Consider the following 72089-nt stretch of genomic DNA (forward strand, 5'->3'; position numbering starts at 1 on the left):
TTGACCATCTAGTTTTGCAGAAAAGAAGAAATAGCAAAAAAGAAAAAATAGCAGAAAATAAAAAAAACTATAGCTGAAAAGAAAAAAACTATATAAAAAAACTACTCAGAAATAAATAGAAGAAAATAAATATAGCAGAAAAGAAAAAAAAATTATATTTGCTATTTTTCAATCGTTCACAAAATGACCGTGAAATTGAAAATCACTACAAAATGAACTCTGAAAATGTTGAATTTTGGCAAACTAGATGAATAAAACTACTCACAAATAAATAGAAGAAAATAAATATAACAGAAAAGAAAAAACTATACAAAAAACTACGCAGAAATGAATAGAAGAAAATAAAGCAGAAAAGAAAAAAAGTATAAAAAAATTGGGGCGTTGCCCTGTGGGCCTGCTTGGCCACAGGCGTGCAATTACAGGCCTTAAAGGCCCAGCAGACTCACAGGGCAGCGCGCACAGTTTAGGCCCACAAGCCTGCTATATAGAGGAGTTCGAAGAGGTAGCCGCGGCTGGGTTTATAAACCAGTGCGGCTGCCCTTCGCCCGGCGAGGTGGGACTAAACTTTGGGGTGGCAGCGCGAGGCATTTAGTATCGGTTGGTGGCTCGAACCGGTACTAAAGACCACCCTTTAGTACTGGTTGGAACCACCAACCGGTACTAAAGGCCTGCTCTTCCCGCCTCTTGGCATGGCCAAAGTTGGCCTTTAGTACCGGTTGGTGGCTCCAACTGGTACTAAAGGTCTCTCCTATATATACAACACTTACGAAAATTCAGTTAGATCTCCCCACTTCTTTCGTCTCCAACCTCTCGCGCGCCGCTCGAACCCATCCTCGCCGCCTGTCGCCCGTCGTCCGTCGTCGTTGTCGCTGTCCCCGCCACCGCCCGTCGTTGTCGCCGTCTCGCGCCGCCGCCCCGCCCCGAACGTCGCGCGCCGCCGTCCTTCGTCGTCCCGCCGCGGTCCCGTACGTCTCTCGCTCTCGCGTATACCCGCCGCGCCGCCGTCCGTCGTTGTCGCACCCGGCCCGTACGGCGGCGCCCCCGCCCGTACGTACGCCGCCGCCCCGCCCCGTACGCCGGCGCCCCCGCTCGTACGTACGGAGCGGCGGCGTACGGGGCCGCACACATACACACATGCACACACATATATACGTACACACTATACACACACACATACACACACATTTTTTTTACTTATTTTCTGTTTTTTAGAAAAGTTAATTAGATGATCGAATGTTTGATTAATGTCGAATGTTAGATGAATTAGCTAGATAGAAAATTGTCGAACTAGAGATTTGAACTAGTTGAATAATTAATATAACTAGTTATTTTTAGTAAGAAAATTATCGAACTAGTTTATTTAGGTATATGAGATTTGAACTAGTTCAATAATTAATATAACTAGTTTATTTTTAGTAAGAAAATTGTTGAACTAGTTTCTTTAGGTATATGAGATTTGAACTAGTTCAATAATTAATATAACTAGTTTATTTAGGTATATGAGATTTGAACTAGTTCAATAATTAATATAACTAGTTTATTTTTAGTATGAAAATTTAGGTATCTGAGATTTGATGATCTAATTAAAATATTATTTGCTAATGAGTTTTTTCTATTTATTTAATTTTTTATATATTTTGAGTTTATATAAATGTTAGATTAATGTCGAATGTTAGATCAATTAGATAGAAAAGTTAAATATATAGTAATGTCAATTGTTAGAGATGAATATAGTTAGATATATTAATGTCAAATGTTAGATGAATATATATTTGGCTAGATATTAATTAATGTTAGATAGTAATATGTGTTTAATGTTTCACCGATATGAACATAGGAAATGTCATCTGACGATGAAAAAGATTTCATTATGTGCGAACACTGTGAAGACCAGCGCGGCCTGTGCGACAGAAATTTCCTTGTTGATGGTAGGCGCTTCAGCATCAAGCTGGATGAGACATTCGAAGTTGATACAGTAAGTCACTTTATCAATTATTATTTGAATGCAAAACTTATGCTTCATTTGCTTCAACTTATAATTTTAAATTTTCACTATTCTACTAGCGCATCCCCTGCCATGCAAGAATTTTTGTCTTGGATAAGATAGGTTTTAGTGCTATAGATGATATGGAGGTAAAGAGAATTTACTTGAAGACGGAGCATGGGTATACTTTCAACGTCAAATTATATAATGGAGACACATACACCCATTTTGAATGCAAAACTTGGCAAGCACTATGCAAGACTTATGCATTTGAGCCTGGTATGGTTGTCACCTTTGATATTCATCCGGAAGATGATATTGAAGGTAATATAGACATCTGGGTCGATGTGCAAACGCCTCCAGTTCTACCATTATGTGAGTTTTTCTCAACCATGCATGCATATGTTTATGTCTTTGATACAGTTTATTCAAAAATAGTTGACAACTAATTTGTATTGTCAGCTTATTTCGGTTCAAGCAAACATGTCCGGCGCTTGGTAGACAGGACCTACTACTGCCCCGGGGCTCAACTAAACTGCGAGGAGATAAAGTCATTATGTTTCATGGCTTGAGGATCTTAATACTGTCAAGAAAATTTTGTTTCCTAAACTTAGAAATCTTAGTACTCAAAACGTGCGACCAATGGTGATCGTATTGAACTACGGTCACATCTATAATCGAAAGATGGTAAGATTTTAACTATTTGTCCTTAATTAGTGCATCTTTTTCATACATTATTTTTGAAGCTAAACTTTCATTGTTTAGTATATTAATTACTATACGATGTTCTTCAACAGGGACTTCCGATGACAGTTGTGCCTCAGTGGATCGAGACTAAAGATGACATGTCAATGGTTAGCTTACGGTCAAGATATCCTACATTGCACATGAGTGCATTCAGGATTTCTGAAAGCGAAGAATGCTTAATAGTGAAAGATTGGAGCAAAATTGTTAACGATCGCAGAGAAGTACTAGGGGGCAGCAAGGAGAAGCGCAACCCAAGATTAGGAGACAGATTCATCTGCATGCTCCAGTATGATGAATCAGGAGAGCTATACATGTTCTATGCTATTCTACCTGAGAGGGAGCAGCACTAGTTCATGCTCTTAATTAGTGTCTCATGTCCGTGTCCTGAACTTCGATGTTGGTGATGATTATGTTGAACTCGATGATATCTTTGCTTCTGTTACAAAGTGAATGTTTCCTCTTTAAGCTAGCCAGTGTTGGTGATGATTAGATAGCTAGCGGTAATGACTATGATGATTAAATAGTGGTAATTAGACGACTACGATGATTTTTAGCTAGCTAGAGTTCATTTATTTATTAATATGCGATGATGATGATGATGACGACGACGACTACAACTCATTATAACGTAAAACAATCCTAAATTAAATTGATAACACAAATTTAATTGAAAAATACAAAATAAAACAAAAACCCACAAACATTTAGTACCGGTTGGTGTTACCAACCGGTACTAAAGGGCTCCCGGCCCCCGGAGCTGGCTCGTGCCACGTGGTTTCCCTTTAGCACCGGTTCATGCTGAACCGGTACTAAAGGGGGGGGGGGCCTTTAGTGCCCACACTTTAGTGCCGGTTATGGAACCGGCACTAAAGGGCCTTACGAACCGGTGCTATTGCCCGGTTCTGCACTAGTGTACATATGTCCCCTCCTCCTCGTGTGTCTCCCACGTGCAGATGGGTTGCTTTCAGCCGGCTCAAGCTGGCAACCAGCAGGCCTGCAGCCCCCCGGCTGGGCTGCCAGCTCAACATGGTGTTGGGAGAAGCGACGCCGCTGCCGAACGCAGTCCAATCGCCAGGTGAAGCGAGAAGCCACGCCCAGAAGCTGAATATGGGAAGTTTGGAGAATCTGGAGGAGATCAGAACACGCTCGTACATTGGAGAAAAACTATCCGGGAGGTAGGTTGAGAAACATGAAACATGCAGGTGCGGTGCAAGATCCCCCCCCTCCCCCCCCCCCCCCCCCCCCCCATTTCATTCTAAAATAAACACAGGGCCAGTGTTGGTAAACTTCATTTGCAACCCGCTCAAGGAGTTTGTCTACAGAATAGAACCGACAAAAACTTAACCATTATCTGGTGTATTTTCAGTGTTAAAGGCACCGGTACTAGAAGTTCAACACGAACTGGGACTAATAATGCCCGTCCCCCTAGACGTTGGAACAGGAACTAATGGTCACATTAGTACCGGTCCGTTTCTAAACCAGGACTAATGGGCTCACGTAAAGTCGTTTTTCTACTAGCTAGTGACCATTGCAAGACACTCCATTCAATTTGCCATTTCCCTTTGTTTTATTTGGTCAATAAAAAGATGATTAAAGCTTTACTGACTTTTAGCATTGTCTCTATGCAACCACATTTTGTTTTCCTCGAAAGGGACGATAACCAACGGATTCTTCATCTATTGATGCACATAACCATAGACACAACCACATACGAAAGTTCATTAATTTGTGGCATGGCATCAATAAGATGCAACCACACGAGAGTTTTATTTGGTAGTACAACAAGTTACTTGGGAGAAAGTCTAGGCATAGATGATAGATTCATCAGCATCGATCTAGTGATCTTCGATCCTGAAGTACTCCAGCACGTCCTCCCTGCTAGCAGCTGCGGTGTCGTACGCCGCCATGAACTCCCTGAACACGAACTCCCTGAACTTGGCCGGATTCTCCTCGCTCACCATCTCCGGCGCCGGGCCGATAAGGCAGTCCATCTTGGGCATGATGAGCGTCGCCACGGACATCCTGGCCACGGCGGAGTTGGTGAGGGCGCGGTGCTCCACGCTCGCCAGCACGCCGTTGGTGACGATCTCCATCTGGTGCCCGAAGTTGATGATGAAGGCGCCGGGCACCGGGCGGACGAGGATCCACCGCCCGCGGTACCTGGCCTGGAGCCCGGCGACGTCGCCCTGTGAGAGCACAGTGAGGAGGTGGCGGTCGCAGTGCGGGAGCAGGCCCAGCGTGACGCTCGGGTCCGGGCACGGCGGGTAGTAGTTGACGTTCATCTGCGTGTCCCCGCCGCTGAGGTCGCCCGCGAAGAAGCCGCCGTCGAGGCCCAGCCCCTCGGCGATGAGCAGGAGCAGCGTCTGCGCCAGCTCGTGGACCTGTGCGGAGAACTCGGCGAGGGAGCTCCGGAAGCTCTCCGGCTTGGCCGGCCAGTGGCCGACGAGCTCGTCGGAGACCGGGTGGCACCGCAGCTTGAGGTAGTCACGCCAGTAGCGCGTCTGGTTGCGGTCGTAGGAGGTGCTGGAGGCGACGCGGAAGGGCTTGCTCTGGTCGTCGGAGCAGTAGGGCAGCTTCTCCTCCGCCGGCATCGCGAAGAACTCCGCCGACGCCTCACGGAACCCCCGCACCACGTCCTCCGCCACGACATGGTTCACCACCTGCAAGCAATCACGTACGCATGACCGAAAACATGTCAAGATCGATCAGAAGCACAGAACAGCTCGTTAAATTAAACAACTCGTTAGTGGGTGCATGAGTGCATGCCTACCTGGAAGAAGCCGAACTCCTTGCCGGCCTTGACGATCTCCTCGGCGACGAGGCGGCGGCGGCCGGGATCGGAGAGGGCGGCGCGCTGGAGGTCGACGACCGGGAGCGCGACGTCGGAGCCGGGCGCGTCGTCGAGCAGGGCGGCGCGCTTCTCCGGCGGGAAGACGTACTTGTCCGGCACGGAGGCGTGCGCCGGGCGGTTGGACAGCAGCTCCATACCTGACCCTGGCCGATGGATCAATGCGGCTGGCTTATCTCTTCTCAGCCCGGACGACACGGCCGTATGGATCTATATAGATATGATAGCTAAGCTATTCAATCTAGTGGAGTGGGGAGCTTAGCTAGGTGCGAACGTGGCCGTGGATGGTTCTGGCGCCAAGAAGAAAATGGCCGTGGACGGAGCTTATCGATGTTAACGAGGCAGCTTTGCGTACGTAGCAAATTGGACTGGTTCATTCTTGTGCGCTTGCGTAGAAGACAATGGGAGCATGCACGCAGACAAGCGGTGCGTCCGAGAGGTTCCTTGTGGAATCGGGGATCTAAGTGTCGGCCGGCAGTTGGATCGTACCCAAGATCCAAGCGTGCAGTCACTCACTAGGTTACATCACATGCGTGTACATCGTTTGGACTTGGGCTATAATGGATCCCATCATTGCCAACCGTTATCCCCCTGCCTGTCCGAATAGATCCAACATGAATAAATGCAGTACGACTTTTGCGTCCGCTAGGCGCGAGAGAAATCTCTATCTCTATCTCATGTGTACGACTAAAAGCACGGATTGTTTTTTACCACCGTACTTTCGTCCCTTTTTCATCCATCAACCCATATTTTTTTTAAAAATGTTTTGCTATCCGAGGTGGGACTAATAATTACTTCCTCCGTCCTAAAATTCTTGTCTTAGATTTATCTGTATTTAGACAGATTTAAGACAAGATTTTTGGGACGAAGGAAGTACATACAAAAGTTCCTTTGTTTCGTTTAGTGTATGTATAAATTTCTGGGCTTGGCGCTACGCAGAAGCCCAGTTAGCTTCCCATGTGTCATGTCAGGTGCTAGAATTTTGAAAAAAAATAACCAATCTGGCTACCTAGCTGTTGTGAAAGTGTAAACTAACATGTGGTTGGATGGTTAGAGGGACAGTGTTATTCCCAGCCCATCAGGGTTTAAGTCCCGGTGAACGCATCATTCCTAGATTTATTTCAGAATTTTCGGTGATGCGTTTTCAATGGGAGGAGATGTTCCTGTCGACGACAAGGCACCTACGGTGACTTTGTAAATTTCAAAATGACATGCCGGCTCAGTCTCTCGGAAATGCTCATAGGGGTAGGGTGTGCGTGTGTGCGTTCATAGGATGAGTGTATGCGTGTATGTATAAGCGCTTGCGTCTGTATTGATGTTCAAAAAAAAGCTGTTGTAAAAGTTTTTGTTGTATTATATAGATCTATATTGAACCGCCAGTTGGCTTTGCGCGTGCCACATTCTAATAAATTAAAAAGATAATGATATGAATTTTTGTAGCGGAATTAATGCAAAGCGTGGGTTGGAGTTTTCGCTCGACTGCGTGTGACATCCGTCGTTCAGCTGTGCCTTCGCATGGGCTCTTTTTTCATACGAGATGTTTTCGCGCCAAGTTTCTCGTATTCCCCACATGTTTATCCAACAAGTTTGTTAACATCATAAATAGTCCCACCTTGCTTCTTTACACCTAATTTCATCAATTTATATGTGTTCGTGAGTATGAGAATTAACAAGCAGCCTACAAAACAACTAACGAAGAGTGAGTTGTGGGTAGGGAAGAAATAAATATCCGGTGGGAAGAATAAATATAAGGAATTGTAGATTGTGAGATGAAAATTCCTGGTGGCATAAATAGAGGAGATTGTTGGATGCGGATTGAAAAATCCTGGTTGTCATAAATAAAGAGGGGATTGTAGACTTTCAAACGAAAAATCTTCAAAAAAATCTTGGTGGCATAAAGAAATGGGACTGTTGCGATTTGAAGAGATAACTCCAGAAGGCCTCAAGATTAAATTGATGATGCTATCGAAAGTAAAATGACTTTCTGAGCTAGACAGTGGCTTTTTGAGCATTAATATAGAACCTATCTCAAACCTTTCCCATGTCTGTTATAATGATCTTTTCATTTTCCTTTGTATATTAAGCTAGAAGATATTATTCTGCATTATTTTCAACCGTTACTTTTTACCAGACTGTACATTGTTCCAGTCAATACATCAAAATAGCAGGTCCACAGATCTAAAAGCTCATTGGTTTGGTGTTGGACCGATGGTGACGTACTTATGTTGCTTCCATTGTAGGTGTGATTTTTCTGTTACAAAGTGAGGTGAGTTGAGCTGATTGTTGCTACTTCTATTCGTGGTTTTTTTTTAGCAAAACTTCTATTCATGGTTATCAGCGTGTTCCTACACCACCCTTGGCAAGGCTGCATCCTATTTGCTGCTCGGCCATGCCCACTCTCCGTGCTTCCTACTCGTGCCAGTACTGAAGACCCTATAAATACATATCATTATATCATCCAAAAGCCAATGGCAGAAGGTGGAATCTTGCTTCTTATGCGAACATCTCCAAGTTCTTCTACGAGTATATCATAATCATTTGTAGATTGTTGAATTATTTTGATATCCTTTTTGGGGGGAATTATGGGATCCTAACCTTACATTATCTAAACGTTACTCGAAAGGCAGAAGCCGATCTTTATCGAATCATTACTCATAGGTGAGTGTGCCACAAGGTTCTCTTTGCAACCTTGATCTAACATTTTAGGCAGGATTACCACCTGAAGCAGTTTACATCATTACAACTTACCAGGAGAAGTAAAGAGTGTTAAAAAAAATTAAAAGTTGTGTACAAATATCTTGGAAAGGTAGAATCACATTGTGATTGTTAAGGGAACTGTTTAATGCTTTATCTTTATTCTTAATTACTCCCAAGAGATGATCTCTTGAAAAGCTTATATTCTTCTAATTATACAGACAAGCCAATCACTCGTTGTTTTTGTATGTCACCATGTAGAACAAAAGTGTCATGTGATGTGACCGCCATACAACCTGGAATATGTCCGGGTGGCCATTAAGTAACTTACGTGATAATTAATTCTTTGGCTTGAAAGTGTTGTAAATGTAGCCCCAATTCTATTGATTTGTTCAAGCAGCTACAACCCAAGGAACTTCTAGAGAATTAATATTGTTCAACTTTCAGGAAATGGTGTCAAGCAACATGTTGCTTGATGAAGGACCAAGGTAGTTGAAGAGGAACATGAAGCGGTATGAAAATTCCTCTGGTGGTCGAGCATCTTGTCAGTCTGTTTATATTGACCAGATTAGAAAAATCGCAGCGTAAAAACTTAAATCTTTTTCACAAGCCTTTGAGCAACATGTGCTATCTATGGCCTGATGCCATGATATACATGGTTTTGTGCTAAAACCATTTTTAGATGTGAAGTTCAAACAAGGTCGAAGTGGTTTTATGAAAAAAATTGAAGGCCGTCAAAATAAAGAGTTATCAGTAGTGCACCACAACAGTTACATTTTTAAATACACACGAACTGTCAAACTTATTGTGTACCCGTTACAACGCATGGACCCTTTTGCTATGTCTTGATAATGTTCCTAATGACTCATTCGTCGTTATTTAAAACTTTGATTAGTTTGATGGTCCTTCTTTATAATGTTTGTGCAATTTGTACGGATAATTCCATATGCATATGCAATTTATCACGAAAATCTCTAACTAAGGGGAAAGACTACGTCCTACTATCTACGTCCTACTATCTACGTCAAGTGTTTGTTTGGGACAAGCCCAAATAGTGTTTCAATTTTTTATTAAAAATAAGAAAATTACCCAAAATTAACCTAATTATCGATGTTTATTTTAATTGAATATAAAAAACGATGCACAATAGCGCACGAAGCAGATTGTGTCTCTTTTTCGCCTGGTGCAACGCACGGGCATTTATACTAGTTATTAAATAAATTAACTTGAATTAAGGTATAGAGCTGGTGTTCTCTAAAGAAACAATTAATCCTAGTCCAAGCAATATCGTGGAGTGAGTATGGTTTACACGATCGACACGGAGGAGACAGAGCAGGCGTTGTGCATTTGCCCGGCTTTCCACCGCTGTAGAGAAGTATGATTCTTTGAAGAATGAAACAAAATGTGGATCATTGGATATTTAAAGAAGGGCATATCAAGGGCTGAGATTCACAGACCCGTCACAAACAGCACCCCTTTTTCAGTTTGTGTAAAGTATTATTGACAGGTAAAAAAATGTATTATTGACCAGAAAAGTCGATCGCAGATCATTCGGCGGAGAGGAAGGCGACCACCCGATCCATGAGAACCGACGACTGGTCGCGCTCCGGCTGGAGGAGGAAGAACCCATGCTCCTCCCCGGGGGACTCCAGCCACTCCGCCGTGCCGGGCCACCCGCTCCCCTTGACGGCCTGATAATACGCGGCGGCCCTCGCCCGCCCAAAGTCCCTCTCGGCGGAGCAGACGAGCAGCCTCCGGCCCGCCAGCGCGCGCAAGCTCGGCGCCCCGGGAGCCATCGGGTTCAGCCTCGGGTCGTCCACCCCTAGGCCGTCGCCGTCCGGGCATATCAGCGCCCAGAGCTTCTCCATGTGATATCTCGTGTCCGCCGCCTCGCCGTCCACCGGCTCCTTCCCGCCAAACATGGGGTGCAGCAGGAGCGCCCGCTCCACCACCGCCCCCGCGGGCAAACCGTCATGATCAGTGCTTCGTGTGCCGGCCATGATCGCCATGTTGTGGACGATGTTGGCGCCGCCGCTGTCGCCGGCCAGGAAGATGCGGCCGGCGTCGCCGTGCTCCGACAGCCACGGGTCGCCTACCCTCGACGCGGCCCAGCTGAGCGCCAGCCAGGAGTCGTCGTAGGCGGCCGGGATCGGGTGCTCCGGCGCGAGGCGGTAGTCGACGGACACGGCCAGGACGCCGGCCCGGGAGACGATGGAGTTGAGGTAGCCGTGGTACATCTGGGAGGCGGCCGAGCCGAGGACCAGGCCGCCGCCGTGGAAGTAGACGAGGATGGGCAGCCTCTCCCTCCCGCGGTCGGGGCCGTCGGGGAGCGCTGGCAGGTAGAGGCGGACGAAGACGCCGGTGGCGGCGTCGAGCACGACGTCCTTGGAGGTGACGCCCGTGGCGGCGTCGAAGCCGGGCTGGGTGGTGTCCGTGCCGAAGAAGCGCTCCACGCGGCCGTCCTCGTGGACGCGGAACGCCGGCGAGTCGAACAGCATCTTGCTGGCAGCTGGATCCATTGCTCACATGCAAGGTCGGTCGTCAGACCGTGGCCAAGAGATCGATGAGGGAGGACAGACCAGAGTAACACGGGCCTCTAATTAATACTGCTCCGCCATTGATTAGCTCAAAGACTTGAAGTAGTAGATAGTCTTCCCACGCTATCTTCCTCGCTATCTCATGCCCAAGCTTCGATTCACCTGCTGACACGCCATGGTTCAGCAGTCAAGTCAAAGTAGACGCCGGCCGGCCGTTGTCCCTGCCCGATCCAGAGATCGACAAGAGTAAAAGCGACCGACGACTATTGCACGCGTATTCCACTAGCTTTTCGTTTCGTTTGTGCCTTGGGTTTCCATCTGAGACTTGTCTATTATTGCTTTATCTTGGTTTTTTTTAGCATCAGTACAGACACAAGCGCTCATATACACGCGCATACACTCACCCCTATGAACGCACACACACACCCTACTCCTATGAGCACCTCCGAGAGACTGAGCCGACATATCATCTTGAGATTTACGAAGTCACCGTAGGCGCCTCGTCTCCTCCCACTGAAAGCGTATCGCCGGAAATCCTGAAATAAATCCAGCAATAATGCGAGCACCAGGATTTGAACCCTGTTGGGTTGGGGATACCACTGTCCACCTAACCAACTCAACCACAGGTTGATTCACTTTATCTTGGTTTTTTGTTTGTATATACTCCTACCAAAACTTAGATATCATGTCCTTTCTTGGTCGGCAGTGTCGTCGTCCACGCCCACCGGTCCCGCTCCCGCCACATGAAATTCATCGTTAGGATCACGACTGAAAATGAATAGATTGAAAGTTTCTCAGGAAAAAAAAGGAGCTCACGGCTTTTTGTGGAGCAGGAGCTGAGCTAGCGAGTGGTTGCTTGTGTACGCGGTATGTCCACCAACTTAGCGGAATTGCAGTCAACATAGGCGAAAAGTCTTCAAGCCCCCTCGGCCGCGGTCAAATTTGGTGCTTTAACCATTTTGAAGAAGTTGAGCGAGATTTGACCCTGCTTTGATGAAATTTCGGGATCTGGCCCTTTTCCTACATCCATCGAGGGGGAGGGAGGAGATGAGATGGATACATATGGTGATTGGAAATGACTGAATCGATGAATGTGATGTTGCTTGTTTGATTTAACTATATTATTTGCAAATTCACAACATATTTATAAGAAATAACCAGGGCCGTCGATGAGGGTGGCCAAGGTGGGCGACCGCACAGGGCCCTCGAAAAAAATGAGGCCCCCAAAATCATTAATCTAGCGCTAATTACGTTGCATGTCATGCATGATCTCTCATCGGCCGACGATTTATTTCCTTCTCTATGCACCCCTACATGCATGGGATTTCTTTACTTGATTACCTCCCCTACATGCGCGTGATTCCTTTCCATCTCATGCAATAAGTTTTTTCCCCACAAAACTCCCTACTGCATACACCATTTAGTTCCGGATATTTTGGTACGGTAATTGCATGAGTGAGGATTCCGGATCAAAGAGAATCAGCATGGAGATCGCTCCATTCGCGGGGCCATTTTTTTTACCGTAGACTTTTATTTGGTGGAAACAACCTATCGAAGGGAATCAAAGAGCTAGAAATAAGAAATGATTAATATTTCAGAATTCCCTTAAATTAATACACACCCAATAATATGAAACAAAGGTCAATACTTTGAAGATCCTATTTTATGTTTGATGATCATATAATGCAAATGTGTAACCTGGAGTACTCCGCACGACACATTTGACACCAAGCAATCGGTTGCTCAGCAGAGTGATAAAATTTTGGATGATATATGTGAGGACAAGCACGCATTACATGAATTGATAGCCGAACCGTAGCATAATTTATTTTTCGCACCGGGGCCCCAAATTTCTGGAGACGGCCCTGGAAATAACTATGCCTCGTGTAAATCCTACACCGTTGGATATTACATGAAGATTCGTGAGGATTTTTTTCTTTTACTCCCTCTAGTCCTTTTTAGTCTGCATATAAGTTTCGTCCGAAGTCAAGGTATCTCTACTATCAACATTGACAATGCCAAATCAATATTGTTAGATTCATTATGAAATGTTGTTTCATAGTATACATATTTTGTATTATAGATGTTGATATTTTTTTAATATAAATTTGGTCCAACTTTGTAAAGTTTGACTTGAAAATAATCTAATACGCAGAGTAAAAAGGACCGGGGGGAGTTTTTGTTTTGTTTATTTAAACTAGTAATAATGTACGTCCAATGCATGTTTATATTAGGTAGGATATTAGTTGCACATTATATTAGGTAAAATATATCTGTTGCACGTTGGTATTTGATAATATATCAATTACTTTTTCATGGGAATGATAGAATATTAATTACATGGCAGATTTCAAGGGATAGCGTTGAGTCAAAACGTGTTTATAACCAATGGCAGTGGTGGATAATTAGAGCGTTAAACATGTTTGGTGCTCAACATTGGAGCAATTTGAACCGCTAGATAACATGATTTGACGGCTGAGATGGTTTGAATCTGCCCATTTGGGTCTTTTTATATTGGTATAGATGGTGTTGGAGTTAGATGAGACTTTGTTATTTCTCATCAAGATTAGACATAGCAAATCCGTTTTAAATATTTGTAAACTCAAACTTGTTTACAGGTTTCTAGCCTTTGGAGGCACACCGGATGTGTGAATAAAACATGATGGTAATTATGTAAAAAAAAGACATAACACTAATGGTTAAACTTTATTACTTCATTATCTACTGCATTGTTAAGGAAAAATAAATAAGTGACTTCCGAAATGCAATGTTGGATCGTCTCTTTACATGCTTGTATACTTCTAGTCACAAACGACGCATGCACAAAACAGAGAGGAAGAATAACCAGTACAATATGCCTCCTTGACAGCTTTCCCTTTGTAAGCATTCCTGCAGGTATATGTGTTATAAAAGAATTCGAAAATACAAACAAAAATAATAAGACACACGCAAGAAAGACTTTGCATGTACCTGCGTGATTATGGGCCAGCCTGTTTAGGGCGTCCTTGAGGCGAGACGGTCTTGTATCTCACTGCGGGCGAGACACATCAGCGCCCTGACTCCGCTCAGAAATAAAATCAGCGATCTGACCAAACTTGTTTATTGCAAAGGCAAATTATTTGTTAAATTTGTCATTGATTTCCATTGCTTTGGTTTGATACTTTCTCTGTAAACTAATATAAGATCGTTTAGATCACTACTAGTAAATATTTGTTGTCGCTGATTCGTGTACTTTACACTGTCCACATGTACTTGTGGGACCTCACAAAAATCCAAGTGAACTATGCGGTGGAGCTTCTTGTACGAGCTAACCTTGCTGTATGCTGTTCATCATCTTTGGTTTTCCTTGCTTTGAGTTTGGGTCATGGATATAGCCGAGTCATGTTACCGTGTGCACGCATAGAGAAGTGATTATGTGTGTCATGCAAGCTGAAAGTGAGTTTCGTTAGCAATAAGCGTGTGCAGATTAGGGTGTACCACAATACATCAATGTTACATAGGTAAAAAGACATACACATGAGGATTAGATGTCCTCAACTTACAATACTATACAGAAAATGAAATGCAATACAAACGAAGCTAAAGACAAAATAGTACTTCAACGAACAATTAAACAAAGAAACACACGCGGGAACACGAGACTTTTTAGAACTGTGCTTGGATCCAATCGACTGTGTTCTTCTCCACCTGGAATGCCTTGGTGATAACATCATCTGAGATGGCAGGCTCCGATCCAAACACCGTGTTGGCTACCGTGATCACTCCAGGTTTCTGGCTGCTCAGTGCCGCAATGGCCACCGCATGAGTGTTCCCATTATTGAACTGGTAATGGACGAGGCCCTTGGGGAACACAAACACGTCTCCCTTGGCGAGAACCTTGTTGAAGTGTCTGTTCTCAGGGTTCGAGGTGACGAAGCCAACGTGGAGGCAGCCCTCTAGCACGGTCAAGATCTCGGTGGAGCGCGGGTGGGTGTGAGGAGGATTGAGGCCGTTCGGCGCATAGTCGATGCGGACGAGGGAGACGCCCATGGTGTTGAGCCCATCGATCTGCGCGACGTTGACGGCGGTCACCACGGAACCCTGCTTGTTGGCCGTGTTGCCGGCCATATGAAGGCCAGAAAAGAAGAAGTCCTCCGCGACGACATCCTTCACATCTTTGCAAGGGAGTCCGTTGACACGCACTGCGGTGATTGGATGCATCGATCCATGTAAGATGTCAGAGACGAGTGATTGCTTAACTGCAATTCCATGAGGGTGTATTAGCCAGTATGCATTTACATCACCTTGAGACATCTTGTCCGCAACGCAGAAGTCCTGGAGAAGGCTGGGGTCGGAGGCGGCGACGCCATGCTGCGAGCATGCAAAGGCCAAGAGAGCTCCTGCAAGGAGCAGCACACGAATGGCCACCATGTCTCTTTTCTGTTTTCGCCTCACTAAAACGAGTGAGCAAGCAGTGTTGATACTGGTAGGAACGTGCTCGCTGTCAAGCTTTGGGAATTGTTTGCTGCGCTGCTTCGACTGTGCGATATCTAAGCAATAATGTTGGCTAGTATTTATAGGGAATAATCCTGCCATAGTGCCATGTATATTTGTATATGTATGTATATACATGGGTTGGGTAGGAACAAGTCTTGTGATGTGGGCAGCCTGCGCAGAGCGTGTGCTTAGATCTGGACAGCCTGCTACGCATATGTATGTATGTATGTATGTATGTATGTATGTTGGACGGCAGGATCAAATTATCTATGCTTGAACAAGTCGCCTGTGCATATCCACAACGACCAAGAATCCAAGGAGGCAAATACAGAACGATAAGCTCCTTGACCATGGACCCCCTCAGGATGGCCTTGCGTCGGGCGCTGATTCGGTTTATATGAAGCAGAAGAACACATCTTCATGACAGATTGTAAAGTTTGTGATTATCTTTTTCAAGACACCTGCATCTATTGGTGTCCGTTCATGTATTTCTGCTGTAATTCTAGAGCAATACATGATGACGAGATAGAGGTACATTAACTAACAGTATCTTCATGCATTTCGGTCAGGAATGGTCCGTCAGGGTACGGAGAAGCATCAAGATGAACAACACCAGATTACAATTAACCCAGCCTTATGTACTACTACAACAGTATACAACTGTACAAGTGAAGACACGGGTTGATATAAACTATAAATTGCAGACTAGCTCTACTTATCAGTTTTCGAGGGATCCATCAGTACAAGAAGCAAGTTCGTCAACAGAAAACAGAAGCCAGCAAGACAGGTTATGTTAGGCTCCGGGCCAATAATTCCAACCGAACAGAACATAGGCAAGATCCAGAGAGCAAGTGTGACCAAGCCTTCACCCTTCAGTAAACACACCAAATTGTCATCCATCATGAACTTACAGTAAACACACCATAGCGAAGCCATGGCGTCGATCAGGAAAGTATTACAGAAGGGCGCAAGTTACCATATCAAAGCCATAGCGTCGACCAGGAAAGTAATGGCTACCAACAGGATGGATGAGATATACTTGCTTACAAAGTACACTCACTGATGCCATTGATTTTTCGTACACGGCATACAGTTTGACAGAACCCTTTGTCAGATATCTCTATTTTCTGATGCGGAGATATGATGCTCTTTTCATGATATATTTCGTGTGTCCTACACAGACTTTTCTCTATCTTTTTTCATCTTTTCTACTTCTTGGTAGGGTATGACAGCATTTCAGCCTGCAAAGACGAAAGTAGAACTTGGATCAGAACTTGAAATGAGAAGAGACGAAACATAAAACTGGAAACACGTCTTTCATAACTGAATTGGCACAAGGGGCAATTGCCTAGCAGGTTTCAAAACAAGTGTTTGGTGCTGCAGCAAAGAGTTTTCAGAACAAACTTGCCTGGTTATTTGCATGATCGATTTCGAAGAACTACGTCTTCTGCACGACTGCCTCAGGATCCCAGCTCCTGGAACACAAGTCAGCACTGCCGCAGCCACTCAGTACCAGGCTCAGGCTTCCAGTTGCGCACCCTGAGGACACCGATGACACCATTGTAGTGGAACGGCTGTCTGAGTGTCCACTCCAGGTGCTTGAGAGTGTAGCCAGAAAAGAGCCTAGCCACCCGTGAGAGCCGCCAACAGCCTCTACGTCCTCCTTGTCAGAGTTGTTGACTCTCCAGCTCCCCGTGGTACGTCGTGAGGACACCGGCACTACAACTGCAGTGGCATGACTGCTGGAGCATCCCCTCCAGCTGCCAGAGAGTCTGTCCAGTGAAGAGCGCAGCCACCCACGAGAGAGACCCACAGCCTCTGCCACCTCCTCTCCAGGCGGTGCTGGCGCAACCACTGTCTGTGCCTCGACATCATAGCGATCTGAGCTGTGCGTCTTTTCAGGGTCAGGGAAGGGGATGGTGATGGAAGCATCGCAGAACGGACAACAGTAAGGTGTGTGTCCACGAATCCATGGGATAATGCACCGCTCGTGGAATTTATGCAAGCACGCCGGAAGGGACAGGATCATATCGCTAGGCGCAAAGTTTTGGGCACAGATGCAGCAGAACATCCCCTGCTGCAACAGCACGGGTGGTTGCGAGAGCAACCCCAAGATCACCAGCTCCACCTCTGGTAGAGAGGGCGCAGATGGCACAGGGACCTTCAACCCAAACACCAAACCTTCTGCATGCTTTCTAGACGAAGCACTGGCCCCCGGGCAAGCATGAACAGCTGCCGCCGCTGCACACTTCCTGTCAGACTCTCCTGATGATGAGGCCCTCCAGGAGATGCTGCTGCGGCGAGAGAATGGCGACCAGGACGGGCGAGGGGGGCGGGAGCTACGACAAAAGACCTTAATGCACAAGATCACGAGGGTTGACGCGATGATGACGATAGCGATGATGGCAATGCTGGCACCTATGGATGATGACGGTGCAGCTGAGGGTGATGCGCTCGGCACAGAGGGATATCCCATAAGAAGAGGTGGTGGCGGTCCTGGAAGCATATCTGGAGAAACACAATAACTGAAATCAGATTCCTCTACTAGGTCAACCAAACAAATTGATGACAAAAAGATGAGCATGTTAACAAGGAAACTAGAAGACAACTTTACAAAATCAACTGAGACTGTAGCTGCTGAAAAGAAAGTAAATGATCTAATTACTTCTTCCTCTAAAAGGCAGAAACCTGGTAAAGTTTCCCTCCCCCTTCTATAACTGTTCTGTGTTATGGTACAACTTCAGTTGTATTAAGTTATCATATAGTTGATGAGAAGTTGGACAGAGAGGCAAAGATAAATATATTTATTATCAGACATCCAACCTGTATATTGCCATTTGTTAGTTTTCTTGTAGTCCAAACTATTTTTATTTTATGCACGAGTACCTTTTTACACAGCATCTCACTTTTGGCAAATGTGTTTTCCATGATTATTCCTTCAGTTGACTGTAAGTATTTGGTCCGGGACAATGTAATATTATGAACTTTCAGGAAGTTGGCTACCTGGTATCTACTTCTAGAGATGTCTTACTTCTGTACTAAGCTCTAATTTTTATCTCTGCAGCCAGATGCCGTCTGAAGAAGAACCAAGTTCTCAGCAGATGTCTTACTTCTGTACTAACATTGCTCTAATTTTTAACTCCGCACCCGAATGCAGTTTGAAGAAGAACCAAGTTCTCATCCGTGTAGGAAAACTGGGGCCTCTATCTGATTCTACCGACACTGGAAGTGAAGTTGCTGGTGTGTCAAATAGCAGTATGCCTGAATCCTGATCACAAGGTACGGTTCATTGCATATGCATGCATATAGTAAATAATAAGTGCTGAATGTTTCTTTTGTAAGACATCTTGACACTCTTATGCAATTCCTATGCAATGAACATGTGGAAATACAAAGTGTGAAGACGATGAATTTAGTAAACTCGCAATGCAGCTCAATTGACTGTAAGTCTTTGGTCCGGGACAATGTAGTATTATGAACTCTTAGGAAGCTGGCTATCTGATATCTACTTCTAGAGATGTCTTATTTCTGTACTAACATTGCTCTAATTTTTAACTCTGCAGCCGGATGTCGTTTGAAGAAGAACCAAGTTCTCAGCAGTGTAGGAAAATTGGCATCTCTATCTGACTCTACTGATACTGAAAGTGAAGTTGCTGGTGTGCCAAGTAGCAGTATGCCGGAATCCTGATCACAAGGTACGACTAATTGCGCATGCATCCATATAGTGAATAACAAGTGCTGAATGTTCCTTTTGTAAGATGGTTTGACACGCTTATGCAGTTCATAACTTCGTATGCAAGCAACATGTGGAAATACAAAACGTGAAGACCATGAATTCAGTGGATTGGGTGGTCAGCCTTTTCTCCCCAAGTGTCTGCTAAACATCTCGCAGTGCAGCCCTCCAATCAATCTGAACTCTAACTAAAATTTCTCAATGCATGCATGTTCCTTTTGTAAGAAGGCTTGACACTTGCAGTTCCTATGCAATCAACATGTGGAAATACAAAGCGTGAAGACGATGAATTCAGTGAATTGGGTGGTAACTGGTAAGCCTTTCTCCCCAAGTGCTTGCTATACATCTCGCAGTGCAGCCCTCCAATCAATCTGAACTCGATAATTCAGATAGCAACCTGTGAATCCCCCACTTCCCCGCATAGCTCCAAATTCCTCAGCGCGAAATGCGCAAAAGCACGGACGCAGACAGTGTACACTTTGGTTGCAGCCACAAATTGAGCTCGAAAATTCGATCTCCCGCCCCATTCTAGATTGTATCGAATCATCAATGCAGAGCACCGGTAAGGGGAATCGGATCGGCAAATCCTACCCAATGAATCGGGCGACAAATCCTAAGCCTGCAAGGGGAGGGGAAGGCATGTAATAGGTAGTACCTCCTGATGCATCGGTGATGGAGGCGACGACGAGACGAGGCCAGCGGGCGACCCGGCGGTGGCGGCGCTGCGGCTTGAGGTCCGGACGCCTTCGCGGGTACCTGGAGCTGTCGGAGGAGGAGGAGGTATGAGCTAGGGTTAGGCTCCGCGGCGGCGAGGGTTCCCGCGTGCGTGCGCGCGGGGCGGAGGAATCGGGGCGCGCGGGTGAGCGAGCCTTACCTCAGGGGGCGCGACGGCGACGGGAAGAGAGGCTGACGGAGCGGGTCGCCGGTGCCGGAGGGATCGCGCGCGCGGCGCGGACGAGGAGGCGGCGGCGGTGGGGATGGGAGAGGAGAAGGCGAGGTGAGGTGGGATGGGAAGGAAGGTTTTGGTGGGGGATTGGCGCCTGACCTGAGCGGGAGGAGACGGCGATCAGAAAGAAGCAGTTGTATGGCCCACATGTCAGCTTAACAGGCTATTGGTCTTTTTCTTCCTCGTCGGTTTTTTTTTCAAAAACTTTCAATTTATTCATCAAACATCATACATCATGGCAGTACAAAAAAACACCAAAAGTAAAAAAAAAATACATCCATATCCGTAGACCACCTAACGACGACTACGAGCACTGAAGCGAGCCGAGGGCACGCCGCCGTCACCGCCCTCCCCTCATCGGAGCGGAGCAAACCTTGTTGTACTGGATAGTCGAAAAGTGATCATGCTAAGGCCCCAAGGGACCAGCGCATCAGAATAACACCCGTCGCCAATGAAAAATAAAAGCGTAAATCGAAAGGGTCCAACCTATAAACACGCGAACGCAGACTGAGATTTTAACAAATCCACCGAAAAGAAACACCAACTGTATCCCACGAGATCCGCTAGAGCCACACCTCCATACAAGGGCTGCCGCGTGGCAGCAGGGCCTGCCGCCTGACGGCGTGGCGGCAGGTGCCACGCGTCGGCTAGCGCGGCTGGCGCCTGGGGTGAGGGGGTCTCTTTTGTCATTTCCATCCACATGTAGTCTTTTTGGCAATTGCGTTGGGCACTTGGTCCTTTTGGACAAAAATTCATATTTTTTTTTGCATAAAATAGAATGCATGTCTCCAATGATTAGTTCTAAGAAATGCCAGCATAGTTCGAGGTAAACTAGCCAGAAAACTATGATTATTTTAATTAAGGTTAGAGTCATGGATTACATGATTGATTTTCAAAACACAACATCAGATGCAGCTGAGCACACCGCTTATGCGATATATTCGATTGGTGGAATTCTTGAACTTCGTATTCATATTAACCCATGTATTTGTTTGCTAACGGTAATTGTTTCATCTGATGGTACTACCATTGTGTTACAAAGAACAAGTACTTTGCTAATGGCAAGAGGCGTAATGTTGCAAGCACGTATATCAGTAGTGTATACTACCAAGGTGGCATTGGGCTTGCATAGGTGAGGAAGCATTGGGTGCACATTTATGTCACTGTTTTCTTGATCAATATATTTCATTAGCAGGTGAGGGAGCCTCGTGAAACTTTATTTTATTTAATGTCTTTTTTAAAACTGAAACTGGCAAACAACTCGCTTTGTGTATGATCAAACCTTGAAACTGATTAGGTTCCGTATAGATATAGCTGATTCTACTTTTGTTCAATTATTATGGATACAAGCATCAACATATGTATTTTTTTATTTAATGTTTTGTTTCTCCCCCCTTTTCGACTCATTCTCAAAGGTGTGTTGCCATCGAACGCAGAGACTAGATGTTCTGCTCTTTGTGTCTGAACAATCTGTAGTTGGCAGCAAGTTTTTTCTTAACAGTGTTCAGCAAACTTGCCCACATGTTGTATATAAAAAATATATATATACAGTTCCATTAAACTTGCTTCTATTTTTTTTGTCAAAATACATCGGCCCATGGTTACCGAATAAACTATTGTTGACTATTGTCGGGCGAGGTGAAGATGTTGTCACATCGAGGTCCATACAAATGGGATTAGAGAACAAGAGAAGAGTTTGTCTTGGTGTTGATTCTTGCATGAATTGTATTAGAGTGTGTGCATTCTGTCCGATGGGATTTGATTGTAAATCTTTGTTCACTACTTTAGGTGTGCATTGAGCGTACATGATTTGCTTGAAAATAACAAATTAATTGGCAAGTTTGGATTATATCTAACTAGAACGACATTGACACTTCTCGATTGGAAAGTTTTGATTTTTTAGATAGAAATAACTAGAACGACATAGACACAAGTTCTCAGCATGTTAAATATGTTCACCTATATTTTGAGTTTAAGTTATATGGATTTTTTGGGTACATTATTAGACCTCTCAATTGATATTTTATATTACAATATAATTATCCGCAACGAGGTCATATATAAACATTTCTTCAGAGCGGTTGTTCCCCTGCTCCATGGATCTGTGGCACTCAATGGAGTTGTTCAAATGATGGTGTTGAAACATAAAGAAGATTATGGAAAGTAGGAATTGTGAGAAAATAATAATTTTACATGAATGGATAAATAGTGCCTGTACCTAAGTATACATTTGAATCTGTTCTTCAAGATTCATAGAAATAAGGAGGATACTGATGATTTGAAATAAGAATGCAATAGCTTTTTGGGTGAAAAATGAATCTTACAAACACAACAATTCTTTTGAAATATTTCTTTATTACTAATATTAGATTATCCTTTTACATACACAAATAAATTTATATAATGGTCTTAATATTAGTTGAGACGTGCTTTGCACGTGCACGCTTACTAGTTATATTAAATAAATTTTGGCTCTAGGGTGATAAATAAATTTATACTAAACTTCCATACTTATTTGAACATATTTTTCACTATAGTAGATTCTTAATGTGTATTTTGCTCTATTACTTGATTGGTATAGTTAATCCAATAACAATGTTGCTAATGCTAATTATAGCATTTTTTATTATACATTGTATTGTTTTTCACCTAAAATTCTGCTTGTGCTAAATTTGAACTATGTGTTGTAACAAAAGTTCAATGTTGATTACTTTTTTATAGCTGACCAAACTATTCAATGAGCGTGTGTGTGTGTGTGAGAGAGAGAGAGGTCATAATAATATAACTGAGATACAATCTAACTAATATCTTGATAGTAGTTTCTAGTATATTGTAAGGTAAGCATATCTTTGGCCTATTGACTGAATTGTAGGCAAATGGCTCTAGCAAGTATGGCCCAATAATAAGTTGGGGACGTGTGCATGCTTTGTAATTGATAACAAAATAGTATTGCTTATATTAATCACTAGAAAAACTAACAATACCAATGCCTCTAGTTTTGTAAACATGCAATTTCATTTGATATGCTTGTTTGTAATATAATTTGGTTCGTTTGGTGTAGACCAGATGTCGTGCCAATTTCTAAAAGTAACGCATAAAATTAACAATAGTGGAAAGTGCATCTAGTCTCATAATGGATTTTGGTGATTAATGAAAAGACAATTAAGAGGGCTAATATTTTTATTAAGTCGGTTTTAAATTTAGTCCCTATGATAATAACTGAAAACAAAGGGATAATGACCCATCAAAATGAGAATAAAAGGCTCAATAGTTTGAAGATTTCAACGGACACAAATTCCACACTGGTCTACTAACAATTGTACTATCAAGAGGACATGAGCATATAAACTAGAGTTGGATACTCCGGGAAAAGTATTACAGTCACTCAAAGCTTTCACTTGTTTTCTCTCATTTATACCATTTCACATTGTTCTTGGTACTACGGATGTCCTCGGATTTTTATTTTTTGATCAACAAGACATTCAACCACTTGGGGGGGGGGGCTTTAAGTGGAGCTTCAAACTTAATTGACGATCAGCCAGGATATGGCCGATATCAACATTCTCGCCTACGCCTATTGCATATTAGCGGAAAAGGGGAAATCCTACGACATAATGACATTATTCCTTAAAATCTTGTTGATAAACCATCGACTAGTACTACCAAACCTCGCGAGAGGTTGTTAAGCAAACCACCCCAGCCCTTAAATGTTGATCCAGAACTTCTGAGTTCTTTTTTCCAAGCTAACAGACAGTGTTGTGTTTTTTTCATGTCTATGTTTAATCCGGTACCATCTAGTCCAACTATTCGGGCACGGAGACCAAACCCAGGCCCATTTCGACTGGCAAAGTGCTCCGGTACAGTGAAGCAGGCTCGGGGGGCAATCCGGTCCTGCTCCACCTCTAGAGACACCTACTACACTCCTCGATCGCCTTCCCGACTTTCTCGACCTTCAGGTCCATGAGGTATCTTAATTATTTGAAGATGTTCAACATAAAACTAACTAGAGATGATACCCCACGCGTTTGCAGCAGGAATTGGTTGTAATTATTTCAACGAGATTTAGTTGTATGAATCATTAGTATTTGTTGTAAAAATGAGAGTTGGAAATAAAATACATATAATTTATTGTATTTATTAATGTGTGATGTATAATATTTATTGAATATTAGTAGCATGCATGTGGGTCTTTTCCATGCATGTTGGTATGGTGAGCTGGCATTGTTGCATGTTGAGAGAATTAGAGTTAGTGCCACTTAGTGGGGACAAACTATTTAGGCATTATAGATTATGGATATAGGACTATTAGACATACACATACACATACACGCGAGTGAAAAGATAGAGGCAATTAATTGGTGGTGGCCAATCATAATCATAAACTTAGTTAAACGTATGAAAATTTTGCACTTGGTTTACTTCTTCAGGATGGTGGGTAATCTATCTTAACCAGAAAGAACAAGACATATGTTGGTGATACGTCTCCAACGTATCTACTTTTCCTAACACTTTTCCTTCTGTTTTGGACTCTAATTTGCATGATTTGAATGAAACTAACCCCGGACTGACGCTGTTTTCAGTAGAACTACCATGGTGTTGTTTTTGTGCAGAAATAAAAGTTCTTGGAATGGAACGAAACTTTGCGAGGATTTTTTATATCAATAATAAGAATTTCTGAAGTCAAGAGCTGCCGGAGAGGGGCACTTGGGTGGGCACGACCCACCAGGGCGCGCGCCCCTCTCCTGGTATGCCCAGGTGGGCTGTCCCCACCTGGTAGCCCCGCTAACCATGAAACCGACGCTATAAAATCCTATTTTCGGAGAAAAAATCAGGAAGAAAGAATTATCACGATCCACGAGACGGAGCCGCCGCCAAGCCCTGTTCTTTCTTGGGGGCAGATCTGGAGTCCGTTTGGGGCTCTAGAGAGGGGATCTTCATTTTTCGTCATCACCAACCCTTCTCCATCGCCAATTCCATGATGCTCCCCACTAGGAGTGAGTAATTCCTTCGTAGGCTTGCTGGTCGGTGAGGAGTTGGATGAGATTCATCATATAATCGAGTTAGTTTTGTTATGGCTTGATCCCTAGTATCCACTATGTTCCTAGATTGATGTTGCTATGAATTTGCTATGCTTAATGCTTGTCACTTTGGGCCCGGGTGTCATGAACTTAGATCTGAACCGTTTATGTTATCATCATTATATCCATGTTATAGATCCGATCTTGCAAGTTATAGTCACCTACTACACTACTAGGAAAATGGCTATAGATAGGATTGATACTAATGGCGCACCAGAGAAGTAGTGCGCCACTACTATATACTAATGGTGCACTAGTTGGTGATGCGCCATTAGTGTGGAAGACACTAATGGCGCACCAGAAAACAGGTGCGCCACTAGTGATAATTTTTTTTTCATTTTTACATACATACTAATGAAGCATCCTACCGAAGTGCGCCATTACTAGTTCTAACTAGTAATGGCGCACCAGACAGGGAGTGCGCCAGTACTGAATTTTTTTATTCTTTTTTTGCAAAACTACTAATGGCGCACCGCCTCACAGTGCGCCATTACTAGTTTAAACTACTAATGGCGCATCCTGTAGAAGTGCGCCATTAGTATATATTTTGATATCATGAATATTTTTAAATTTCATGGGCACTTTTTGAATTCATGAATATTTTTTCAAATTTGATGATATTTTTTCATATTCAATATGATAAAATATTGAATATTCATGAGGACACTCGATCTCGATCCCCCTCCATCTCGATCTCGATTCCCCCTCCATTTGATATGATAAAAGATTACTAATGGCGCACCGACCGCAGGTGCGCCATTAGTAAGATTCCCCCTAGCTAATTCCCTCCCTCTCGCCAGATCCCCTTCATCCCTCTCCCTCGCCCCCTAGCTAATTCCCCCCGCTGCCCCGACCCACGCCGCCGCCGCCGACCCCCCGCACCCTCCCCCGCTCCACCACCGCCGACGACCCACCGCACCCTCCCCCGCTCCACCGCCGCCGATGACCCCCCGCACCCTCCCCCGCTCCACCGCCGCCGCCGACCCCCCGCACCCTCCCCCGCTCCACCATCACAAATGAATGCAACTAAAAATCCAAAAAAAAACAAATTTGTTTATATTTTCAAATAACAAATTTGATGATATTTTCAAATAATAAATTTGATGATATTTTTTCGATTCATAAATATTTTCAAATAACAAATTTGATGATATTTTTTAAAAATTATTACTGTTTTTATAAGAATTTATTACTGTTTCATATTCATATTCATTTTCATATTCATATTCATATTAATTTTCTATTAGATTATTAGATGCAACAAAATAATAATAAAAAAAATCTTACTTATGGCGCACGGCTGGCTGGTGCGCCATTGCTATCTAAAAAAAGAATACTAATGGCGCACCGTCTCGGGGGTGCGCCATTGCTATAAAAAAACATACTAATGGCGCACCGTCAGGGGGTGCGCCATTAGTAATCTCCCCCTAGTCGCCCGATCCCTTCGTCCCTCCCGCTCGCCAGATTCACTCCCCCCTCGCCAGATTCATTCCCCCTAGTCGCCCGATGACCCCCGCGCCCCGCCTCGCCGTCTCGGTCCTCGCCGCCGACGGCCTGCCCCGCTCCTTCCCTCCACTCCTCAATCGCCCTCTCGGTCCTCGCCGCTGACGGCCTGCCCCGCTCCTTCCCTCCACCCCGAGCGCCGCCACCGTGCGTCACCGCGGCCACCGACCGCCCCGTCCTCCGTCGTCGTGCCTAGGAGCTGCGCCAGGAGCAACACCATCATCACCTTCATCGCCTACGTCCACGGATTGGAGCCGGGTCATCAAGGATCGAGCGTATCGACCTCTTCTTCCTCATCACCGACCACTGCTTCTCGGCGTCGATCCATGCTGCCCCGACCACCCTCGGCCTCGCCCTCTCCTTCCCCAGCTCTGCGGTGAGCGTCTCCATCGATTCCCCTGTTTTTCTCCTTGTTTAGTCATCGTTTGTGCATGCGGGCTCGTGCTCACCGCGCCGGCCGCCCCTCGCTGTAGATTCTCTGATGTCCTTACCTGAAACTGAATATAAAGTCAGTTTAAAAGTCAGTCTCCTAATCTGAATGTAAACTTTATCTGAAACTGAAATTGAAACAGATGCAGTCATAAAAATTCAGTTAAAAATTCAATTTTAGAGCTTGGCTCCTGATCTAAATATAAAGTGTACGGCAAGCTTATATTGCAAGAAAGTTTAAAATTCAATCTAAAACTCAATGTAAAATTTAGTTAAAGTGATCTGAATATAAAAACTCTTGGAGTAAAAATTCATTCTAAAAGTCAGTTAAAGTTTCAGTTTTAGAGTAATTTTCAGTTTGTAAAACTGAGAAGTGTATTTTTATTTTGAAACTTAGTGTAACTATTTTCAATTTTGATGGAAAATCAGTCTAAAAGTCAGGAGGGGGATCTCTGTAGATTGCATATACAGATTTCTTGAATAGTGCTATTAATTACAAATAGAGCAATGTTGAAAATGAAACAAAAGGAATTGGAAAACCAGAAAGATAGGCATTCTGTTGTAAGTAAGCTAAGATAAAAAAGTGTTTACTTTAAGTAATTATTTACAACAAGAATTGTGTAGGAAAATGTCATGCAGGCTGTAACTTGAACTTGAAGAACTCCTTAGATAGTTTTTTAGTCTCCTTATACAAAGCAAGCTGAAGTTTGAAACCTATTTCTCCTAAGCAGACACTGAAAAATTGCAGATAAGTAGACACTACAAATTGCAGCCATGTCAAAGTGTCATTTTATTTGGGAGCAGTAACGAAAACTGTGTGTGCTGTCATAGGTGTTGTGCTATCAAAAACTGTATGTGCAATCTCCAGAACATTATGCTTATGTGAAAACTGTATGTGCAATCTCCAAATGTATCATCATAATGTAGGTGCTGTGTTGTGTGATTCTTCATGCTGAGAACTTCAGCTTTTTCAACTTGCTGGACTATATGTTCATTGGTACTACTTGTGATGCTGCTGCTGTACTACTTGGGAATTTTGTCAACTTGTGATGCTGTTGCTGTACCCCGAGAGGCCCTTGAGTTTGCCGGAATGTCGACTAACTTCCGTTCCGGCAAATTCAGGTACTCCATATGTCCTATTTTCAGCAAAGGTCATGCTGAAATTTTTCGTGAATTTTAGCATGACTTTGCTAAAAATAGGACATATGGGGTACTTGCGACTAATGCATGGGCCGGGGTATCTTAGTACTTAGTTAAGTAGGATCAACTGCCCCGCCATTCTTGCTGCATTAAACCATAGGTGGCAATAGAGCCAAGTGATTAGGCCCAACTTAGAATTCTCGTTAGCATCGATAAACCCTAGATGATAAACCCAAGATAGGTGGCAATAGAGCCAAGTGATTAGTGCCAAGTGATTAGGCCCAACCTAGGGTGCCTCGGCATCGATAAACCCTAAATGATGAAAACTTAACTTCGCTTCTATAGGGTGCCTCGGTGTCGATGAGAACCTAAATGATGTACGCTTAGGCTTTTAGGGTGCCTCGGCGTCGACAAAACCTAAATGGTGAAAGCTTAGGCTTTTAGGGTGCCTCGACGTCGACAAACCCTAAATGATAAAACCTTGGCTTTTAGGGTGCCTCGGTGTCGATAAGAACCTAAATGATGAAAGCTTAGGCTTTTAGGGTGCCTCAGCATCGACAAACCCTAAATGATAAAAGCTTAGCTTTTAGGATGCCTCGGTGTCGACAAACCCTAAATGATGTAGTTTTGAATTATGAACGTAGGATATGTCGTCATCATCATCGGACGACGAAAGTCTCCCGGCAGAGTGCGACTGGTGCCACAACGATCGAGGTCTGTGCGACATGCCTCACCTGGACGATGATCGGCGCTTCAGCATTAAGCTCGAGGAGACCTTCGAAGTTGAAATGGTACACAACGACGACAAGTGTTATTTTCATAATTAAGCATGACTTCAACTATTTCAACGTGTAATTTTCATCTTTTACAATTCAAGTATAGCTTATCCCATGCCATGCAAGACGCTATGTCTTGGAGAGGATGGATTTTGAAGACCATGAAGTTTCTGAAACAAAGAAAATTCACCTAAGGACTCATCACGATGTGGACTTTGAAGTAAATCTATATAATTCTGAGAGCGTAACCCATTTTGGTTGCAAAAATTGGGAAGCATTTTGCAAGATGTATGGTTTTGATGAGGGTATGCTTATCACCATGGATCTTGGTAATCCTGACATCAACCAAGACAATATGGACATTTGGGTCCTTGTTGATACGCCTCTAGTTCTACCGCTATGTGAGTTTCTCAAACATAGTTATTAGCTAATTTATATTGTTTATTTCAAAATAGTTGATAGCTTATTTCCATTGACAGCTTATTTTTATTGTTCAAAGAATGTGCGGGAGATGGTAGATAAAACCCACTACACCGATGGCTCCGAATTAACAAGTTACAAGCAGAAAAATCATCTGGTCGGATTTTGTACTGACATTGAGAATTACATTATCCACAATCAAACTCCTCAACATTATGGTAAATACGTGCCACTAGTGCATGTGTTCAACTACGGTAACTACCATGGAGATACCCTGGTAAGATTTTTACTATTACGACATTCGTGCATCTTTTGCATACTTCTAAAACTAGCACATCATTGCTAACTATGAAGTTATTACTATGTTTTTCAACAGATAATCCCAGAGAATTGTGTGCCTCATATGATGTATCAGAAAGGTAGTGTTAATGTTTTGAACATACAGCCAGGTCGTCCTACGAATCTCAACTGTCCATACGAGATTTCTAAAAGAAGTGGAGACATGAAAATCAAAGGATGGAAAAAATGTATGAACAGTCGTAAGGAGCTTCTTGGAAGCAAAAGGAAGCGAAGCGCAAGAATTGGAGACAGGATGTTCTCCATTCTCCATAATGGAGAGTCAGGGTCTATATTGTTTTATGCTATTTTAGCTTAAATAGGGTATTTAGGTCCTGCCTAATACTGATGATCATGTGCTAAGAACAATTAAGTAGGGTTGGTTCGATGACTATCAAGATGATGATCGTATGACTTGTTATGAATAACGAGTAGAAGTTGTATGATGATGATTAGTAGGACTTGTTAGGATTAGTATTACTTCCGACAAACTCGATACTCACGGTCTCGAGACTTGTAATGTTTTATCTTTGTTTGGTCTTTTGAATTCGTAGACTAATATGATGAATTGTATTCGGAGACTAATCTTCTATTGTATTCGATGAATCTGCTGTTGCTGTGTGCTACTGTCTATATTCTGTCAAATAATATATTTTGTAACATGTGAAAAAATTAGAAAAGTAAAAAAAATAAAACCTAATATTCATACTAATGGCGCATCACTACAGAGTGCGTCATTAGTATGCCAAGTATACTAATGGCGCATCCATCCACAGTGCGCCATTAGTGTGCCAAAGCACATGGTTAAATATGGCCCCTGGGAGACATACTAATGGCGCATGGTGTTATATACTAATGGCGCACTGGGTGGTGCGCCATTAGTATACCAGATACTAATGGCGCACCAGTAGTGCGCCATTAGTAAAAAATACTAGTGGCGTGATACTAATGGCGCACCAGTGATGCGCCATTAGTAGGCAAAACTGGTGCGCCATTAGTAGGCCTTTTCCTAGTAGTGCTACGTGTTATGATCCAGCAACCCCGGAGTGGCAACAACCGGGCCCACTCCCGGTGATGATCGTAGTTTGAGGAGTTCATGTATTCACTATGTGTTAATGCTTTGTTCTGGTTCTTTATTAAAAGAAGGCCTTATTATCCCTTAGTTTCCAATATGGACCCCGCTACCACGGGAGGGTCGGACAGAAGATGTCATGCAAGTTCATTTAATAAAGCACGTATGACTATATATGGAATACATGCCTACATTATATTGATGAACTGGAGCTAGTGCCGTATCGCCCTAGGTTATAACTGTCACATGATGATTATCATCCAACAACTCACTGATCCAATGCCTACGAATTTATCCTATATTGTTTCTGCTAAGTTACTACTGCTATCATCACTGTTACACTTGCTACAAAATTAGTGCTATCACTGTTACTGTTATCGTTGCTACTGTTACTACTATCAAAACTATCAAACAACTTTGCTACTGATCACTTTGCTGCAGATAATTAATCTTCAGGTGTGGTTGAAATGACAACTCAGCTGCTAATACCTTCAAATATTTTTTTTGGCTCCCCTTGTGTCGAGTCTATAAATTTGGGTTGAATACTCTACCCTCGAAAACTGTTGCGATCCCCTATACTTGTGGTTAATCAGTTGGTTATCCTACAGATCAGGTCCCAAGTGGCCAAGAATTGATGGTTTCCCTACTACATGTTCATGTAGACTAGTTTCTCTACCACCGAAAATACAACAAAAGATAAGGAACTATTTTGAAAGAAGGTCTGAGGCCTGGCTTTACAAAAGTGTCTCCCATGCAAACAAGTACAACACACACCAAACGAAAAGAAAGAGGCAAGATACAGGGTGTTGCATGACAGCAACACAACCCAGATTACAAACAAGCAAATCGCAAGTGAAGCAAAGGAGCATTAGAACAACAACCTTTGCCAATGAAAAGGGCATTAATCGAAAGGGTACCACCTATAGACACGCTAACACAGACATGATTCGAACAGATCCACAGAAAAGAAACACCGACCGAATCCCATGAGATCCGCTAGAGCCACACCTCCACACACCCTCGGACGATGCTAGCCCCAGGCAGAACCTTATTAATCTTCAGGGCGCCAGCGCATCCTTGCCCTTCCGAGCAAAATATAAACGCTAAACAAGCTAAACAAACACCTAAAAGCTGGTGTATCTGGTGCACCGGTGCTTACACTACTAGGGAAAAGCCTAGCAGTAGCGCGGGTTTGAGGGCTATCAGTAGTGCGGGGTACCGCGCTACTGATACGGTGCTACAGCTAACACTTAGCAGTAGCACGTTCCCACCCGTGCTACTGTTATAGCTACTTAGCAGTAGCGCTTCCATACAAGCGCTACTGCTAATCTAACTAGTAGTAGCGTTTTTCGTTCCCCGCGCTACCACTATTTTGTTTTTCATTTTTTAGTGTATTTATACGCCGTTATACAATTTTTGATACAATACCAATTAAGAGGTCGTTATATCATTATGTCCATGATGAATTAATATATCATTGTGAGGGAGAAACATGGATTAGATTCATTTGGATGAATTAAAAGTTGAATTAGGACGACGATCCTACTAATTCACCTTTTGGTCACTTTTGAGCCATCCACATGAATCTAATCCGCGTTCCTTCCATCTATGATATAATAATTAATCATAATAACAAATTGATGTCTACTACGCAACCTTCTTCTTGTAGACATTGTTGGGCCTCCAAGTGCAGAGGTTTGTAGGACAGTAGCAATTTTCCCTCAAGTGGATGACCTAAGGTTTATCAATCCGTGGGAGGCGTAGGATGAAAATGGTCTCTCTCCAGCAACCCTGCAACCAATAACAAAGAGTCTCTTGTGTCCCCAACACTACAAAAAAATACACTTCCGTGATGATACGTGTTTGTCACAGTAGGTCGCGTTTTTTGTCATGCATGTACATCCATGACAAATTTATGACAGAATCAAGATAGTCATACCTGTGCTGTCGTAGAAGTGTTCCATGACATTACCAAAATTATCATCACGAAAGTGTCCACTTCCATGACGATAAATCGCACATCACAGAAGTGGTTTCGTCAAGGGTGACCGACACGTGACATCCACCGTAATGGAATGCCTTTAAGCTATCGGGTCAGATTTTGGATCCGATAACCCGTTAACAGCCCTGACCAATGGGAAATTTTCATGTGTAAAATTCTGATTGGCCGAAGGGAACACCTGTCAGCTCATCAGTGGGCCAGATGTCACCCGTCCATTGGAGGAGACATGCCTATGATACGTCGACACGTGGATGGGCCCAACAGAGGCCCATATAGGTTAAAAAGGCCGGCCCAGTCAAAGGCCCGTAAAACTTAATCAGCTACTAGTGGGCCAGCCCAATAACGACCTGCTTAATAAAGGCCCATTTACGGCCCGAAGCCAAATCTGGCCCGTTAATTGTTTGCCCAATATTTGGGCCCATTTACGGCCCGAAGCCAGATCAGGCCCGTTAATTGTTCGTCGAATATTTGGGCCCAACTACAGCCCAGTGACTTTCGGCCTGTTAGATGCCTGATGTAGACATGGGCCGATTTCAGCCTGGTGTGACTTTCGGCCTAGGAATGGCCCGTGCTGCCCATGGTGGCCCGTGCTAAAGGTGGCAACAGTTAAGCCCAACGTGACTTTGGGCCTGTTAAAGGCCTGTCGCGTAATTCGGCCCGTTGATGCCTGTGCTAAGCTTTCGGCCTCCTAAAGGCCCATGATATCAGTGGGCCAACTAAGGCCCGAGATATGTTTCGGCCTGGTAACGGCCGGTGATCTAACTGGGCCCAAAACGGCCCGGTCTACATTTCGGCCTGCTGAAGGCCCGTCAACGACTAGTGAAAATTGAGGCCCAACATGCATTTTGGCCTGCCAAAGGCCCGTGGTTTCATCTCGGCCGTAACAGGCCAGTACAATATTCAGCCTGTTAATGGCCCAACGCAATCTGGGCCAAACTAAGCACTGGGTCGACAAAAGGCCCAACTAAAATATAGGCCGGTGTAAGTTTGGGCCTGGCGCAATGTGTGAAGGCCCCAATCATTCGGGCCCAAGAAAGACGCAGGCCGGCCCAATTGTGGCCCGCTAAAAACCTGGCCCGTTAGAGTCGAATGTTTCGGTTTGGTCGACTACATCTGATTTTTTTTCAGATAGCGAATGATGGCAGTAACTAGTAGGAATTAAGAACAAACCTACTCTATACAATAAAGAAATTACGACATAGTAACTAAGAATAAACCTACACTATACAATAAAGGATTTAAGGTATATTACATCCACTGGGCATCGAAGTTCGGCACCAGTGATCATAAAGCGCAATGAAGAAGCAGATTACAAAAACTGGGCACCATTGCAGTGTAACAAAATAATACTGAACCGAGACCACTTCCAAGATAGTTCAAGAAAGGTTAGCCTTGCGGGGGAACTGCTGCGCAAGCTGCTGAGCAAGGCTGTGAGACCGGCCTAGCATGTCGGTCATAGCTTCCAGGTGTAGCTGTTTAGCGATGAGGTTCTCATTGGTGTTCTTCGCAATCTTTCTTAGAGATAGGACTTCAAGTCGAAGTTGAGTTGCAGAATGCCTTTCTGCTAGAACTTGGGACTGAAGAAGTCGAACTGATTCAGACAATGAATTCTGTGAGCTTGTGTGACTATTAGTCTCAAGTAACTTGAACACTGCATCAAGACAAGACTTTGGGGTTGTCTCGCTATCTTCAAGATGTTTTGCCTTCTTTGCTGCAATATATGTGGGTTTTGTCTCACAGCCTTCAGCAGACTTGTGCATGCCATCAGGCATATCACCCTGAAACAAAGCAGAGAGATGACATGTTTTGCACGTGTATAAACAAATATGATAACTATTCTGTCAATTCTATCCAATTTCAAATTAGAAAATGAAGAGTAAGTTCAAAATATCAATAGCATAATTTGGCATTGTTCATAATGCGGGGAGCTTCACCACACTACTGGATTACCATGTCAACATAACAAGCATAGATGAAGGGCAAAGAAAATCATTGTATCTATTTTGGATAATGTGCATGGCATGTTGTTCATATCATCAGCCACATCAGTAAGATAAAACAGGAGATGACAAGGTGCAAACATGGGCTGCTTCACCACACACTGGATTATAGATCCACAAAACAAGCATACATATAGGGAGTATTAAGTAATGTGCATGGTATGAATAAGGAATTTGGTTTTACAAGTAAAACTTAGAACTTACGGTTCTTACGAACATGCATTTTGGTAGAAACAGCAAACTAAACAGCAGTAAACGATAGGGAGTATGAGCAAATTAAACAGCAATTGAGGATAAAGGCTTTAGAAGGACTGACTTACATTAGCAGTTAACACCGGCTTTATAATTCCCTTCTCCATGTCAAGGGAAGGATAACTCAAGAATTTCATCACAGAATCTTCTTCATAAGCATTGCCTGTACTCTACATTTTGTAGGGAGTAATTATAGATATGATAATACTGGAAGGGATAGAGGATAATGAAGATAAGATGCTACATAATCAACTACCAATCCCTGGAAGTACAAGCATTACAGGACAAAATGTACTGACAAGAGCAATGGGCTACACTTTTGCACTGGCATTGTCTGTGTATTCTACTTGTTGGTAAGATTAAATATAGATCTGATCTTTTTTAGTAAATGGTGGGCGAGGGAGATAAGATGCAGAATGCTACAAAATGAACCAATCTCTCTTCCCATAATACAAGAGTGTTTTGAACACTGGTGTACTGTACAAACGTTCTTATATTATGGGATGGAGGGAGTAGCTGTTAATGTAAGTACAGTGATAGACCACGTTCAGTCCTTACAAGAGGACTGCAGAGCTAAACCTCTTCAAAAGCATTGGGTTGATTCTAAATTTATGTAAGAGTCCATACGGATCTTATAATGTCCACCAAATGGACGATTACGAGGCTAACATGTGCAGTGATGCTACATAATCAAACAGCTATGGAAGTAAGTATGGTCATACAGGGCAAGAGGTACTCACAAGAGCAATGTAGTGTGCAGTATAATTGCGAGATTCGGTGGTCCCTTGAGAACGAATGTTCTTCTGCTAACAGTTTTCATACAAGTGAGACATTAAGGCAAATGCAGAAATGTAGTTCAAATTGTGATGTGATATCATAGACAGTACCTTACGCTGCAGCCGAGACCAATGTGTAACAAGATTATTCCAGTCACCGTCGGATAAATGTAGCACCGAAGACTTCATAGAAATTTCGTTCAGAGGCTTGCCCTCGAAGTGCGCTACCTCAGGTAGGAACGATACTTCATCAACGAGTGCTTGAAAAGCGCAACCAACCCTTGCTCGTCATCACAATCCAGTTTGCTCCTCGCCTATTTAAAAGAATGAAATCTTGTGTCTTCTATCAGCAGAAACATATGCAGTAATGACCATGAATAACATTAGTACATTAATTACGCGTAAGTTGCGGAGGAAGACTGGAAATTGTTCTGTGTCTGCGGTATAATCTTTCCATGAAGGAAAGATGCGCACAAAGTTCCTGACAACAACATAAGCTTCGTCTTCTAAACTGGGAAGAAATTGAACAGGGGTCCTATTTGCTGCAATTGGGGCTCTCTCTGGTTCGAAAAGGGATTTGGCAACTGGATTTGGTGTACTCTTTGCTGGAATGGGGGTTTTGCGCCGTACAGCTGGTGCTATGTCAACTGGCATAATCATATTGTTTGCTGCAGTTGGGGTCTGCTGAGTTGGGGCATCAGAAATGACCAGTGTAGTAGGGCTAGAGTCTGCTAGAGTTGGGGTATTTTGTGAGTCAGGTGATATTGCAACTACACCTAATGGGCTATTTGATTTATCTGGTGCCACTACCTTTTCCAAATACTTTGCTTGTGCTCCTCCACGATCAACAATAGCCCTCTTCCTTTTGAACGTCTGATACACAAGAACATCATTTGAATGGATAAATATGGTATGATGATAGATGGAATATGTATTGAAAATGGATAGGCAGGGCGTATTCACATACACGATGTGTAAACTAAGCTAATGGCAGTTCAACAAAGTAGAAGCAATGCAAAGCATCAGTTGCAAGATATGTGCGAGCAATGTAACCTTGGAAAGTTAGAGCAAGTACCTTGATGGGTGAATAAGATAGGGCATCTTCCTCTGACTCCTCCACTAGGGATCTACATTGACTTAGGTCTCCCTCTAGCTCAGAATCACTGTTAGTATCATATTCTGAGCATGAATCTGTAGGTGGAGAGTGTTTGCATTGCATTGCATCCAGACTTGATTTCAGTCCCTTAATGCCAAGTTTGACAGCCATGGCATTGTTCTGCTTTATTCTTTTCATGCGCGCAAGCTCATAATCATTATGATGTTTTTCAGAATCTGAGATTCATGAAAACATAAAAAGTAGTCAGATTATCTATGGAATGCATTGCGGATTCAACTCGGAGAGTGTCTCCCTATAAACCCCTGCATATGCAAAGTTCACCTCCCCAACCGTGCTGACCAGACCACACACAGAAATACAAACCCCTTATGTCTCTATAACAGGCAGGCACACATTTCAAAACTGAAGTAGGAACATTAGAATCATATGAAATTCGTATTTGAACAAATAAACTAAGCAATTATGAGTGGCGTAATGTTTAGCTTCAAGGGTAGAGTGTTGGTAGTGCGATACAAAGCAAGTAGGCAGATTGTATTCCATGTAAAAGATCGAAACCTATGTAAAAGCTGGTAATGACACTTTCTTTCTATACAATGCAGTGTTCGTTACCCACACATGATGGAAGAGATCACATAGAGAAATACTATTCACTCATGCACTACTAGGAAAAGGCCTACTAATGGCGCACCAGTTTTGCCTACTAATGGCGCATCACTGGTGCGCCATTAGTATCACGCCACTAGTATTTATTACTAATGGCGCACCACTGGTGCGCCATTAGTATCTGGTATACTAATGGCGCACCACGCAGTGCGCCATTAGTATATAACACCACGCGCCATTAGTATGCCTCCCAGGGGCCATATTTAACCATGTGCTTTGGCACACTAATGGCGCACTGTGGATGGATGCGCCATTAGTATGCTTGGCATACTAATGGCGCACTGTCTGGTGATGCGCCATTAGTATGAATATTTGGTTTTTTTACTTTTCTGATTTTTGCACAGGTTACAAAATATATTATTGGAAAGAATATAGACAACAGCACAACACAACAACAGATTCATCAAATACATTAGAAGATTAGTCTCCGAATATAATTCATCATATTAGTCTCCGAATTCAAAAGATCGAACAAAGATAAAACATTACAAGTCTCAAGACCGCGAGTATCGAGTTTGTCGGAAGTAATACTAATCCTAACAAGTCCTACTAATCATCATCATACAACTTCTACTCGTTATTCATAACAAGTCATACGATCATCATCTTGATAGTCATCGAACCGACCCTACTTAATTGTTCTTAGCACATGATCATCAGTATTAGGCAGGACCTAAATACCCTATTTAAGCTAAAATAGCATAAAACAATATAGACCCTGACTCTCCATTATGGAGAATGGAGAACATCCTGTCTCCAATTCTTGCGCTTCTCTTGCTTTTGCTTCCAAGAAGCTCCTTACAACTGTCCATACATTTTTCCATCATTTGATTTTCATGTCTCCACTTCTTTTAGAAATCTCGTATGGACAGTTGAGATTCGTAGGACGACCTGGCTGTATGTTCAAAACATTAACACTACCTTTCTGATACATCATATGAGGCACACAATTCTCTGGGATTGTCTATTGAAAAACATAGTAATAACTTCATAGTTAGCAATGATGTACTAGTTTTAGAAGTATGCAAAAGATGCACGGATGTCGTAATAGTAAAAATCTTACCAGGGTATCTCCATGGTAGTTACCGTAGTTGAACACATGCACTAGTGACACGTATTTAACATAATGTTGAGGAGTTTGATTGTGGATAATGTAATTCTCAATGTCATTACAAAATCTGACCAGATGATTTTTCTCCTTGTAAGTTGTTAATTCGGAGCCATCGGTGTAGTGGGTTTCGTCTACCATCTCCCGCACATTCTTTGAACAATAAAAATAAGTTGTCAATGGAAATAAGCTGCCAACTATTTTGAAATAAACAATATAAATTAGCTAATAACTATGTTTGAGAAACTCACATAGCGGTAGAACTGGAGGCATATCAACAAGGACCCAAATGTCCATATTGTCTTGGTTGATGTCAGGATTACCAAGATCCATGGTGATAAGCATACCCTCATCAAAACCATACATCTTGCAAAATGCTTCCCAATTTTTGCAACCAAAATGGGTTACGCTCTCAGAATTATATAGATTTACTTTAAAGTCCACATCGTGATGAGTCCTTAGGTTAATTTTCTTTGTTTCAGAAATTTCATGGTCTTCAAAATCCATCCTCTCCAAGACATAGCGTCTTGCATGGCATGGGATAAGCTATACTCGAATTGTAAAAGATGAAAATTACACATTGAAATAGTTGAAGTCATGCTTAACTATGAAAATAACACTTGTCGTCGTTGTGTACCATTTCAACTTCGAAGGTCTCCTCGAGCTTAATGCTGAAGCGTCGATCATCGTCCAGGTGAGGCATGTCGCACAGACCTCGATCGTCGTGGCACCAGTCGCACTCCGCCGGGAGACTTTCATCGTTCGATGATGATGACGACATATCCTATGTTCATAATTCAAAACTACATCATTTAGGGTTTGTCGACACCGAGGCATCCTAAAAGCTAAGCTTTTATCATTTAGGGTTTGTCGACACCGAGGCACCCTAAAAGCCTAAGCTTTCATCATTTAGGTTCTTATCGACACCGAGGCACCCTAAAAGCCAAGGTTTTATCATTTAGGGTTTGTCGACGTCGAGGCACCCTAAAAGCCTAAGCTTTCATCATTTAGGTTTTGTCGACGCCGAGGCACCCTAAAAGCCTAAGCGTACATCATTTAGGTTCTCATCGACACCGAGGCACCCTATAGAAGCCAAGTTAAGTTTTCATCATTTAGGGTTTATCGATGCCGAGGCACCCTAGGTTGGGCCTAATCACTTGGCACTAATCACTTGGCTCTATTGCCACCTATGTTGGGTTTATCATCTAGGGTTTAGGGCCTAATCACTTGGCTCATGCATTAGTCGCAAGTACCCCATATGTCCTTTTTTAGCAAAGTGATGCTAAAATTCACAGAAAATTTCAGCATGACCTTTGCTAAAAATAGGACATATGGAGTACCCAAATTTGCCAGAACGGAAGTTAATCGACATTCCGGAAAACTCAAGGGCCTCTCGGGGTACCTGCAAATTCATCACGACACAATGGTCGGAGACAAAACCCAGCAACTTTACAAGTCTTTCGCAGATTTGTTTGCAAGTTCTGATATGTAGTAAAGATGAGCCTCAAAGATGAGCCTCCAATGCTGATTTGTTTGCCTCAAGACAAGATGAACCTCCAATGCAACAAGTAATAAAATGTTTGCAAGTTCTGATATGTTTGCAAGATGAACCTCCAATGCAACAGTCTTAGACATTAGGACACTACAATGATCGACAACCTTATGTAAAGTGCCAACTCCACATATTTCTTTTTCACATCTTTTATATTATTTCTAGAAGCAACACAACAGGGTTAAACACCAGAATCTTGAGTCTAATTAAACCCTAAAATAAACATTTCTCTTCCCCCCCTCTATCCCTCTGTCTCTCTTTCCCAGCTCCAACCCCAAACACAAATTAAGTTAGCCATGGTTTAAACACCAACTCATTCATTCTCACCTCTGGTCCAGGTGCTCTTCTCCTCCTCGTGCCTCTATTCTCTCCCTCAGCCCAGGAACACTTGCACATTCACAGCAAAAACCAACAACTTGTTCAGACACTTCTTTTTTACTGTGTTATTCCAGCTAGGAAAAAAAACTTTGCTTCAAAAGCAAATAAGAGCAGGAGTGCAAGCATCTAATGCTTGCTGCTCTTCTTCTTGCCACTTGCAACACTGCAACTTGCCTCCTGATCCTCCTAATGCACCATCACAAAATTAAGTTCGGGTTACCTGAGAGGAGAGGAGGAAGAGAGGAGAAGAGGGGCAGAGGAGGAAGAGAGGAGAAGAGAGGCAGAGGGAGGAGAAGAGAGGAGGAAGAGAGTAGAAGAGAGGCAGATGGAGGAGGGTTACCTGACCACGATGAGGAGGTGCGGGGGCGGCGACGGAGACGGAGGCGCGGGGGCGGCGGCGGCATGGGGGCGGCGACAGAGAAGGAGGCGCGGGGGCGGCGACGGCATGGGGGCGGTGACGGAGACGGAGGCGCGGGGGCGGAGGCGGCGGCGTGGGGGCGGCGACGGAGACGGAGGCGCGGGGGCGGCGGCGGCGTGGGTCGGGGCAGCGGGGGGAATTAGCTAGGGGGGCGAGGGAGAGGGACGAAGGGGATCTGGCGAGAGGGAGGGAATTAGCTAGGAGGGAATCTTACTAATGGCGCACTTGCGGTCGGTGCGCCATTAGTAATCTTTTTTTACATAGCAATGGCGCACCGGGCAGAGGTGCGCCATTAGTAGTTTTGCAGAAAAGTAAAAAAAATATATACTAATGGCACACTTTTACAGGGTGCGCCATTAGTAGTTTAAACTAGTAATGGCGCACTGTGAGGCGGTGCGCCATTAGTAGTTTTGCAAAAAAAGAATAAAAAAAATTCAGTACTGGCGCACTCCCTGTCTGGTGCGCCATTACTAGTTAGAACTAGTAATGGTGCACTTCGGTAGGATGCGCCATTAGTATGTATGTAAAAATGAAAAAAAAATTATCACTAGTGGCGCACCTATTTTCTGGTGCGCCATTAGTATATAGTAGTTGCGCACTACTTCCCTGGTGCGCCATTACTGTCAATCCTATCTATAGCCCTTTTCCTAGTAGTGATGTCTACGGTTCCAGTATTTAGAAACAGGGTGGTCCACCCTAAAAGAATATTGACAAAAAATATGACAAGGCAAGCATAGATGTAGTGAATCAATCATTTACTTGTGAGCTTACTAGGACAAGTATGCAGAATTGTAACTGTAGTAAGAGACCATCCAAAATCTGAATGAAGAAGTTGGTCTAGCACTTATTGTTTGAAACAAATCGACGTGAATAATTGGATATTATATCGAATGAGTAAGAAATACAAGTAAAATTGTCAACAAACCTGGCTTGCAGTAGTAATCTGGGTCAATGTCACTACGACCAACAATCCAAAATGACTAGTTTCTGTTCCGAGGGCCGGAATTTTGAAAACCCTGCGAACTTTAGAGGTACTAAAGATTACCGAAATACATCTGAACCATTAAGTGTAGGTAGCTCTAAGCACACAACAAACCCTAATGACAGTCTTGCCTAATGAGTAATGAATCAATTAGAAAATGGGTGATGAGGAGTGGCTGCTGAGTGTTGAGGACGTATCCCAGGATAAATCGGGTTGGCTTGGTGGGTGCTGCACGCCTGAGCCCTGAACGGACTGGGAAGGTAGGCACGGCGGCGCGCCCGGGCAGCGGTGACGCTGTTGGGAGAGCGGCTCCTGGCCTCCTGTTAGTCCGGCGTCTCCTCCTAGAGTCATGTCGTCCGGGGACGACAAGTTGCCGACGAGGCAGGCGGCTGGGGGCGAGTAGAGATCGGAAGCGCGCAGCAGAACAGAGGGGAATCGGGGCCTGGGACGACCCAAAATCCCAGGGTGGGCCGGCCCACCGTGGGCACCCTGTAGAGATACACACCCGAGCGGCAAACACGCATTTTCGAAACTAATTTAGGAACATTTAGCTAACCAATTAAACAACTCTGTTTTAATAATATCAGATTCGTATTTGAACAACTAAGCTTGTTTAGCTTGATGGGTGGAGCAGTGTTATTATGACACGAAGCACGTATTCTGATCGTATAGTGATCATAAAAGGGGGAAACTCTAAGCATATTTTTTTAGCAAAATAGGGTTTCCCCTCTGATTTCTATTAAAGAAACCACCACGGAACCAACATGATCAATTAAACCCTAAGCATGATCAATTAAGCCGTATTATGGTTGTGCCATGGCAGACTTGAAGCTGCAAACCGGAGAAATGATATTTAGCATCCATTGTTTGCTTCAAACTAAGAACTAAATTCTAAGAGCAGAAAAGAAAGTAGAGTAACCAAGTTAAGATCTATTTTCTGGTTGAGATCAAAAAGTTGAGGAGATATGAAGTACCACCTCTCTTGCGGCACCGTGTAGGCATCGGGGGTGCGATGGCTGTCGGTGGCGTTGAAGCAGATCTGCGACGGTAGACGGGTGCATCGGGGAATAAGTCCCATTGCGGTGGAAGAGAAGGTCGTGTGAGCGGCCCCGACAAAGAGGATGACGGCGCCGATGAAGCGAGAGGACGTGATGCAAGGCTATTGGTCCGTCGCCGTGGATGAGAAATGTCCATCTCTAGCAGTGGACGACGCGGTCTTGGTAGGTGCTTCGGCATGGTGGAGGACGGTGGAGATGGATGTGGTGGAGGACGGCGGCGATGGATGGGGTGGCGGACGGAGGCTGGTGTGGGGATGGGGTGTTCTAGCGCGGACGGTGTATGAATGGGAAAATGGAGGGAGAGGTACGGGGAACCATGTTTTTGGGACGCGCCTGTCTGAAATATGGGAAATTTACAAACTTAGCCCCCGTTTAAAATTTGGACGTCTCGTCGGTTGGGGATAGGACGGTAATCTCGCATCTCACCAATATTTGCCCAGAGCGATTTCGGGCGAGGAGAGGGTGGTTGGCGCCCATGGTTGGCGCCCATGGTATATGAATGGGGCTGACAGCTAGGGCGGTTGTGTCACGTCTGAGTGAAGTTACATACCTGCCCCTATTGAAAATATTTGCCTACATCGATTTCGGCCGAGTCGAGTTTGTTTTGCCTCCCACCATGTATGAATGGGGAATGGAGGGAGAAACAGAGGTCTTTCAGACGAGCTTGAATCAAATGAGTTTTGCCGCCCATGTTTGACGCCCACCGTGTCGGAATGGGCTCAAAGGCAGTCGTGTCATGTCTAATTGAAGTTACTAACCTACCCCTATTTAGAGCAGTGGAAATCGGGCTGATGGATTGTCCGTGTAATGGTAGACAGTAATTTCCATCTCCCAAATACTTGGCTTCGGGCAGCCGACATGGGAGTGGACATTTTGCTGCTTCTTTCGAATTTTGGGACAATAAGCATCCACATTTACCCTGGCAACTAAATTCGAATCCATTTTGTATTCCTATATGAATCTTTATAAATCATTCTATGTGTTTTTATATATCTTCAAAAGGACGACAAAGATGTATTCCACTGTCATATATGAATATGGTTTACAAATGCCGATACTCAAATTCAGATACTAGAATCCAGTTTAAGGTGAATTCGAATATTTGGAACACTTCATGTCCAACTCAAATGTCACACGCAGCATAATGTGTACTCCCATTTAGATATGTACACAAGCGATGTATCAAGATTCAAATACCGAGTCAATCAACCAAGAATGTACATAACTAGCAGACATATAAACACTTATAGAGTATATGGATCAATAATATCAACTAACATACATAAGACAGGCCGCTGTACTTTTTTTGGCTACAACAACATCCTTTTTTAGCCAGCATCTTGGCCCTTTCCGATGCGTGCCACTTATGGTCCATCTATACTACTACTATTGCTGAATGCACATTCAGCCGGATTGGCATATTTGTAGGTCTGGCACAGGAATCCAAATGAAATGTCTCCGGGTCTTATCAATTAATACAGACTTGTGCTCAAATAAAATTACAAACCAAAAAACAAAAAAAAAACAATTATTACATGATCTCTAAAACAAATGGTTTGATTGATTACATGAACAGACAACACAAAGGTTATTCAACTATGGAAAGAACATTTCACCTATGATTTACCAAGTAGGAATTTAATTTCCTTTTTTCCTTCAGGACCTTAACAATCTGGTCAGTCTCAGCTTGCTTCGTTTTGAAATCCACCAAATATTTAATGGTTTGTCTTGAGTACTGCTTGTGATTGTGCTGTTTGCTTCCTCAACATGTCAACTTCATCTCTAAGTGCAGAAGCAGAATCTCTTTCTACCACTAGTTTAGCCTCTAGAGCATCAGCAGTTGGCAATTCATAATGCACGATTGGGCCGGTGCCACTACTGTGGGATGATGCAACGTCCATGGGGACCTCGCTCTTTGATCTTGGGTTAACCTGTTTTGCCATTAAAGTTCCAATTGGATTCAGAAAAGTTGAAGTTAGCAAAACATCTCAACTGGGAGTTATAACAGCAAACCAGTTAAACAAACAAGGAATTAAAGAGTTTCAATTGGATGCTGAAAAGTAGTTATTAACATCATTGTAACCCGATGTTGCAGCAGCTAGCAAAGCAGTTAAACAAACAAGTAGATATTTAAGTTAAGGCAAACAGGTAATTCTTAACAGTAAGTATCAAACACATAGATAGGCGCGGTCTACAATATGATTAACAGGCTGCGCCATTATGTAATCAGTAGCAAACTAAATTAAGCCAAGCAACATAGTTGAACAATTTTGCAATAAGTGGCTAACTAAAATTCCGAGAAGCAGGTAACTGAACTTACGCTAGTTCTTTGTACAGGCACACTGCAACTTCTTTTTCGCTTACAAGGTTGTACGAAGGAGTCCATGGCATCAATTGCTTGGATACGTGCTACCTCTTGAGCTTGCGTTGGTTTTTCCCGAAGAGAAGAGGATGATGCAGCAGAGTAGCGTAAGTATTTCCCTCAGTTTTTGAGAACCAAGATATCAATCCAGTAGGAGGCCACGCTCAAGTCCCTCGTACCTGCACAAAACGATAGCTACTCGCAACCAACGCGATTAGGGGTTGTCAATCCCTTCATGGTCACTTACGAGAGTGAGATCTGATAGAGATAATATTTTTGGTATTTTTGGTATAAAGATGCAAAGTGAAAAGTAAAAGGCAAAGTAAAAAGCAAAACAAAATTAAAGTGATGGAGATTGATATGATGAGAATAGACCCGGGGGCCATAGGTTTCACTAGTGGCTTCTCTCAAGAGCATAAGTTTGCTATGGTGGGTGAACAAATTACTGTTGAGCAATTGACAGAATTGAGCATAGTTATGAGAATATCTAGGCATGATCATGTATATAGGCATCACGTCCGTGACAAGTAGATCAAAACGATTCTGCATCTACTACTATTACTCCACTCATCGACCGCTATCCAGCATGCATCTGGAGTATTAAGTTAAAAACAGAGTAACGCTTTAAGCAAGATGACATGATGTAGAGAGACAAATTCATGCAATATGAAATAAACCCCATGTTGTTATCCTCAATGGCAATGATGCAATACGTGCCTTGCTGCCCCTTCTGTCACTGGGAAAGGACACCGCAAGATCGAACCCAAAGCTAAGCACTTCTCCCATGGCAAGAACTACCAATCTAGTTGGCCAAACCAAACGGATAATTCGAAGAGACTTGCAAAGATAACCAATCATACATAAAAGAATTCAGAAAAGATTCAAATATTATTCATAGATAGACTTGATCATAAACCCACAATTCATCGGTCTCAACAAACACACCGCAAAACGAAGAAGATTACATCAAATATATCTCCACAAGAGAGGGGGAGAACATTGTATTGAGATCCAAAAAGAGAGAAGAAGCCATCTAGCTAATAACTATGGACCCGAAGGTCTGAGGTAAACTACTCACACTTCATCGGAGAGGCTATGATGACGTAGAAGCCCTCCGTGATGACGGCCCTCTCCGGCGGAGCTCCGGAACAGGCCCCAAGATGGGATCTCGTGGATATAGAAAGTTGCGGCGGTGGAATTAGGTTTTTGGCTCCGTTCTGATCGTTTGGGGGTACGTGGATATATATAGGAGGAATAAGTACGTCGGTGGAGCTTCGGTGGGCCCACGAGGGTGGGGGCGTGCCTGGGGGTGTAGGGCGCGCCCCCCTACCTCGTGCCCACCTCAAAGCTTCCTTGGAGTAGGGTCCAAGTCTCCTGGGTCATATTCGGGAAGAAAATCATGTTCCAGAAAGGATTATTCTGTTTGGACTCCGTTTGATATTCCGTTTCTTCGAAACACTGAAATAGGCAAAAAACAACAATTCTGGGCTGGGCCTCCGGTTAATAGGTTAGTCCCAAAAATAATATAGAAGTGTAAAATAAAGCCAAATATAGTCCAAAACAGTAGATAATATAGCATGGAGCAATCAAAAATTATAGATATGTTGGAGACATATCAGGCATCCCCAAGCTTAATTCCTGCTCGTCCTCGAGTAGGTAAATGATAAAAAGAGAATTTTTGATGCGGAGTGCTACTTGGCATAATTTCAATGCAAAATTTCTTAATTGTGGTATGAATATTCAGATTCGAAAGATTGAAGACAAAAGTTTATGTTAACATAAAGATAATAATACTTCAAGCATACTAAGAAAGCAATTATGTCTTCTCAAAATAACATGGCCAAAGAAAGTTATCCCTACAAAATCATATAGTCTGGCTATGCTCTATCTTCACCACACAAAGTATTTAAATCATGCACAACCCCGATGACAAGCCAAGCAATTGTTTCATACTCTAACTTTTTCAAAAAAAAAATTCAATCTTCACGTAATACATGAGTGTGAGCCATGGATATAGCACTATATATGGGATAGAATGGTGGTTGTGGAGAAGACAAAAAGAGGGGAAGATAGTCTCACATCAACTAGGCGTATCAACGGGCTATGGATATGCCCATCAATAGATATCAATGTGAGTGAGTAGGGATTGCCATGCAACGGATGTACTAGAGCTATAAGTATATGAAAGCTCATCAAAAGAAACTAAGTGGGTGTGCATCCAACTTGCTTGCTCACGAAGACCTAGGGAAATTTTGAGGAAGCCCATCATTGGAATATACAAGCCAAGTTCTATAATGAAAAATTCCCACTAGTATATGAAAGTGACATAACGAGAGACTCTCTATCATGAAGATCATGGTGCTACTTTGAAGCACAAGTGTGGTAAAAGGATAGTAACATTGTCCCTTCTCTCTTTTTCTATCTTTTTTTATTTATTTGGGCCTTTTCTCTCTTTTTTATGGCCTCTTTTCTTTTCTTTTTTTTCGTCCGGAGTCTCATCCCGACTTATGGGGGAATCATAGTCTCCATCATTCTTTCCTCACTTGGGACAATGCTCTAAAAACACTACTAGGAAAAGGCCTACTAATGGCGCACCTGTTTTGGCTACTAATGGCGCACTACAGGTGCACCATTAGTACCACGCCACTAGTATATTTTAGTAATGGCGCACCACAGGTGTGCCATTAGTATCTGGTATACTAATGGCGCACCACATGGAAGTGCGCCATTAGTAACAATTTTTTTATTTTTTTTTTTCATTTTTTTCTTAATCTCCGGTCACTATTTCACATATGAGATATCCAACACATATATATACAACAAGCATCCATATAACAATCATATCCAACACACAAGTTTCATCATACATACATACATAGCCAACACATAGTTCCATCGTTACATATTACAAAAGTTTCACATTGTTCATCCAACACCGTTATCCATCAATTCACAAAAGTTTCACATTGATACAAAATAAAAACACAAATGGAAAAGAAGCACTCCATCCATGCAAGCTTTCGTGAATTAAATCAAATCTGCAATATGATAAACAAGAAGTTAGAAGAAGAAGAAGAAGAAGAAGAAGAGAAGAAGAAGAAGACTAGAAGAATAGTAGAAGAAGAAGAACACTAGAAGAATACTAGAAGAAGAATAAGAAGAATAAGAAGAAGACTATAAGCTTATTATGTAAACTTGATCATTTTGTGCTAACATAAGTAATTTTGGAGCTAACCTATAGGAAACTAAGCATATAAGCTCTAAGTTAGCATATTAGAGCCAACTTAGGTAAAATGAAGCTAACCTATGTCATTTTGGAAAAGAAGAAGAATAAGAAGAAGACTATAAGCTTATTATGTAAACTTGATCATTTTGTGCTAACATAAGTAATTTTGGAGCTAACCTATAGGAAACTAAGCATATAAGCTCTAAGTTAGCATATTAGAGCCAACTTAGGTAAAATGAAGCTAACCTATGTCATTTTGGAAGAATAAGAAGAATAAGAAGAAGACTATAAGCTTATTATGTAAACTTGATCATTTTGTGCTAACATAAGTAATTTTGGAGCTAACCTATAGGAAACTAAGCATATAAGCTCTAATTTAGCATATTAGAGCCAACTTAGGTAAAATGAAGCTAACCTATGTCATTTTGGAAAAGAAGAAGAATAAGAAGAAGACTATAAGCTTATTATGTAAACTTGGTCATTTTGTGCTAACATAAGTTATTTTGGAGCTAACCTATAGGAAACTAAGCATATTAGAGATAACATAGGTAACTAAGTATATATATATATATATATCATTTTGGAGATCTGACATACCTGACATAGTTCAGTTCTCATTGTTCTTCTCCTTCTCCTTCCTCAGCCTGATGCGCCAAGAGCGGCGAGGCGGTGGAGGCAGCTGTGGGATGTAGTCTTCTACCACAATTGGCGTGGTCATGTCGCCCAGCTGTGGGATCGTCGGCGCCACCACCGGTGCGTGGTCATTGTCAGGCACCACCACCATCGCGAGGCCACCTTCAGGCAGGACGGGCACGACCATCGCTAGGTCATCCTTAGCCACCACCATATCTTGCCCATGGTCAGCCACCACCATCTCTTGCCCATGGTCAGCCACCACCATCTCTTGCCCATGGTCAGCCACCACCATCTCTTGCCCTTGGTCAGCCACCACCAGCGCTAGGTCATCCTCGGCCTGATGCCCATCGTCATCCTGCAGCTCCTCATCCCCACTCTGCTCCTCTTCTCCCCCACTCCAGTCCGGATCATCCTTCTTGTTGTCAGAATCACTGCTGCTTTCGCTAAAGCCAGAATCGTTGTTGCTTTTGCTACAGCCATAATCGCTGCTGCTTTGGCTGTAGCCAGTGTCGCTGCTGCTGCTCCCATTGCCTGTCCAAATGCAACAATGACCGTTAACAATCGATGTGAGACAAAGCCAAATGTAGAGGAATAAGAAGAGGCGGAACGCACTGGCATCTTCGTCGTCAGCGTAGCGCATGCGACACATAGTCGTGTTGCAAACCTTCACGATGAGCATTGTGGCATCATCGTCGTACCTGAAGAGAAGAAAGTACCCGGTCCGCAGGTCGTAGGCACTGTAGAACTTCTCCCAGCCATGGCACAGGTACATGTGGCCCTCCTCGATCACCAACTCCACGTCCCACAGCCTACGAACCTCGCTGCCAGCCTGTCGGAGCTTCACATTATCTGGCGGATCTTCACCCAGCATCTTCATAAAAGTGTCGGGCAGCCTCTGCAATTTGGGACAAGGAGTGATGTAGCAAATAACATAGTTATCATAATGAGATGGGTGAAGGGGAGATCTCTCGTTTTATATACCTGCCTTGTGGCTGATAGTCAAGAAGAAAGTATGATACTAAAGAACTAGAAAGCATCCAACTCGTACTCCGGTGAGGCAGAGCGGCGGTGGCTGCTTCCCACCATGCTTATCAAATCTTGCATGCATTTAAAGTTATTCAATCAGATGCCATATTATTTATTAACATGCTGCCAAGAAGCTTGAACATGCCATTAGTAATGTCTAGCAGCATGGTAGAAAGAAAAGAAGTCAACATCTGAATGTTTCCCATGCTTATTTAATCAAACATTAGTAATGTCTAGTAGCATGGTAGAACGAATTCAACCCTTACAGGCAGAAAAACAGCAGCAGCAACAAAAACAGAACATCCAGTAGTGCAAGACCAGATCATTTGCACTGTCCAAATGACCAAGACCAATTGGATTTTACCCAGTTAAAGCCACCACAAATGCACAGGTGTACCTATGCATTTGAGCAACTAAAACTAGTTAGAAAATCCAATAGCTAAGCCAATTAGAGTGCCACAAATATAGAGAGTAGCCAAGTTAAATTAACAGCCCAGAACCCTAGCATAAGTTAAATTACACACACACACTTAGATAGCCAACAGCGCCCAAGTTAAATTACACACACTTAGATAGCCAACAGCACCCACAGGAGCATGTATGCAGCAAGTTCAGTGAGCAAGATGACCACCACAGAGAGCCATCACAAATGACCTAGAGCACAGCAACTGGCAACCCTAGATCAAGATATAACTATCACAGAGAGCACCAAAATTAATTGATGCTCATCTGGAACATACAGCCAGAACTAGTAGGACTACCAAAGCATCTAAAACATGAACTAGGGCTAGATCATAGAGAGAACAGAGAGAGGAAAGGAGGAGCTCACAAAGAGGGGTTGTAGCCGTAGCAGAAACTCAGCCACACCAGTGCCACGGTGTGACTACCAACACTGCTGGAGCTCTGCTGCAGAGGAGGCTCGTACTGGACAACATTATCCACCATTAGCATATATTGCAGACATATACTGGACAACATTAATTGGAGTAAATATTGGATCAACAAGCAGTCATGAATCAAAAAGCAACCACGATTCGAACTCTCTCTCTCTCGGCTAGACAAATCCATGAGTAAAAAAAGTTCCACATGTAGCATATACATGGGGATCTGAGAGAGGCTCATACCTTGAGGAGAGAAGAGTGTGCTGTGCCTCTGCCACCGCCGTTAGCCCGCCGGAATCCCACCTAGCCCTCCACCCCGCTGCAAGAACGCCGGCACGCAGCTCCAGATCAAGAGAGGAGGTTCCTCTGCCCCGTCCGTGACTCCCCTATGGTGCTGCAGATCGAGAGAGAGAGAGAGAGAGGAGAGAAGAGTAAGCCGGCGGCGAGAATCGGAAGGAACCGGGGCGGCGGAGCAGATCGAGGGAGGAAGAGACGAGGGGAGGCGACCCTTGGAGATGGCGCGGATCGGGGAAGCGCCGCTGGCGGATCGGGCCTGACCTGCTCGATATGCGGCTCCTCGACCTAGGGTGGGGAGAGAAGCTCGGTGGGGGAGAGGGCGAGGTCGTCGGTGGGGGTGGGGTCAATGCTGATGTGGGAGCGAGGGAGGGAGGAACATATGGAGAGGGAGTTTTGGAACAGATCGAGAGGTATATCAATGGTGCACCAGTTAGGGTGCGCCATAACTAGTTTTGTAATATATATATATATATAATTGTTAGTAGTGGCACACCGTGGTTGTGGTGCGCCATTACTAGTTAGAACTAGTAATGGCGCACTTTGCCAGGATGCGCCATTAGTTTGTTTGGAAAAATGAAAAAAAATTGTTACTAGTGGCGCACCGTGTGTCTGGTGCGCCATTAATGTCTTCCACACTAATGGCGCACCAGCACATGGTGCGCCATTAGTATATAGTAGTGGCGCACCACTTGCCTGGTGCGTCATTAGTGTCAATTTCATCTATAGCCCTTTTCCTAGTAGTGAAATGATGATCATCACACTTTTATTTTTCTTACAACTCAATAATTACAACTCGATACTTAGAACAAATATGACTCTATACGAGTGCCTCCAGCGGTGTACCGGGATATGCAATGAATCAAGAGTGACATATATGAAATAATTATGCACGGTGGCTTTGCCACAAATACGATGTCAACTACATGATCATGCTAGCAATATGACAATGATGGAGCGTGTCATAATAAACGGAACGGTGGAAAGTTGCATGGCAATATATCTCGGAATGGCTATGGAAATGCCATGATAGGTAGGTATGGTGGCTGTTTTGAGGAAGGTATATGGTGGGTGTATGATACCGGCGAAAGGTGCGCGGTATTAGAGAGGCTAGCAATGGTGGAAGGATGGGAAAAAGTGCGTATAATCCATGGACTCAACATTAGTCATAAAGAACTCATATACTTATTGCAAAAATCTAGAAGTTATCAAAGCAAAGTATTACGTGCATGCTCCTAGGGGGATAGATTGGTAGGAAAAGACCATCACTCGTACCCGACCGCCACTCATAAGGAAGACAACCAATAAATAAATTATGCTTTGACTTCATCACATAACGGTTCACCATACGTGCATGCTACGGGAATCACAAACTTTAACAAAAGTATTCTTTAAATTCACAACTACTCAACTAGCATGACTCTAATATTATCACCTCCATATCTCAAAACAATTATCATGCTTCAATCTTTTCTTAGTATTCAACGCACTCAAAAGAAAGTTTCACAAATCTTAAATACGAAGCATATTATTATTAAGCAAATTACCATGCTATTACGACTCTCAAAATAATTTAAGTGAAGCATGAGAGATCAATAGTTTCTTTAAAACAAAACCACCACCGTGCTCTAAAAGATATAAGTGAAGCACACAGAGAAAAATTATAACGCTCAAAAGATATAAGTGAATCACATAGAGCAAAACTACATAGCTCAAAAGATATAAGTGAACCACATAGATTATTCTATCAAATTCCAATTCATGTATGGCTCTCTCAAAAGGTGTGTACAGCAAGGATGATTGTGGCATACTAACAAACAAAGACACAAATAATACAAGACGCTCCAAGCAAAACACATATCATGTTGATGAATAAAAATATAGCTCCAAGTAAATTACCGATGGAAGTGGACGAAAGAGGGGATGCCTTTCGGGGCATCCCCAAGCTTTGAATTTTTGGTGTCCTTGGATTATCTTGGGGGTGCCATGGGAATCCCCAAGCTTAGGCTCTTTCCACTCCTTGTTCCATAATCCATCAAAAGAATTCACCCAAAACTTGAAAACTTCACAACACAAAACTCAATAGAAATCTCGTGAGCTCCGTTAGAGAAAGAAAACAAAAGACCACTTCAAAGTACTGTAATGAAATCATTCTTTATTTTTATTGGTGTTAAACCTACTGTATTCCAACTTCTGTATGGATTAGAAACTATTTTACTAACCATAGATTCATCAAAATAAGCAAACAACACACGAAAAACAGAATCTGTCAAAAACAGAACAGTCAGTAGTAATCTGTAACTAAAGCAAACTTCTGGAACTCCAAAAAATATACCAAAATTAGACGACCTAGACAATTTTTTTATTGATCATCAGCAATTGGAATCAGTATTTTATCACATTCTGATGATTTTTAATAATTCGGGCACTGAACGCAAAGTTTCTGGAAATTACAGCAAGATCAAATAACTATCGTCCAAGAAGATCCAATAGGTCTAGCTTGGCACAAACACTAATTAAAACAAAAAACCACATCCAAAAAGAAGGTAGATGGGTTATTTATTCTCTAATAGAAGAAAAACACAAAAAATTAAAAATAAAATTGGGTTGCCTCCCAACAAGCGCTATCGTTTAACGCCCCTAGCTAGGCATTGATAATGATGCTCACATGAAAGATAGCAATTGAAACATAAAGAGAGCATCATGAAGCACGTGACAAACACATCTAAGTCTAAAATACTTCCTATGCATAGGCATCTTATAGGCAAACAAATTATCATAGCACGCAAAAACTAGCATATGCAAGGAAGCGGAAAGAGACAATAGTAATCTCAACATAACGAGAGGTAATTTAGTAGCATGAAAGTTTCTACAACCATATTTTCCTCTCTCATAATAATTACATGTAGGATCATAAGAAAATTCAACAATATAGCTATCACAAAACATATTCTTAACATGATCCACATGCATGCAAAGTTGACACTCTTCCAAAATAGTGGGATTAACATTAACTAAAGTCATGACATCTCCAAACCCAGTTTTATCAAAAACTTCATAAGATTGAATATTCTCCAAATATGTGGGATCTGAAGTTGACACTCTTCGAAACCCACTTTCAATATTATTGCAAACAATATTATCAATCTCATATTCATCATGGGGATTAAATAAATTTTCAAGATCATAAGAAGAATCTCCTCAATCCTGATCGTTGCAACAAGTAGTAGACATAGCAAAACTAGCATCCCCAAGCTTAGGGTTTTGCATATTATTAGCACAATTGACATCAATAGAATTTATCTTAAAATCATTGCAATCATGCTTTTTATTCAAATATCTATCATGAATCACTTTATAAAGCACTTCATCACAATTTTTAGATTCACGGATTTCAGGCAAAACCTTATAAAGATAATCTAGTGCATTCAAATCAATAGCAATAAGTTCTACATAATTGGATATCTTAAAGAGATTAGCAAGTGGATGAGGATCCATAAACTCTTAGCAAGCAAAGATGCAAGCAAAAAGAAGGCACATGGTAACGCAAGATCGAACAAAAGAAGGGCGAATAAAACGGCAAGGGTGAAGTGGGGGAGAGGAAAACGAGAGGCAAATGGCAACTAATGTAATGCGAGAGATAGGGATTGTGATGGGTACTTGGTATGTTGACTTTTTGCGTAGACTTCCCGGCAACGGCGCCAGAAATGGCTCGTTGACGGGAGTTCAAATCTTGACTTGACTTTTGCGTAAGCCTCCCCGGCAACGGCGCCAGAAATTCTTCTTGCTACCTCTTGAGCTTGCGTTGGTTTTCCCCGAAGAGGAGAGGCCCTCTCCGGCGGAGCTCCAGAACAGGCCCCAAGATGGGATCTCGTGATACAGAAAGTTGCGGCTGTGGAATTAGGTTTTTGGCTCCGTTCTGATCGTTTGAGGGTACGTGGATTTATATAGGAGGAAGAAGTACGTCGGTGGAGCTTCGGTGGGCCCACGAGGGTGGGGGCGCGCCTGGGGGTGTAGGGCGCGCCTCCCTACCTCGTGCCCACCTCGAAGCTTCCTTGGCGTAGGGTCCAAGTCTCCTGGGTCATATTCGGGAAGAAAATCACGTTCCAGAAAGGATTATTCTGTTTGGACTCCGTTTGATATTCCATTTCTTCGAAACACTAAAATAGGCAAAAAACAGCAATTCTGGGCTGGGCCTCCGGTTAATAGGTTAGTCCCAAAAATAATATAAAAGTGGAAAAAAGCCCAATATAGTCCAAAACAGTAGATAATATAGCATGGAGCAATAAAAAATTATAGATACGTTGGAGACGTATCAATACGCAGTCCCAATACTTCTTTCTTCCCACACTGCATGGGTAAGTCGAATGGTTAGTCTGGTAAGATGGTGCGTCCTTGATATGTTATATGAGGACGTGTAGTCAGACTAGTTGTATCCAAACACATCACACTGGCTTTTACTGTATATTTCATGCGATTACTTTTGGCATATCGAGATCTAAGCAAGCTACAATAGGATGAAAAGACTGGCATCCTTCACATCATTGGCGAACTCAGTTCATAGAAACAAGCAATTCAACGATTCTATGGGTAAATCAAAAGTGCCACTGGAATATTTTTCACTATCCAATCATACACGCAAAAAGGGGCAACGCCACCATAGGGGCTGGTATGGGCGGCCGCCTCAGGTGGCTGGAAAGTGTGCACCTAGTTTGAGTCGTCCAGGTTGGCCCATGCTAGTTTTGTTCGTCCCAACGCATGAGCAGACAATGTAAAAAATGAAGAAAAATGTTTCAATTTGGATGGGCCAATAACATAAGTGCAAGGCAGGCCCTATAGCAGGCTCGCAGCCTAAACTGGCGCCTCCCATATCGATCGACAGCAGGAAAAATCCCAATTCATTCCCTCCAGCCTCCAGTCTGCTTCGCTCCTAACCTAGCCGCCGCTGGACAGACCGACACAACACTTCCTCGCGCCCACGTTGGAGGGCGGTCACCGGGCTTCAAGCGAACGGAAGGACAAGAAGATGAAGATCCAACCCTGGGTGTAGCCTGCGTGGGAGGCAGCGGCGGCAGCACGGGCATGGCATCGAGCTTGCGCAAACGGACAGTCGCAGCTTGCAAGAGTAGCATGGGCAACGAGCAGGTACATCACATCCTTGATTATATCTAATTCAACTCTTCAATTTTTGGCCAATAGTTAAACCTGACGGTGTTGTAAAACTGCTTGTATGTAGGAAACCTATGAGAAAATGAAACCAATTTCTACTTATTTTATAACTCCCCCAATCAATACTGAACTGACTGAATCTGATGTATCTAATCAAGTTTCCGGTGCAAACATACAAGCTCATGTTGTTCTTGAGCCTGAAGTGTCTAATGAACAGACTGCTAATGAAGGATTTGATGCAAACATTTTACATGCTCCTGGTGATGAACATATAGTGTCTAATGAGGGATCTAATGCAAGCATTATTCAAGCTCATTGAAGGATTTAGTGTCTAATGATGATCTACTATGTTGAGAGAGACAGAGATTTGCAGGCATTGATGACAAGCAAATTATAGTGCATTTTCATAGCTTGAGGAAACGTCGAGGCCATCTACCAGAAAGTCCCTGTATCATGACAACATAACATAAATACTTTTCTAATCTATTGTTTGAAACTATTGGCATACTTGTGCAGGATAGATATATTGATATGTAGTTTGTGCACTGGTTATACGTGCAATTACACTTCGATATTTTCAGCTAGAGAACGAATAATTCAAGCAGGTACAGACCATGTTTGTAGTCCTTGTACACCATGTTGCATCTTGTATTTTTTGGTGCTTGCATCATTTAGTGTTTATAATCTGAACTACTTTGGATCATTAGCTGGTTTTCAAAGTGCATGTAGCTTCACATTTCTCAAGTTATGTTGATTTCTGGAGTGCAAGTGCCTTTGTATTTTTTAAGTTAAATGTTCGCCCCTAGTAACTTGAATTCGTGGATCAGCCACTGCACACAAATCATACACGAATGCCAGTATGAATTAAATGAAATGCAGGGACTTACGCTAGCTCGTTGTACAGGCTCATTGCAGCTCTGCTTGCGCTTGGGATGTTCCATGTACAAGTCCATGTTACCACTTGCTTGGATGTGCAGGCCTTGTGCTCCTTGCATCCCCCTCTGCATTTTTGACACGGCGAATGGTTGATCAAATAAGAGGAATCGACATTGATGTTGTACCAGAGGACAGATACTTACAAGGTTATACGGGTCTGCAGGATGTGTACCAGATCCCATAGCGCCATCATGCTTCGCTAAAAAATGGATTTGCTTGTTTCAGATGATATCTCCAGAAGAAATAAGAGTTAAAGTCAGAGTTGCATAGGCATGTAAGCTAAGAGAGCAGTGAAAGGATATCCAAACATCGTCGGAACAGTGCACAAGAGAGTGATGTGTGGATACCTAGTTCGGGCCGGCGTTTGGGCATGCTCGCCTAGCTAGAGTGCGGGTCACTTCAGAGCCGTTGAGGGTGATGCGCTGGCGTTGGCTGGCCACGCACGGATGCAGATATTGAGTGGCAGCGGAGCGCTACGATGCGGTGGACGAGACCGTTGGTGAAGCCCCAACGGCCTCGGGGGGCGGAGGTGCGACGATGTGCTCGGTGAAGTAGCCCCGGTGAGCTGGGAGACGGCATCGGTGAAGCGCACCTGATGCGATGGAACTCTGTGTCTATGAGGCATGTCGGTTGCGGCGGCCGACGTTGTCGGTGGACCACCCGGTGCGGTGGACGAGGGCGTAGATGAGGTAGCTCCGGTGCGGTGGTGAAGCGCGACCGTCGTCTTCGTCGTCGTCCGGCACAGAGGTGGGGAACGGTGGCGAAAGAGACGAGACGAGGGGCGATTCGAGGGTTGGCGGCGAATTAGGGATTTGAGCAATCTGGGCGCGAAAGGGGACGATGGAGAAGAGAGATTTTGCAGGGCTGGAATTGGGGCCACTAGATATTTCAATCTGAAACGTGGAAGCGCGAACTTATATTGTTGTCGTCCTTTTTTTGGGGGGAAGGGGGGTGGGTGGCTGGGTGCTACGCGTCCGTCCGACACACGCGACCACCCCGACAGGACTATGCTTCGGTGCCTTAAGGCACCCGCCTTTGTGTCCATGACATGTGGGGCCAACAGGTGGCTGGCCCACATGTCAGTGACCCAAAGGCAGTTGCCTTTAAGGCACCGAAGCAGCGTCCACCCCGACACGACCCTGGTCTGCCTGGTGCGCCTACATTTGAGAATGCAAACGAATCTTCTTTCATTTGCAAATGAATCTGTATGTATTACCATGCCCGTGTTTTCCTTGCAATAATTAGTCATTCGAAACGAGATACTCCATCTGTTCACTTTTGTAAGTCGGTTCAGACAACTTAAAATGAACTGTTTTGCACATTGTCTAAAATGTCTTCAAGGTCTTATAAAAGTGAACAAAAGGAGTACTATAAATTAATTAATGAGGAGTTATTTGAAAAAAATCAAAACGGTACCCACGCTAACGTGGATTAGAGTGTGTGTCACATAATTAGTTATTTGAATTAGAGTGTGTGTCACGTAGTTAGTTATTTGAATTAGAGTGTGTGTCACGTAGCGATCTCCAATTCTAATGTGGATTTCGCATTTCACTGTATCCACACTACTTTTTTAATACAAAATTGTTGGAAATATGCCCTAGAGGCAATAATAAATTAGTTATTTTTATATCATATTTCATTGTTCATGATAATCGTTTATTATCCATGCTAGAATTGTATTGATAGGAAACTCAGATACATGTGTGGATACATAGACAACACCATGTCCCTAGTAAGCCTCTAGTTGACTAGCTCGTTGATCAATAGATGGTTACGGTTTCCTGACCATGGACATTGGATGTCGTTGATAACGGGATCACATCATTATGAGAATGATGTGATGGACAAGACCCAATCCTAAGCCTAGCATAAAGATCGTGTAGTTCGTCTGCTAAAGCTTTTCTAATGTCAAGTATCATTTCCTTAGACCATGAGCTTGTGCAACTCCCGGATACCGTAGGAATGCTTTGGGTGTACCAAACTTCACAACATAACTGGGTGGCTATAAAGGTGCACTACGGGTATATCCGAAAGTGTATGTTGGGTTGGCACGAATCGAGACTGGGATTTGTCACTCCGTGTAAACGGATAGGTATCTCTGAGCCCACTCGGTAGGACATCATCATAATGTGCACAATGTGACCAAGGAGTTGATCACGGGATGATGTGTTATGGAACGAGTAAAGAGACTCGCCGGTAACGAGATTGAACAAGGTATGGGGATACCGACGATCGAATCTCGGGCAAGTATCGTACCGCTAGACAAAGGGAATTGTATACGGGATTGATTGAATCCTTGACATCGTGGTTCATCCGATGAGATCATCGTGGAGCATGTGGGAGCCAACATGGTTATCCAGATCCCGCTGTTGGTTATTGACCTGAGATTTGTCTTGACCATGTCTACATGACTCCCGAGCCCGTAGGGTCTACACACTTAAGGTTCGATGACGCTAGGGTTATAGGGAAAGTATGTACGCGGTTACTGAATGTTGTTCGGAGTCCCAGATGAGACCCCAGACATCACGAGGAGTTCCGGAATGGTCCGAAGGTAAAGATTGATATATAGGAAGTATGGTTTTGGCCACCGGAAGTGTTCCGGGCATCACCGGTAGTGTACCGGGACCACCGGAGGGGTCTGGGGGTCCACCAGGTGGGGCCACCAGCCCCGGAGGCCTACATGGGCCAATAGTGGGAAGGGACCAGCCCCTAGGTGGGCTGGGGCGCCTCCCACCAAGGCCCAAGGCGCAAGGGAGAGTGGGAGGGGGCAAACCCTAGGTCCAGATGGGCCTTAAGGCCCACCCTAGGTGCGCCCCCTCTCTCCCCCCTTGGCCGCAACCCTAGATGGGTTTTGGGGCTGCCGCCACCCCTAGGGAGGGAACCCTAGATGGGGGCGCAGCCCCTCCCCTTCCCCTATATATACTTGAGGTATTTGGGGCTGTAATACACGCGAGATCATCTCCCTCTTGGCGCAGCCCTACCTCTCTCCCTCCTCGTCTCTCGTAGTGCTTGGCGAAGCCCTGCTGGAGTTTCGCGCTCCTCCACCACCACCACGCCGTCGTGTTGCTGCTGGACGGAGTCTTCCCCAACCTCTCCTTCTCCCCTTGCTAGATCAAGGCGTAGGAGACGTCACCGGGCTGCACGTGTGTTGAACGCGGAGGCGCCGTGGTTCGGCGCTTAGATCGGAATCAACCGCGATCTGAATCGCTACGAGTACGACTCCTTCATCCGCGTTCTTGCAACGCTTCCGCTTAGCGATCTACAAGGGTATGTTGATGCACTCCCCTTCCCCTCGTTGCTAGATTACTCCATAGATTGATCTTGGTGATGCGTAGAAAATTTTAAATTTCTGCTACGATCCCCAATAGTGGCATCATGAGCTAGGTCTATGTGTAGTTTCTATGCACGAGTAGAACACAAGTTGTTGTGAGCATCGATTTTGTCAATTTACTTGCCGTTACTAGTCTTATCTTGATTCGGCGGCATCGTGGGATGAAGCGGCCCGGACCGACCTTACACGTACTCTTACGTGAGACTGGTTCCACCGACTGACATGCACTAGTTGCATAAGGTGGCTAGCGGGTGTCTGTCTCTCCCACTTTATTCGGATCGGATTCGATGAAAAGGGTCCTTATGAAGGGTAAATAGAAATTGGCATATCACGTTGTGGTTTTGGCGTAGGTAAGAAACGGTCTTGCTAGAAACCTATAGCAGCCACGTAAAAACATGCAACAACAATTAGAGGACGTCTAACTTGTTTTTGCAGCATATGCCTTGTGATGTGATATGGCCAAAAGGATGTGATGAATGATATATGTGATGTATGAGATTGATCATGTTCTTGTAATAGGAATCACGACTTGCATGTCGATGAGTATGACAACCGGCAGGAGCCATAGGAGTTGTCTTAATTTATTTATGACCTGCGTGTCAACATAAACGTCATGTAATTACTTTACTTTATTGCTAAAGCGTTAGCCATATTAGTAGAAGTAATAGATGACGAGACAACTTCAAGAAGACATGATGATGGAGATCATGGTGTCATGCCGGTGACAACGATGATCATGGAGCCCCGAAGATGGAGATCAAAAGGAGCAAAATGATATTGGCCATATCATGTCACTATTTGATTGCATGTGATGTTTATCATGTTTTACAACTTATTTGCTTAGAACGACGGTAGCTTAAATAAGATGATCCCTCACTAAAATTTCAAGAAAGTGTTCCCCCTAACTGTGCACCCTTGCGAAGATTTGTTGTTTCGAAGCACCACGTGATGATCGGGTGTGATAGATTCTAACGTTCGAATACAACGGGTGAGGGAGTCCTGGATTAGGGGGTGTCCGGATGGACGGACTATACCTTCAGCCGGACTCCTGGACTATGAAGATACAAGATTGAAGACTCCATCCCGTGTCCGGAAGGGACTTTCCTTGGCGTGGAAGGCAAGCTTGGCGATACGGATATGCAGATCTCCTACCATTGTAACCGACTTTGTGTAACCCTAACCCTCTCCGGTGTCTATATAAACCGGAGGGTTTTAGTCCGTAGGACAACATACAGAACAACCATCATACCATAGGCTAGCTTCTAGGGTTTAGCCTCTCTGATCTCGTGGTAGATCTACTCTTGTACTACCCATATCATCAATATTAATCAAGCAGGACATAGGGTTTTACCTCCATCGAGAGGGCCCGAACCTAGGTAAAACTTCATGTCCCTTGCCTCCGCCATCCGGCCTAGACGCACAGTTCGGGACCCCCTATCCGAGATCCGCCGGTTTTGACACTGACATTGGTGCTTTCATTGAGAGTTCCTCTGTGTCGTCGCCATTAGGCTTGATGGCTCCTACGATCATCAATAGCGATGTAGTCCAGGGTGAGACCTTCCTCCCCGGACAGATCTTCATCTTCGGCGGCTTCACACTGCGGGCCAATTCACTTGGCCATCTGGAGCAGATCGAAAGCTATGCCCTTGGCCGTCAGGTCAGATTTGGAACTTTAAACTACACGGTTGACATCCGCGGGGACTTGATCCTCGATGGATTCGAGCCACTGCCGAGCGCGCCGCACTGTCACGACCAGCATGATCTATCTCTGCCGCCGAACAGTGCCCTGGAGGCCGCACCCGCATCGGCTTCGACCCTTAATTCGGAGCCAACTGCGCCGATCGAGGATGGGTGGTTGGACGCCGCCTCGGGGGCTGCGATCTCAACGGCGATCGAGCCGAACACCAGCCACGCACTCCGCGAGACTCGTGACTCCAAGGAGCCGGACTCCCCTCCGGACTCCGAACCCTCCGCGCCCCTGCCGATCGAATCTGATTGGGCGCCGATCATGGAGTTTACTGCCGCGGACATCTTTCAGCACTTGCCTTTCGGTGATATTCTGAAGACACTAAAGTCTCTCTCTTTATCAGGAGAGCCCTGGCCGGACAACGGTCAGCAAGGTTGGGATACGGACGATGAAGAAATTCAAAGCCCACCCACCACCCACTTTGTAGCCACTGTCGACGATTTAACCGACATGCTCGACTTTGACTCCGAAGACATCGACGGTATGGACACCGATGCAGGAGACGATGAAGAACCAGCGCCTATTAGGTCCTGGAAAGCCACCTCGTCGTATGACATATACATTGTGGACACCCCAAAAGAAGGAGATGGCGATGGAACAATGGAGGATGACCCCTCCAAGAAACAGCCTAAGCGCCGGCGTCAGTGGCGCCGCTCAAAATCCCGCCAAAGCAAATACGATGATTCCAGCATGGGAGATAATAATACTCCGGAGAATGCCGAAGAAAATCCCCTCCAGCAAGATTCAGCACAGGAGGATGGAGAAGCCAGCCCTCATGAGAGAGCGGCAGATAGAGAGGTCGAGGATGATAATTATACGCCTCCCTCCGAAGACGAGGCAAGCCTCGACGACGACGAATTCGTCGTGCCAGAGGATCCCGTCGAGCAAGAGCGTTTTCAACGGAGGCTTATGGCCACGGCCAGAAGCCTCAAGAAAACACAGCAACAGCTTAGAGCTGATCAAGATTTGCTAGTCGACAGATGGACTGAAGTCCTTGCGGCCGAAGAGCATAAACTCGAACGCCCCTCCAAGAGCTACCCAAAGCGCAGGTTGCTACCCCGATTAGAGGAGGAAGCACTTAAACCTACATCACCAGCACTTGATACGGCCGACCGGCCATCTCGTGGCCGCGACAGAGAGGCCTCTCGGCCCTCTACTCAAGCCGCACCCCGTACCAAGGCACGGGAAAATGCGCCAGACCTACGAGATATGTTGGAGGACAAGGCAAGGCAAACAAGATCGATCTACGGATCGCGTGGGCGTCCCATGACTCGAGATGGTAACCGTCACGCCGGACACAAATTCGGTAGGGCCGAACACAGTAGACAAAGCTCATTGGAGCTACGTCGTGATATAGCCCAGTACAGAGGCGCCACACACCCACTATGCTTCACAGACGAAGTAATGGATCATCAAATCCCCGAGGGTTTCAAACCCGTAAACATCGAATCATATGATGGCACAACAGATCCTGCGGTATGGATCGAGGATTATCTCCTTCATATCCACATGGCCCGCGGCGATGATCTCCACACCATCAAATACCTCCCGCTCAAGCTTAAAGGACCAGCTCGGCATTGGCTCAACAGCTTTCCAGCAGGATCAATCGGTTGTTGGGAGGACCGGGAAGCCGCATTCCTCGACAATTTCCAGGGCACTTATGTGCGGCCACCAGACGCCGATGACCTAAGCCACGTACTTCAGCAGCCAGAGGAATCGGCCAGGCAATTCTGGACATGGTTCCTAACAAAGAAAAATCAAATAGTCGACTGTCCGGACGCTGAGGCCCTAGCAACCTTCAAACACAATATCCGTGACGAGTGGCTTGCCCGGCACCTTGGACAGGAAAAGCCAAAATCCATGGCAGCACTCACGACACTCATGACCCGCTTTTGCGCGGGAGAAGACAGCTGGCTTGCTCGTAGCAACAATATGACCAAGAACCCTGGTAATTCGAATACCAGGGACAGCAGTGGCAGGTCACATCGCAACAAGCAGAAGCGCCGCACTAACGGTGACAATGCTGAGGATACGACAGTTAATGCCGGATTCAGAGGCTATAAATCCGGTCAGCGGAAAAAGTCATTCAAAAGAAATCCTAGGGGCCCATCCAGTTTGGACCGAATACTCGACCGCTTGTGCCAGATACATGGCACCCCCGAAAAGCCGGCCAATCACACCAACAGGGATTGTTGGGTGTTCAAGCAGGCAGGCAAGTTACATGCCGAAAATACAGACAAGGGGCTGCATAGCGATGATGACGAAGAGCCCCGGCCGCCGAACAACAGTCGACAGAAGGGTTTTCCCCCACAAGTGCAGATGGTGAACATGATATACGCAACCCACATCCCCAAGAGGGAGCGGAAGCGCGCGTTAAGGGACGTATACGCGATAGAGCCAGTCGCCCCAAAGTTCAACCCATGGTCCTCCTGCCCGATCACCTTTGATCGAAGGGACCATCCCACTAGCACCCGTCATGGCGGATTCACCGCATTGGTTCTAGACCCAATTATTGACGGATTCCATCTCACTAGAGTCCTTATGGACGGCGGCAATAGCTTGAACCTACTTTATCAGGATACAGTGCGGAAAATGGGCATAGGTCCCTCGAGGATTAAGCCCACCAAAACGACCTTTAAAGGCATAATACCAGGTGTAGAGGCCAACTGTACAGGCTCAGTCACACTTGAAGTGGTCTTCGGATCTCCGGATAATTTCGGAAGCGAGGAGTTAATCTTCGACATAGTCCCATTCCGCAGTGGCTATCACGCACTGCTCGGACGAACCGCATTCGCCAAGTTCAATGCGGTACCGCACTACGCATACCTTAAGCTCAAGATGTCAGGCCCTCGAGGAGTAATTACGGTCAATGGAAACTCCGAACGCTCCCTCCGAACGGAGGAGCACACGGCGGCCCTTGCAGCGGAAATACAAAGTAGCCTCTCCAGGCAGTTCTCCAGTCCGGCCATTAAACGTCCGGACACCGTCAAGCGCACCCAGAGTAACCTACAACAAGACCGCCTGTCACGTTCTGAGCAGGTGTAGCAATGCGGCCCCAACCCCAGCCCTCGCAAAAATGCGACACCAGTACTTCGCGTACATAACTACGCTCTAGAAATACCACGGGTACAGGTGGAGGGCCACCATCACGGCACGCCCGAAACACGGCTTAAACCGCACCAGGGGCTGCCGATTTTTTAATTTTCTCTTACTTTCAGGACTCCACTCTTCGGAAGGCCTGTTTGGCAGTTCAATTGCCGCACAAACGATGCAAGAACCAGGTAAGCAGACAAGCCATGCCGCATTACGGAACTCCCAGGTGGTCTCTATCACAAGCAGTATACCTGTTTCGCATACCATTCCGCAGCCTGCCCCTGGAACGGACATGTTAAATAGTCCAACCTTTTGCTTATCGCATTATTTGTATCGTTCTACTTTGATCGCAGCCCTTTTTAATAAACAATGCATAGATTTTGTCTATTTTTGCATTACTCTTTTTTTTTTATAAATATATGTTCATTAACGACATGTTGCACCCGTACACTCTTGTACGGCCAAAATACGCCAGGGGCTTTAGTACCCCTCAATATGGTGTGAGAAGTCCGAACACTTTAACAAGTGCGGCACCCCGAACTTATAGCATTATATACATCGGCTCCGAATCATGTCTTGGGTCAATAGTTGGGTTTGCCCAGCTCCTATGTTTTGGTGCCTTACGTTCCGCTATATCGGCTAAGGTAGCACTAGGAGAACTACTGCGATTGTGCCCCAGTTGAGCTGGGTCGAGCACCTCAGTAGAGAAAGCTAAAACTGACTGTCATGATGAAGCAAGAGCTGATCGCTGTTCGAGAGGTTCTTCGAGTCCTTAAAGACTTATGCCGCTTAGAGCGAGGAGTCGGCTCTGTCCGGCCAAGGCGTGGATAGCGCCCCGAACTCGGTCTTCCGAATACCAGGGGCTTCGCCGAAATTTAAAATTATAGAATTCTATGGCTAAGTGAGAGTGTTCAAGCATTATAGTCCGATTTCCTTGTTCGTTGTGCTGAGCGCCTCCCTCGAAGGACCCAAACATGGGAAAAAGAGCGCTCAGGTTTATCCCCGAACACCCCAGCACTAGCGGCATGGGGGCAGAAGCCGACGACTCGCCATCTCTCAGAATTGATAAACAGCCGCACAGAAGGTAATATTTTAAATTCCAACAGCATTGCTTAGCGCATATGAACAAGTTTTCAGCGCACAGGACAAAACGAGCAAGTTTTACTCAAAAATTACATCCCTGGAACACTCATCCGCCATAAGGCAGGCACCCTTCAGAACATCCTTATAATAATTCTCGGGCTTGCGATGCTCCTTCCCCGGCGGTGGCCCGTCCTTCACAAGCTTCTCAGCATCCAGCTTGCCCCAGTGCACCTTAGCACGGGCAAGGGCCCTACGACACCTTCAATGCAGACGGAGTGCTTGATGACTTCGAGCCTTGGACAGGCCCCCACCAGCCGCCGCACCAACCCGAAATAGCTCCCAGGCAGAGCCTCTCCAAGACACAGCCGAACTATGAGGCCCTTCATGGCCTGTTCGGCTGCCTTGTGGAGCTCAACCAGTTGCTTCAGCTGGTCGCTCAGGGGCACGGGGTGTCCGGCCTCAGCATACTGAGACCAGAACACCTTCTCCGTCAAGCTGCCCTCCTCGGCTCGATAGAATGCGGCATTGGACACGCTACGGGGAAGATTTGCGAATGCTCCTGGGAGCTCCGGATTTGGGTAAGTAACAAGTAACTTACGTTTATGTGTTTGCTTTGCATAAAGAATGCCTTACCTGCCGCTATCTTTTTCACCTCATCCAACTCCTGGAGGGTCTTCTGGGATTCTGCCTTGGCAGACTTGGCATTTTCAATAGCCACCGCGAGCTCGAACGCTCGCGTCTTTGAGTCAAGCTCCAAACTCTCACGTTTTTCCATGAGAGCCTGGAGCTCTTGCTGCACCTTGCCAACCTCGGCCTCATACTTCTCCCGCTCGATGCGCTCCATGGCCGCCCTCTTCTCGGCCTCGACCAGCGCTTGCTTAAGGGTCGCCACCTCAGATGTGGCCCCTATAATAGCCACGATGATCCTGTCATTTTTTGCAATTGCACTTTTTTATATATATTTAAAACAAGGTATTTCTTACCTTCCTTCTCCTCGAGCTGCTTCTTGGCATGCTCGAGCTCTTGCTCGGACTGCTTGAGGTTCTGCTTTAGCGTGTCCACTTCCGCAGTCAGTACGGCGGACGCCAGCAGAGAAGCCTGCATACGCATATTGACTCCTTTTTGTTAGACTCCTGCGAATTTCATTTTGATCCTCTATTCGGCTTTTCTTCCCGAACGCCAAACAGAGCATCAGGGGCTACTGTCTATGCGGTAATATTATTTACACATTCTTTACTTACCTCAAAGCCTGTTAAAAGGCTAGTACAAGCTTCAGTCAGTCCGCTCTTGGCGGACCGAACCTTCTGGACCACCGCACTCATAATGGTGCGGTGCTCCTCGTTGATGGAGGTGCCTTTGAGCACCTCCAACAGATTGTCCGGTGCCTCCGGTTGGACGGGGGTCACCGGCACGGTGGGCTTGCTCCTCTTGGAAGGAGGTCGCCCGCCGGACTCTGGAACCTTTGAAGGTTCCGGAGCGGTGTCCGGCCTAGGGCCGGACTTGGAGCCCTGGGGGGTTTTATCCCCTTTACTCCTGGAGTCCAGGGGGTCGCCTTGCGGCGCCTCCAAGACCACCTCCTCCCGGCTTGGAACCTGTTGGTACAACACTTCGGTGTGGTCCGTAGGGCGGGGGGAGGAAGCCGTCGGAAGCGAATTCACATCCGACGAGTCCAGTGAACCGCTCGACGACGCGCCGAGCCGGTCTTTGGGTGGGCTGCATAAACATATTCGACATAAGGGAAAGCTGTGCAATAAAGGAATACTATGAATTACTCTGGTATCCGGATACTTACGATTTAGCCAGGGGCTTGGCCCTGAGCGGCCACTCCTCTCCGCCATCATCGGCGTCGGTGGAGTAGTCCGGAGGAAGGGTTTTCCCCTTCTTGGACCCTTCGGCCTCCCCAGTTGGGGCGAACTTCCTTTTCTTCCCTTCCCCCGCTGGAGGGGCAGGGGTCTCTTCTTCCTCCTCCTCGTCTTCATGGGAGGAGTGCGTCTTGGAGTCGTCGGATGAGGGATCCGACACCTCCAGGCGCCGGGCACTCTTTCGAGTCCCCGTGGCCTTCTTCTCCGGCACCACATGGGGTGCCGGAACCAGCAGCTTCACCAAACGAGCGTCCGCTGGGCCTTCGGGCAAAGGAGCCGGACAGTTGATCTGTCCGGACGTCTCCTGCCAATCCTGTCAAAGGAAAGGGAGCTTAGATCCCGCATGGAGTCAAACTATGAAAAACTGATACCCTGTAAAAGGTAAAAACAGCTTACCGCATGAGCGTGACGCTGCGTACTGAATCCGTGATCCTCGGTAGCGGTTGCGGGGGCCTCGGCGCCCTTGAAAAACACCTTCCAGGCATCTTCGTACGTCGTGTCGAAGAGCCTGCTCAGAGTTTGGTGCCGCGCCGGGTCAAGCTCCCACAGGTTGAAAGCCCGTTGTTGACACGGGAGGATCCGGCAGATGAGCATAACCTGGACTATGTTGACAAGTTTGAGCTTCTTGTCCACCAGGGTTTGGACGCATGTTTGGAGTCCGGTCAGCTCTCCTTTTTTACCCCACGACAGTCCCGTCTCCTTCCAGGAGGTGAGCCACATAGGGGGTCCGGATCAGAACTCGGGGTCTGCGACCCATTCAGGGTCGCGCGGCTCGGTGATGTAAAACCACCCCGATTGCCACCCCTTCAGGGTCTCCACAAAGGAGCCCTCGAGCCATAAGACGTTGGGCATCTTGCCCACCATGGCACCTCCGCACTCCGCCTGGTTGCCGCGCACCACCTTCGGCTTGACATTGAAAGTCTTGAGCCATAGGCCGAAATGGGGGCGGATGCGGAGGAAAGCCTCGCACACGACGATAAACGCCAAGATGTTGAGGACAAAGTTCGGGGCCAGATCGTGGAAATCCAAGCCATAGTAGAACATGAGCCCCCGGACAAATGGGTGGAGAGGGAAGCCCAGTTCGCGGAGGAAATGGGGGAGGAACACCACCCTCTCATGGGGCCTAGGGGTGGGGATGAGCTGCCCCTGTTCAGGAAGCCGGTGCGCAATGTCGTTAGACAAGTATCCAGCCTTCCTTAGTCTTTTGATATGTCCCTCCGTGACGGAGGAGACCATCCACTTGCCTCCCGCTCCGGACATGGCTGGAGAAGGTTGAGGTGGGGAGTGCGGACTTGGGCGCTGGAGCTCGAGTGCGCAAGAATGGATAGGCAAAGGAGGAAGAAGGCGTAGGTGAAAGTTTGGATCCTTATCCCCTTATATGGGTGGACGCAACTATGTGTCCCCACCAGCCTGGTAAAACTCGTTTATCCCCAAGCACCGTAATCAATGGCGCGGTTGGGTTACCCACGCCCGTATTGATGAGAATCCCGGAATAAGGGGACACGATCTCTGCTTCGACAAGACGTGCCAAGGAAACCGCCTCGCATGACACACTGAGGTGGGATAATAAAACGATTCGAATAAATACTTGGCCATGGTGCGTCACACTACGGAATACGTCAGCAGATTAGATTTGTGTAAATATTATTCTCTTTATGGCAATGTGTGGAAACTTATTTTGCAAAGCCGGACACTATCTTTGTGTTCAAAATCTTCTATGAAGTACTTGGAGGAGGAACCCGCCTTGCAATGCCGAAGACAAACCGCGCGCTGGACTCGTCGTCATTGAAGCCTGGTTCAGGGGCTACTGAGGGAGTCCTGGATTAGGGGGTGTCCGGATGGCCGGACTATACCTTCAGCCGGACTCCTAGACTATGAAGATACAAGATTGAATACTTCGTCCCGTGTCCGGAAGGGACTTTCCTTGGCGTGGAAGGCAAGCTTGGCGATACGGATATGCAGATCTCCTACCATTGTAACCGACTTTGTGTAACCCTAACCCTCTCCGGTGTCTATATAAACTGGAGGGTTTTAGTCCATAGGACAACATACAGAACAACAATCATACCATAGGCTAGCTTCTAGGGTTTAGCCTCTCTGATCTCATGGTAGATCTACTCTTGTACTACCCATATCATCAATATTAATCAAGCAGGACATAGGGTTTTACCTCCATCGAGAGGGCCCGAACCTGGGTAAAACTACGTGTCCCTTGCCTCCTGTTACCATCTGGCCTAGACGCACAGTTCGGGACCCCCTACCCGAGATCCGCTGGTTTTGACACCGACAACGGGTGTTGACAAGCCTAGCATGTACAGACATGGCCTCGGGACACATGCAAAACACTTAGGTTGACTTGACGAGCCTAGCATGTACAGACATGGCCTCGAAACACGGAAGACCAAAAGGTCGAACATGAGTCATATAGAAGATATGATCAACATGAGATGTTCACCGTTGATGACTAGTCCGTCTCACGTGATGATCGGACACGGCCTAGTCGATTCGGATCATGTTTCACTTAGATGACTAGAGGGATGTCTATCTGAGTGGGAGTTCATTAAATAATTTGATTAGATGAACTCAATTATCATGAACATAGTCTAAATTGTCTTTGCAAATAAGTTGTAGATAAATAGCTCACGTTGTAGCTCCCTATTTCAATACGTTCCTAGAGAAAGATTAAGTTGAAAGATATTGTAAGCAATGATGCGGACTAGGTCCGTAGTCTGAGGAGTGTCCTCACTGCTACACAGAAGGCTTACGTCTTTGATGCACCGCTTGATGTGCAAACCCCTACAACATCGTCTGTGGATGTTGTGAACACCTGACAGACACATCCTGATGACTACTTGATAGTTTAGTGCACCATACTTTACGGCTTAGAATCGGGATTCCAATGACGTTTTGAACACCATAGAACATATGAGATGTTCCAAGAGCTGAAATTGGGATTTCAGGCTCATGCCCGTATTGAGAGGTATGAGACCTCTGACAAGTTCTTTTGCCAACAAGATAGAGGAGAATAGCTCAGCTAGTGAGCATGTTCTCAGAATGTCTGGGTGCTGCAATCACTTAAATCAAGTGGGAGTTAAACTTCCAGATAAGATAGTGATTGATAGGGTTCTCTAGCCACTATCACTAAGCTACTAGATCTTCGTGATGAACTATGACATGCAAGGGATGGAGTTGATCCCGGAGCTGTTCGCGGTGCTTAAGACCACAAAAGGTAGAAATCAAGAAGGAGCATCAAGTGTTGATGGTTTAACAAGACCGCTGGTTTCAAGAAGGGCAAGGGCTAGAAGGGAAACTTCATGGATGGCAAACTAGTTTCCGCTCTAGTGAAGGAACCCAAGGTTGAACCCAAACCCAAGACTAAGTGCTTCTATTGTAAGGGGAACAGTCACTGGTAGCGAAA

At 44.8% G+C, this 72089-nt stretch overlaps 4 protein-coding genes and 1 pseudogene across 5 annotated transcripts; all 5 read right to left on the reverse strand.

The window, feature by feature from the left end:
- Positions 1 to 4426: 4426 nt before the first annotated feature.
- On the reverse strand, positions 4427 to 5917 carry LOC125514132 (2'-deoxymugineic-acid 2'-dioxygenase-like). Its single transcript, XM_048679401.2, has 2 exons — positions 5502 to 5917; positions 4427 to 5391 (listed from the first exon to the last, which is right to left on the reverse strand). Exons 1-2 carry the CDS (start codon positions 5715 to 5717, stop codon positions 4567 to 4569), a joined length of 1041 nt encoding a protein of 346 aa, XP_048535358.1. The 5' UTR covers positions 5718 to 5917; the 3' UTR covers positions 4427 to 4566.
- A 3749-nt stretch (positions 5918 to 9666) lies between these two features.
- On the reverse strand, positions 9667 to 10986 carry LOC125513639 (2-hydroxyisoflavanone dehydratase pseudogene; annotated as a pseudogene).
- Positions 10987 to 14455: 3469 nt separating this feature from the next.
- LOC125517259 (putative germin-like protein 2-2) lies at positions 14456 to 16524 on the reverse strand. 2 transcript variants are annotated; one of them, XM_087527615.1, is made up of 2 exons: positions 16409 to 16524; positions 14456 to 14955 (listed from the first exon to the last, which is right to left on the reverse strand). In XM_087527615.1, the coding sequence occupies exons 1-2, from the start codon at positions 16440 to 16442 to the stop codon at positions 14456 to 14458; spliced, it is 534 nt and encodes a 177-aa protein (XP_087383741.1). In that variant the 5' UTR covers positions 16443 to 16524. The 2 variants fall into 2 exon arrangements, with proteins under 2 accessions (XP_087383741.1, XP_048538395.1); XM_048682438.1 differs by lacking the exon at positions 16409 to 16524 and adding an exon at positions 15094 to 15220 and having other exon boundaries at positions 14456 to 14991.
- Positions 16525 to 16691: 167 nt separating this feature from the next.
- Positions 16692 to 20056, reverse strand: LOC125516385 (uncharacterized). The gene is made up of 3 exons (XM_048681854.2): positions 19894 to 20056; positions 19675 to 19781; positions 16692 to 17794 (listed from the first exon to the last, which is right to left on the reverse strand). Exon 3 carries the CDS (start codon positions 17790 to 17792, stop codon positions 16725 to 16727), a length of 1068 nt encoding a protein of 355 aa, XP_048537811.2. The 5' UTR covers positions 17793 to 17794; positions 19675 to 19781; positions 19894 to 20056; the 3' UTR covers positions 16692 to 16724.
- A 29164-nt stretch (positions 20057 to 49220) lies between these two features.
- On the reverse strand, positions 49221 to 50126 carry LOC147963448 (uncharacterized). Its single transcript, XM_087526585.1, has 2 exons — positions 49862 to 50126; positions 49221 to 49780 (listed from the first exon to the last, which is right to left on the reverse strand). Exons 1-2 carry the CDS (start codon positions 50124 to 50126, stop codon positions 49221 to 49223), a joined length of 825 nt encoding a protein of 274 aa, XP_087382711.1.
- Positions 50127 to 72089: the final 21963 nt, after the last annotated feature.

This window comes from Triticum urartu, chromosome 6A (genome assembly GCF_056163025.1).
Source record: "Triticum urartu cultivar PI428250 chromosome 6A, HENAU_Tu73, whole genome shotgun sequence".
NCBI lineage: Eukaryota > Viridiplantae > Streptophyta > Magnoliopsida > Poales > Poaceae > Triticum > Triticum urartu.

Bases quoted from the DNA above. Each gene is read 5' to 3' on its own strand.
- LOC125514132 (XM_048679401.2), bottom strand. From the start codon at position 5,717: ATGGAGCTGCTGTCCAACCGCCCGGCGCACGCCTCCGTGCCGGACAAG. The intron at 5,392-5,501 runs GTAGGCATGCAC...GATTGCTTGCAG, and splicing joins AGGAGTTCGGCTTCTTCCAG to GTGGTGAACCATGTCGTGGC.
- LOC125517259 (XM_048682438.1), bottom strand. From the start codon at position 15,220: ATGGTGGCCATTCGTGTGCTGCTCCTTGCAGGAGCTCTCTTGGCCTTT. The intron at 14,992-15,093 runs GTGATGTAAATG...CAATCACCGCAG, and splicing joins TGCGGACAAGATGTCTCAAG to TGCGTGTCAACGGACTCCCT.
- LOC125516385 (XM_048681854.2), bottom strand. From the start codon at position 17,792: ATGCTTCCAGGACCGCCACCACCTCTTCTTATGGGATATCCCTCTGTG.
- LOC147963448 (XM_087526585.1), bottom strand. From the start codon at position 50,126: ATGAAGATGCTGGGTGAAGATCCGCCAGATAATGTGAAGCTCCGACAG. The intron at 49,781-49,861 runs GTGCGTTCCGCC...GCATTTGGACAG, and splicing joins CGCTGACGACGAAGATGCCA to GCAATGGGAGCAGCAGCAGC.